Genomic DNA, 72,089 nt, shown 5'->3' on the forward strand with positions numbered 1-72,089 from the left:
TGAGTCCCTAGCCCAACAGATGAATGAACCTAGGCCTAAAAAGCCCAAAACAATGAATTTGTAGAGAATGGGTTAGAAAATTGGGTTTCAATGAATCAAACAAACACAAAAGTAGGTTTAGATGATAGGAAGATGTAAATAAACTGGGTTATAATGAAAAAAAATGTCATCGACAAGATCTGAGGAGAATCGTTCTTATATATTGTTCTTAAATTTGATTACAAGTTTGGTTTTCGATTGCTACAATGTTTTTCCCTTAATTTTCTCATCCCTCATCTCATAGTCTCCTCCTTCTTTTATATTGTCTCCCCTTTCCATTTCCACCTTCCACGTGTATGCCAGACGGTTTGTGTTGAGACTTGTCCCATTAGTACTTCTCATAAGTCCTCATATGGTAGCTGTAAAGCTGAAATTCACTGTTCAGGCATTACCCCACATTAATGTGACTAGAGAGTTAGCTGTAGTGCATATAATGTGGAGGCAGCAACTTTCCTCTAAGATATTTTCAGGATTTCTCCCTGTCTAATGTCACTGCAACACTTATCCGCATCAATGGAACTTCCTAGAACATTACTCGGGACAATGGACAACTTCTTCAGACCTCAGCATTGGTTAGCCGAGGATGTGCTTATCCTCGTCCCACCCCTTGAGCCATCATGACCAAGACTAATCTTTTTACTCATCAATACAGTCTCTTCTAGCAAAGATATCCCTTCCTCATACACCCTCTCATCCTCAGATTGGGCCACAGGCCCAAAACAAAAATAGATAATGAACTCCCAAGCCCAATATTCCTACAGGGTCTAACTCTTGGTTATACAAAACATGCTTTAAACCTCTTTTAATTTATACTCATTTTTCAATGTGAGATTAACTCATTATTTTTCTTTTGAGAATACTAGGTTTTTTTTTTAGTTGTCCTATTTTGTAGAAAAAAAAAACTTTGTTTTTTTATTTTATAATTTATAAATGAATAAAGTAATTTAAAAATGAATAGAAAAATGACTTTATTTTCTAAGTCATGTTTTAGTAAGAGTTAAAAGTTATATTTTTATCGGATTTTTATTTATAAAAAGAAAATTACAAAAACAAAATAACACATCAGACTATCAAAAAAAAAAAAAACACATTAGACCATCTACGCACGCTTGACGCTGTGTCTCACGGCTCCACGCTCTGCCTCTCTAGCTTCTTCTCTTCCAATCCAACCACAAGAACCAGACAGCTGCTAAACAAAACCATACCCACAAGAGAGAAGAAACAGTATTACAAATTTTCAATCCAACTCGGCGGCACACCCACCACCTCAAATCAGCGGCGCTTCTTCTCTTCCAATCCAACTCGGCGGCGCCACCCACAATCTTCAGGTTCTCTCTCTACATAGGATTAACGCTGATATGGGTTTATATTATTTCTCTAAACTTTGTGTGCTATTGTTGTTTTGTTTGAGATTAGATTTGATATAAGAACTCCACTTTCACCATCAATTATAGATTTATATTTTTAGTTAATTAGACACTTTTGATAAAGAACACCAATTTCTGATAATGTCTGAAAGGCACCCCTCATATCTCTGCAAATATTTAGCCTGAATAACTTTGTACAACTTTGTACAGTAATACAATTCAAAGTGATACTCAGTTCACAAAAAGGAAAAAGAAAAAAAGTTTCTTCTGTGCCCCAAAGCATTAAATAAACAGAATTTAAAAATAAAGTCAGAGGAAGTTTCTTTGGATGGCTTAGGCATGGCAATGAAGAATTAGAATTTCCACAAATATAAGAGTCATTTGGTAGTGCTTAAAATTAGAATTAGAATGGGCAAATTTATTCAAGTTTACCACACCATGTACTTAAAATGTGAGACTGTGAAGTTGATTTAATGAGGAGGTTTTGCATGCATTGAATTCCAACACAAGTCATAGAAGTTGGATCAGGAAGCTATTTGTATCATACAGATGTTATGAAATGCAATGTAGTTTACAATGATATTTGAGTTAGATAGTAAACTCAAATTCAATGAATGTCATTGTTAACGTAAAAAAGATTTACCTTGCAAAGCTCTAAATAGAAGATTTTCAACTGTTCTGCATGAGTCCTCATAAACCACTTCATTGGCCAGGGACTTCCCCATAGCATCACTAGCTTGTAATCCTGTCATTTCAGCAATTTTTACATTCCATCCATTGATGAGATTGGCTGAATCAACCCCAAAAATTGGAACTGTTACTGTTTAAATCAATCTGACTATTTCACATGCCACTGAACTGAGTTCATCTATCCCCTGCATCTCAGTATCATTCTGCTGAATGAACTTCAATGCCTTAGGTTCGCTGTCCTCCATATCCTGAAATGAGTCTCTCATAATAAGCTGCAAAAAATGAGTCGCATTAATTTCTGAAACCTTCCAAGGCAAGCAAATAGGCAAAATAGCTAACAACCCAAAGTGGGGACACCAACGCTAAAGGAGTTCTGCCTTGGGCCTGCATTAGGAGACACTTTCCTTGGGTTTTGCTTACCCTTTTCCCTTCACTCTCTCTCTCTCTCTCTCTCTCTCATGATTTGAGGTGATAAGTTCGCATGCCACTACCCAAATAAACAGATTCCCTCACGCCTTAAACCATTGCACTTCTTATTCTTCTTTACTCACCAGATCCTAGGACTTTTTCTCTCCCAATTTAAACTAATAGACTGAGAGGAGGTCAAAAGCTAAAGCTAAAGCTATGGCTAGATATCTCTATACTATACTTCTTTGGCTTTCTATTGTGCTGCCTGCTTTGCTTGCTTTACCTCTAATTATAACATTGTCCCTCCATCCCATGTGTGTTGTTGCAGTGAAAATTTGCGTAGTGTGTAAATATATGAGTTCTATTGAAACAATAAATTTTGGTTTAGCTGAGAGATAAAATGAAAAGAATCTGATTTTATAATCATAAATTTACAAGTTCTGGGATATTTTGTATGTTAGATAAAATTTCAAATAATTAACAAAGTTATTATAAAGCAGCTGATGTAATTGTGGGTGGGTAAAATTGGGCTGTAGAGGTGATGGTGATTTCTCCCGCCTTTCTTGATGGATTTACAAGAAGTGTACCAATCAAGAAAAAGAGAAATTATAAGAATGACGTTGGAAGGGAAATTGCTGAAAAATTGGCAAAGGAAGCAAAGAAGAATGAGCTGATATTGAGTTCTTCAGGCACTATCAAGAGCCTTGGGTGACTACTGCCTGAAGGAATTTGGGGTTATTTCTGTGCCAGATGTGACATAAAGGAACATAACTAGTAGAGATAAATTGGTCATATTGGCAACATATGGGGTATGTATTTTCTTGATGATGGTTCCAACTCTCTCTTTTCCTCTCTTTTGGCTAGGACCTTCCAACTTTCTCTTAAGCACACAATGGCTTGCTTTTTTCCCCCTCTTATTCACAACTCATTATAATTTCCATTCTTATTGTGAGAAGGTATTTTAGAATGACAAAATATTCAGTTGTCAGATACAGAGCTCTTGAGAAGTAAGCAAGTTCTTGAATGAAATCACTATCCCGTAAGACAATATCATCTAGTGTAAAGAAATTGTGGAATGACTATAAATAACAAGAACATTTTTTGTGATGATTTTTAAAATTTTATTGCATAGTATAAGGTAAACATGTTTTGAGAAGTCTATCCTAATGGTGATGGCATAAGTTTGAGCATATTTATCTAGCCTTATGAATAACAGAGTTACTTTACGCTATATGTGATGCTCATTTCTTTTCTTTTCAGCTATGGGAAGTAATTTCCAACCAAGAAGCTGTACAGATTGTTTCTTTAGCATCTGTTAATGAAAAGTTAGCTTAAAGGCTGGTGGACAACATCTCAGCTATTTTTGCCTCTTCTTTCACACTTCAACCTCTCAACCAATCAACCCTATTCAAGTCTCAAAACAGGTTGCATGAGAAAAGCTAGGTGATTGCCTATTGCCATTGCTTTCCTTATTTTGTTATGTGGGGTTTTTTTCCTCATTTTGTTTGATTTTGAGACTTAGTCCTCTAATAATGTAACTCAAATTTGTTTATTAGATTTTCATATTTCTGTAGGCTATGTGCATACTTGTTTGTTTTCTTTTATAGAGTTCCATCATCTTCTATTGGCCTTTTCTGTCAGATTTTCCCTATTATTAGCTATATTTTTGGATGGTTATGGTCACTTGCACAAATTTTTTTTTTTTTCTTTTCATACTTGCATTTGGGTTTCATTTAGTTGTTGAGAAAAGTTAAAGATAGCATTCGTTATGATAAGCACCTTATCCATGGTCAAACATTAGACATTCTTTCATCCCTCAATGATTTAGTAGCTCATAAAATTATTTTAGTGTTATTTTACATGTGTTTGAGTTTTCTTTTCATACTTGCATTTGGGTTTCTTTTAGTTGTTGAGAAAAGTTAAAGATAGCATTCGTTATGATAAGCACCTTATCCATGGTCAAACATTAGACATTCTTTCATCCCTCAATGATTTAGTAGCTCATAAAAATTATTTTAGTGTTATTTTACATGTGTTTGAGTTTTTGTCTAGTTTTTCTGTATTGTGAAACAGTGTGAGCAACAAAAACATTTGACTAATATCTCTGTCTTGTTCTCAATTCCTTTGTTTTCTTAATAATTTTGTGGGTTATTGATGTTTCATCTTTATATTGTATAAGGAAAAAGAATTAGAGAAAAGAATCGATGCTTTGGATTTTAATTAGTTTATTACTACTTACATGGCCAATCTTTTCTCTTGAACATGGAAAGGTGGCTTAGGTTAAGGAGTTTCTAGATAATTTGTGCAAGATGCACCCACAAAGAGATGAAAATCAAAAACAAAGAGATGAAAATCAAAATTTTGGTTTTTGTGTGAAAGGATTATCTAATGGTTAAAATGAAATTGTTGGCCACATCATGATTTTTGTTTCCCTAGATCCTTGTATATTAACATGAGCAGCATGCTTGTTTATGTCTTTTACTTGTACTTATATGTCCCTAAAGCTGTTGAAATTCTATTTGATTACACAGGTGGTGTAAACCCTTATCTGAGCAAACTCTTAAAGGGTACCTGTTAACCAGATCACGCAAACCCACTATATAATGATTTAGTATTTGAATTTTCAGCCAATTCTTCTTTCTTCTTCTTCTTTCAACTGTTACATGGGTGTGAGTGCCGCCTCTATACTCAACCACATTCTTTACAGCCGAACCCACAAGCCCCAAACTCAACCTACTAGCGCCAAAGCCTTAACCAACACCATCTTCACTCACCTCAAAGCGGGTCGTCTCCAAAAAGCTGTCTCCATTCTCTTTGCTGCTCCAGTACTTTTCCCTTATTCCCTTTATGCCAGTCTCTTCCAAATTTGTGCTTCTAATCATGCCATTGTTGAAGCTCGGAAGGTCGAGTCCCATCTGGTCACCTTCTCCCCTACACCACCAGTGTTTCTCCTGAACCGAGCGATTGAGACTTATGGTAAATGTGGATGTTTAGTTGATGCAAGGGAGCTGTTTGAGGAAATGCCTCAAAGAGATGGGGGGTCTTGGAATGTGATGATTACGTCGTATACACAAGGTGGGTATCCTGAGAAAGCCTTGTCATTGTTTTCAGACATGAATAGATCAGGAGTTTATGCAAGTGAGGTCACTTTTGCAAGTGTTCTTGGGTCTTGTGGTGCAACATTGGCACTTTGTCTTTCGAGACAGGTTCATGGGCTTATTGTGAAATATGGGTTTGTTGGGAATGTAATTTTGGAGAGTTCACTTGTTGATGTATATGGCAAATGCCAGGTTATCAAAGATGGCCAAAGAATGTTTGATGAGATTAAAAATCCAACTGCTGTTTCTTGGAATGTGATTGTGAGGCGGTATCTTGAGATGGATGATGGAACAAAGGCCGTCTTTATGTTTTTTAAGATGTTCCAGACTGCTGTTAGGCCCTTCAACTTTACATTCTCTAATGCACTTATTGCTTGCTCAAGTATATCTGCACTAAAGGAGGGGAAGCAAATTCATGGAGTTGCAATTAAAATGGGTCTTGAAGATGATGAGGTTGTTTCAAGTCCTCTCATGGATATGTATATCAAGTGTGGGAAATTAGAGAATGCTCATAGGGTGTTTGAACAGCTAAGTTCAAAAGATTTAATTTCTTGGACTTCAATTGTATCAGGGTATGCTATTAGTGGGAAAACTAGGGAGGCAAGGGAGCTTTTTGATCAGATGCCTGAACGCAATGTGATATCTTGGAATGCAATGTTGGCAGGGTATACCCGTTCCCTCCAATGGGAAGAGGCTCTGGACTTGGTATTTTTTATGCGCAATGCAACTAAAGATATTGACTATGTCACAATTGGGTTAATACTAAATGTGTGTGCTGGGCTTTTAGATGTTGAAATGGGGAAACAGGTCCATGGTTTTATATACCGAAATGGTTTCCTTTCCAATCTCGTTGTTGGCAATGCCCTTCTTGACATGTATGGTAAATGTGGTAACTTGAGAAGTGCCAGAGTTTGGTTTTACCTAATAATAAGTCAATGGAGGGATAGTGTTTCTTGGAATGCTTTATTGACTAGCTATGCTCGTCACGGCCTTAGTGAACAAGCAATGACAATATTTTCAAAGATGCAATGGGAGACAAGACCAAGTAAGTTCACGTTTGGAACCCTTTTGGCTGCTTGTGCAAATACTTTTTCTCTTGAGCATGGCAAACAAATTCATGGATTTATGATTAGAAATGGTTATGAGATGGATGTTGTGATCAGAGGAGCTTTAGTAGACATGTACTCAAAATGTCGTTGTCTTGAGTATGCTCTCGTAGTTTTTTTAGAGTCAGCGTCACGGGATGTAATTCTTTGGAACTCCATAATTTTTGGATGTTCTCACAATCGAAAAGGTAGGGTGATACTTGAATTGTTTGGGTTGATGGAGGAGGAAGGTGTAAAAGCAGATCATGTCACATTTCAAGGTATTTTGCTTGCTTGTATATATGAAGGCCTAGTTGAGTTGGGAACACAGTATTTTTATTCAATGAGCAATAAGTACTATGTCATGCCTCGGTTGGAGCACTATGAGTGTATGATTGAACTCTATAGTCGGTATGGGCACATAAATGAGCTGGAGAAATTCATTAAGAGGATGCCTTTTGAACTCACTGTTCCAATGTTGACAAAAGTCTTTGATGCTTGTAGAAAATATGAATGCTTGAGGTTGGGAGAGTGGGCTACTAAACGACTTAATGAATTGAATCCTTCAATGGAACTAAAATTTCAAATCATGGACAGGGAGAGGAAGTAATCTCTGTAAATGAAGATTTAAAGTCTCTTGGATTGGCCAAGTGTTTTTTATTCCCTTCTTAGATGGAAGCTAGTGGAGTGTGACAGTGGGGGGGGGAATGATTAGGATTTGGAAGACAACCTAGTGGATATGTGGAGAACTTTTAGGGTATCGGAGGTGGAAGGGACTGCTATACTATTGGTGGAGACAAAACCCAAAGCACTGAAAGAGAAGGGTCAATTTAGTCTGCTGGCTAAGCTTTTCACTGATAAGAGATTTATTGGGAAAACCATTAAAACAACTCTATGCAACCTGTGGAACCCTAAAAGAGGTGTAAAATGTAAAGAGTTAGTGACAACCTTTTACTCTCTGCTTTCAACGATAGATATGATTCGGTGAGATTCATAAGAATGAGCCCTTGGTAGCAGACTCTGTAAGTAAGTTTTTTGTTCTATTCTTGTTCATTTAATTTGGTTGTGGAATATGTTAATAACATAGTCTGTTGTCTTTCAGCTTCTAACTGAAGAGGTTTTTGATTTCTTGAAGGGGGAGATGACTCAACAGAAGATCAAAGATCTTAAACAATCATTGAACTGGTAATTTTTGGATGGCCATATTAGGAAGTGGTACTCTAGGTTGTTGTTTCTCCGGGTTTCTATTTGTGCTGCATCTACCGCTTTTTAAGTTGCGAGAAGGACCAATGTCTCTTGTACATGACAAGTTTTGCATATTTGGGATGTTCTTAGAATATTTTGCAAGTGAATTTTGTTAGAAATAAGTTGCTTATATATAAATCTGTTCTTGAATTCCCTATTGCTTTAGGTTGAGCTATCAAAGAACCATCAATATCTCATCAAAAGACAGAGTATCCATTCAACAGTGTGTTATATGATCAGAAAACCCATTACATGTGAAAATCACTTTAGTTGCCTTCCCGAAAGTATTGTGCAAATATCTAAATTGTTGGAAATTTATTTACACAATTGCACAAGACTTTGTTCATTGCCACAATTACCATCAACAACTGATTGGGTTGAAGCAGATGGTTTTATTTCATTGGAAACATTTTCACATGGATTAAAACCACTTCTTTACTTATTCAATCGCTTCAAATTGGCTGGTCTGAGTGACATGGTGTTTAATGTGCTGAGAATGCTATTAACGTTTCATAAAGTCTCTCACATTCCATTTTTACTTATCAAAAAAACTGAAAACAATGCATCAGGTCTCTCTCTCTCTCTCTCTCTCTCTCTCTCTCTCTCTCTCTCTCTCTCTCTCTCTCTCTCTCTCTCTATATATATATATATATATGTCAATTCTAAACATCATGGTTTCTAGGTTTCAGGAAACCCACAAGCAATCTATAATATTTGGTCCCTATGGTTACGTTAATATTGTGATTCTTGGAAGTGAAATTCCAAAATGGTTTACCCATTAGAGTGTGGGGAATATAGTTAATGCAAAAGTTTTTTTTTTTTATAAGTCACGTAAAATATTATTAAAAATAAAGCCAACTTGAGTACATTGGGGATGTACCATGGGGGCACAACTTAGGAACTAAAATTACAACGATCAAGTAAAACAAGAAGGGAAAAACAAGAAAAATGAGACAAAGCCACACTCCATTCAAGAAGAGTTTGCAAGAAAAAAGACTTAATCTCTAGCGTAGAACATTCACATCCCTCAAAACTTCCAGCATTCCTTTCATGCCAAATGCATCACATCAAGCAATGCGGTACAAGTCTCCAAAAGTCTATATTGCAATGTCACCCAAACTTACCCTACCAAATTTTAGTTAAGTAGTTTTGAATTTTTTTGATAATAAGGTACAGGGAAATTTATTGCAAGTAAAATATATATATGCATCACTTGCTTGTTTTATTTTAAATTTTTAAATTTTTTGTTTTTGTTGTTTACAAAATTCTTATTAACTTTCTATTAGTTTTGGTGGAAGGTTAATGCAAATCAACAATTGGCTTTGCTTTGTTGAGTATATTAGCCTCAGCTGCTCTATATTTGCACTCACTAGCAGTTTCTCATTCTTCCCTCTCTCACTCACGGTCAGCAGCTCCTGAAGTAGTTGTAAGCAGTGGCAAAACAACTTTCTGTTATAGGTGAGTGCTTTTTTTTTTTTTTTTTTTTTCGGTTTCATACTTGAATGCATCATTGCTGTGTATTTTCATTTTCTTGGATTTCGTTTCATGGAATTATATTTCTGTGTTTGATGTAATGAGATGAAGAAAGGTACGTTAGAATGCACTCACCAGTGGATTCTCATTCTTCCCTATCTCACTCACAGTCAGCGGCTCCTGATGTAGCTACAAGCAGTGGCAGAACAATCGTCCATGAAAGGTGAGTGTGCCTTTTCTTTTCTTTATTGGTCTCAAGCTTGAATGAATCATTGTTGTCCCTTTTTCGTTTTATTGGATTTCATTTGATAGATCATATTTCTTTGTTTGATGTACTGAGATGAAGACATATATGTTAGAGTACAATTGGCCATATCTAAAATTGAGTAGATCATGCTTTTGTAGAATACTTTGATTTTGCAATACAACTAGCTGCTATTGTGATTTTAAGATTTTCATAATGGACCTAAAGTATTCCTATTTATACCCTTAGTTGGACTCTTTCTAACATAAAATTTAACAAAATAAAGATGTAGTTAGTCAAGGGTTTTCTAATATAAGTGTGGCTGTCAAACTGAACCATGAAAATATTACTTCTGTTGTCTTTCCTTCTCAGTCTCAATTCTGAAAACTTCTATTTTACATATTCTAACAATATATGTAAGTGAGATTCGGAATTGATATGCTTAACTCATGCAAATATATTCTTGACAGATTACCTACAAGGTGCTCGTGAAGATATTTGATTTTAAATTATTTTTACTGAATTTTGGCTTATTCAATTGAGCTTTCTCTATTGAGTTCACTTAAAAAAAAGAAAGAATATATATATATACACACACACATACACTCAGCTTGGGTGTGAATCTATTTAGAAAAAGGACCTATTTTCTTCTGCATTTGGTTTTGCTATGAAACTTGTTGTGTTTCTTCTGCTTTTATGCATTCAAGATCTTGAAGGAAGACAAGAATACCTGTTTAGGTGTTCGATAGAAACAAGAGTCTCCATTCTCTAACATCCTCAACCACAAGTCCTCCAATTTATGCAAGTTGTACTTTCCTAAATTGTGTTGTAATTCTCTATATTCAAATAATATATTTCTGCCTTTAAATTTTTTTTTTTTTAAATGCAGTCTCTTATCATTTTTCTTTTTCATTTGCCAAGAGACTGCATTTTGTTTAGATGGTACAAAATGTAATGCTTTGTACTATGTTATAGTAGCTTTTGATTGCCACAAAACCTGATGCAATTAGATGGTACTTGCATGGAACTGTATGAGGTAGAAATGCCCCAAGGTTGAATGGTGAAGATCATCTGGTTTCCCAAAGCAATTCCAAAGCATGTCTTTATAGGCTAGCTAAGGGTTCACAACAAACTGTCCACAAAAGACAGAATGTTGTAGTGATGTGCTAATCTTGATACCTATTTTGTAATTCTTTTATCTCAATGAGGATGAGGTGAACCATAATGAGCTGGGTGCCGAATAAAATCCAAAGTTCCTTTGGCTTGAGATTATGCTCTATGATTAGAAATCTATTGTGTCTAGACTGGCATTGGGGTCTACTGTGTCATATTTGGCTTTAGAGGAATGCTAGTATTAATCAAGGAAGACTACCTACTGAAGAGGCTATGGTCAAAATGATCAGGTGGGAAGTGAAGATCAAAGTTGAATGTAACAATTACTGCAATTCTATTCAAAACAGGAGAATATGCTGTCTTTGGGGGGTATTTCGTGTTCATCAGAATAGTAGCAATTAATGGTCCTTTTCTCCTTGAATTAACAAAATATGCATATTTAATTTTGTAATGTTTATGGTGCAATGCAAGTTGTTTCTGTATTGGTGTTGTATTGTTTGGTTGTATTTTGAACTGATTGTACATCCCTTTTTTTTTTTTTTTTTAATGAATGGCTCTTTCATCCAAAACAGAAGATTGCTTCTTCTTTTTTCATGGTTGTATCTGCTCTGCAATCTTTGTTATTTTTGAATGGCACAATTATGGATGAGTTGTTGGTCATTGGTTTCAAACTAGGTGTACCCAGGAGGAGTCGGCATGATATGGTGAAGAAGGAAAAGATGGATTGGATTTTCAAAGAAAAATGCTGCATTGCAATTTCTCTTTGGTTGCAAGACCAGCAAATATGATAGCACCCTCAAGAATGCACAAAATCAGTTAGAAAAATTTGATTTATGCATTTAAGATCTTGAATCAGGACAAGAATACCTATTTAGGCGTTTGACAGAAACAAGAGTCGCCATTCTCTTTTTTGATACAAAATAAAAATTCTACTTTAGCCTAATCTAAGTGTATATGTGTATGTAGTTTCCTTCTAAAAACTTGAACCCTAGGCCTTGTCCCTCTCACCCCACATGAACTTTGTACTTGTAGAGTGATCATCAAGCCAATGTGCGCGGTGTTAAGAGTCTCCATTCTCTAACATTGTCAACCTCAAGTCTTTCAATTTATGTAGGTTGTGCTTTCCTAAATTGTGTTATAATATCCTATATTCAAATAATATATTTTTGGCTTTTAATTAATAAAAAATGCAGTGTTTTGGCATTTTTCTTTTTCATTCGTCAAAAAAAATAAAAGCTTAGGATTTAGCTTTTCATCAAATGCTAAATTAATATTGTACGAAAACATTATTTGTTTATGTAGCATTAATATATAGAGCCTGACTAATGGATACTTGATGTGCAATCATGTTGAGCTAAAGCTGAGAAATCTATCATTTTCTTTTCAAATAAGGTTGAATTTATTCACTTATTTGATTAACTTATGCTTTTCTTATATAACACAACAACTAAATATTTTTAGCCCTTTAGAAATCTATGCTAATAATTATTGACTAAATAATAGTTAAAATCATGTTATTTGAGTTAATTAAATAGAATGATCTTCATTAATGAACTCATGAAAATTAGATTTATATTAAAATTTTATAATTAAAAATTATATATAATTATTACAATTAAAATGGACTATTTATAATAAACTTATACAAAAAAGTTCAATGAACTTCACAGAAAATACTCTTGAAAGAAGACAAATAGACAAAATCATGCTTAATTTTGAGTTTGAATCCCTATTTATTGACAAAAAAGAAATTACTCAATTTATTTATTTTATGTGAAAAAAATTTATAAATTATTTTTCAAAACAAAAGCATACATTTGTTTAAATTAGATAAGTAAAGTAAAAAAAAAAAAAAAAAAAAACTATACAAATGATCTCATTTAACTTTCATTTTGCTCACATTTGCATTTTCTTTAGCTTTGCCTTAGTGCTAGCAACTAGAACCAACGTGTCAGTCTGCGTGATCAGATAATGCGGAAAAATGCTAGGAACACATAAAGTTGTACCATTTTTGCCATAATTTGTCATGTATCAAGTTGTAAGTGGTAGAAATGTATTCACTTGAACCTAGATTTACCACTCATAACTAGCGACATGACAATTTGTGCAACTTCATGTGTTCCTAGCATTGCCCATAATATCTTGTACCATTTTTGCCATAATTTGCCATGTATCAAGTTGTGAGTGCTAGAAATGTATCCACTTGAACCCAGATTTACCACTCATAACTAGCCACGTGACAATTTGTGCAACTTCATGTGTTCCTAGCATTGCCCATAATATCTTGTACCATTTTTGCCATAATTTGCCATGTATCAAGTTATGAGTAGTAGAAATGTATCCACTTGAACCCAGATTTACCACTGATAACCATTGTTATTAATATCGTTTTGGACCCCGTTTCAGTTTGTCCGGTGGAATGGAATATTTCGGTACCGGCCAATTTCGGCGTACCATTTCAGGGTATTTCGGAGTTCTTAAAAAATAATTTATATATATTCTTGTAGAACATAAAATTATCAATTCTAATAAATAAATAACTAAATATCAAATAATACAAATTATTTAGTCTTAACTCTTAAGTCTTAAACATTAATAACTTGAAATATAATATCAATTTAACATCACACAATAAGAAGATTAAAAGACAATAACTAAATATCAAATAATACAAGATTTACTCCTCCTCCTCATCATCATCCATGAGAGAAGGATCAAATTCATCATCAAAAGAACTCCCAAATAAAACTTTAAAAAAAAAAAAAGTTAAAATAGGCCAAATCCGGTACCGGCCGAAATTTGCATCTTAGCCGAAATTGGCTAGAATGGCCGGAATGGACCGAAACGGCCCGAAATTTGACCCGAGGTGGAACGTGGGGTATTCCGGTACCAGTTTGCATACCGGTATGAAAAATTTCGGCCGTTCTAGCCGGAACGGAACGGAATCAATAACAATGCTCATAACTAGCCACGTGACAATTTGTGCAACTTAATGTGTTCCCAGCATTGCCCATAATATATATATATATATATATATATATATATATATATATAAGCCTCATCACACGCATTTCGCATGTGCGATGAGGGTTTAGTGTCATAATTTTTCATTTATAACCAAATTTTCTATAACATCTTTCATATAGTTCACGTATCATAAATGGTCATAGAGTTACCAATTCACAATATATGTAGTTGAGAAAGCACAATACACAATATAATTAAATTGATAGAGTAGTATATAAATTTTGGTGAAAAGCTTACCAATTTTGACAGGAAAATGCCTAACCATTGAGAAGAATTCAGTATATGAAACAGTAAATGTGGAAACAGATAATGTTGGTTAGAATTAGGATGAAATAATAAAGAAGAATTCGAAGGAATATTGTGAGTTCGAAGTTTTTGAATTCTAATGTTATAAGAATGTTTTCTCATACATTCCACAACATTGGAAAAGAGAGAGAGGAACAAATGAAAGGAGAAGTTTTTTATTTTTTATTTATTTTATGTGACGTGGCTGTTTAGCAAAAAATTATGTGACATGGGTAGTTTTTTTTTTTTTTTGGTGAGATCTTTCATTCACATTTTTTTTTCCATCAAGAACATTTTATAAAACTCTTGGACTCCCGAATTTGGAGTATCTTACTTTCACGCAATTCACAGAGTTCAACAAGCAATCAATATTTCACGATCAAGGGTGTAGTACTATTTGTAGTAGTGGTTCTTATATATCGTATTAACAATTGAAAGATGGTCGAAAGAAAAAATATCTATTTGACAAGACTTCTTCCTATACCCATGAATTTCATTGGACCTAGAAATGATACATTGGAAGACTCTTTTGGCTCTTCCAATATCAATAGGTTGATTGTTTCGCTCCTGTATATTCCAAAAGGAAAAAAGATCTCTGGGAGCCTTTTCCTAGATCCGAAAGAGAGTACTTGGGCTCTCCTAATAACTAAAAAGTGTATCATGCTTGAATTTAACTGGGGTTTGCGGTGGTGGAGGAACTAGATCGAAAAAAAGAGGAATTCCAGTTGTAAGATATCTAATAATGAAACCGTTGTTAGAATTGAGATCTCATTCAAAGAGAAAGATATCAAACATCTAGAGTTTCTTTTTGTATATTATATTGATGATCCGATCCGCAAGGCCCATGATTGGGAATTGTTTGATCATCTTTCTCCCAAGAAGAGGCAAAACAAAATCAACTTGAATTCAGGACAGCTATTCGAAATCTTGGTGAAAGACTGGATTGGTTATCTCATCTTTGCTTTTTGTGAAAAAATACCAATTGAAGTTGAGGGTTTCTTCAAACAACAAGTAGCTAGATCAACTATTCAATCAAATGATATTAAGCATGTTTCCTATCTCTTCTCGAGAAACAAGTGGGCTATTTCTTTGCAAAATTTTGCTCAATTTCATATGTGGCAATTCTGCCAAGATCTATTCTTTAGTTGGGGGAAGAATCCACATGAATCGGATTTTTTGAGGAAAATATCGAGAGAGAATTGGATTTGGTTAGACAATGTGTGGTTGGTAAACAAGGATTAGTTTTTTAGCAAGGTACAAAATGTTTTGTCAAATATTCAATATGATTCCACAAGATCTAGTTTCATTCAAGTAGCGAATTCCAGCCAATTGAAAGGATCTTCTAATCAATCTAGAGATCATTTCGATTCCATTAGTAATGAGGATTTGGAATATCACACATTGATCAATCAAAGAGAGATTCAACAACTAAAAGAAGGATCAATTCTTTGGTATCCTTCCTTTCTTGAAACGTTTTATTTTTATAAGAACTGTATGGGTAGCCTTTCTTTTTTCTTTTTCTTTTTTTGGTTAGAAATGTGAGATAGTGGAGCTAGGAAGTGGGAAGTGGGAAGTGTGAGGGTAGTGGAAAGGTTTTTTTTTTTTTTTTTGTGTTGATTTACCATTTTAACCTTGTTTCTTTTAACGAATAAGAATAAGTTAATTAAATTAAAAGTATTTTTGAAAGTAAAAAAGACAATAATTAACTTTTTGAATCCTCTTAATATATAAAGATATAAGATATATATATATATATATATATATAAGATAGGTTCAAGTTACACTTGGTGTCTTGTAAAGTTACACATTTTTTACATTATAAATTTCTAAGAGGTTTAATGGTTGAAAAAAAAAATCATTAAATGTTATTACTTTTTACTTTATTAATAATATTACCTAATTAATACTAACATTCTCTCTCTCTCTCCTTTTTTTTTTTTTTTGATGCTACTCTCTCCTTATTTATTGTTGCTTTCAAAATATCAATTTTATTTAGAATAATACTATACATACATTGCAAATCATTGCATACTTTAATTTAAGAGACCAAAGAAGCGGAGAGCAAAAAAAAAAAAAAAAGAGACCAAATAAGCTAAAAAAATACACAAAGGACAAGATAAGCCCACGTTCAAATTCCTTAGCCAGTTAGCCGACAAATTTTTTTCATATAAATTAGAATAATACTTTTTTTTTTTGCTCAATAAAATAAAACTACTCTTAATTAATTAATTAAATAACTCTGTTAGGTGGCACTTAATTAATATAATTTATTTATTTATTTGGGTCAATTTATAAAGATACTTTAAACACGCCCAAAATGGCCCAATACCATGTTTTTTTGAAATTTTTAGCAACAGAGCACTGTTTCGGAAATAATTTGGGATCTACCACTTTTTGTGGTACTCGAGCTTGGTGAGCTCGAGTACCACATTTTTCCATTCCACCGTCGCCCTATATTCAAGGGGCCCTATAGTGGCGTTTTTAAGCCCTATAGTGACGTTTTCGGGCCCTATAGCGGCGTTTTCCTGCAAAATTTTTTTGTAAGTCCCCATAAGGGGCCCTATAGTGGCGTTTTTAAGCCCTGTAGTGACGTTTTCGGTACCAATAGCGGCGTTTTCCTGCAAAAAATTTTTTATAAGTCCCCATACCAGGTTCAAGGGGCCCTATAGTGGCGTTTTTAAGCCCTATAGTGACGTTTTCGGGCCCTATAGCGGCGTTTTCCTGCAAAAAATTTTTTATAAGTCCCCATACCAGGTTCAAGGGGCCCTATAGTGGCGTTTTTAAACCCTATAGTGACGTTTTCTGGCTCTATAGCGGCGTTTTCGGGCAACTGTTTTTTTTTTTGAGAAGATGTTGACCAATGAAAAGATGGTACTCGAGCTCACCAAGCTCGAGTACCACAAAAAGTGGTAGATCCCAAATTATTTCCGAAACAGTGCTCTGTTGCTAAAAATTTCAAAAAAACATGGTATTGGGCCATTTTGGCCCTTTAAACACTTTAGACCTACATTTTAACGAGTTTGAGTTGACTAACAACGGAAGACTCTCTCTCTCTCTCTCTCTCTCTCTCTCTCTCTCTCTGCGGCGCATTTCTCCATAATCTGTAAGTTTTCACTTGTCACTACTCAATCCTTCAAATCTAATTGAATGAAATTTTTGACCAGTATCATTAATTCTGTATTGTGTGATTCAACTTTCAAGGTTTACTTGTAAGCTTATAGTGAATGGCTTTCAATGATACAAGAAACCAGTGGAAATATCATGTCTTTCTAAGTTTTAGAGGTGAGGATGCACGCAAGAGTTTTACAGGCCATTAATTCGCTACTTTGAAACAGAAGAGTGTCTTCGCCTTCGCCTTCAGAGATGATAAAAAACTAGAGAAAGGAAACCTATTTCACCTTAGCTTTCAAAAGGAATAGAAGAATCATTGTTTGCTATTGTTGTTCTTTCTAAAAACTATGCATCCTCGACATGGTGTTTGGATGAACTTGTGAAAATCATGGAATGTAGTAAAAAGATGGGGTTAATAGTTCTACCTATTTTTTACGATGTGGATCCATCCGTGGTACGGAAATAGACTGGAACTTATGCACAAGCATTTGATGAACATGAAATACGTTTTCAAGAGAATATAAAGAAAGTTCACACGTAGAAATGCTTTGAAAGACGTCACCAATATCTCTGGATGGTGCTTACAAGATAGGTAAATCCTGTTAACAACATAATTTCCATTGAATATATTAAATAACCTTCTGTATGGACATATATGAGATTTATTTTGTATATAGTAGTTAGGATGTGATTCTAATGCATTTAGCATGACAAATGCATCCATTTATGTTTTTATACTAGTCCTTTTGACAGTGCTATCTCCACACAATTTAATGGCTGACGTGATAATTTTAAATGAGAGATTTTTTATACTCAAAGTCTATTTTAAATTTATTTACTTAAAATCCATTCTTCTTACTCAAAATCTATTTTAAATTTATTTACTTAAAATTTATTGATTAAGTTTTTGTATATAAGTTTTACTAACATATTACTTTTCAATTGGTAATATGAGTAGTGTATTTAAAGCGTTGAACAATATATTCTAGTTTATCAAAGTCACTATTATGTTTTCAATTAATTATAGAAATTACCCAACACCATCAACCTATCCAAATAAAGACTCTAATGCATAACTTGTTGAATTAATATTAACTAAATCTAGATGAATTTTATAAAGAAAATCTATTATCTTGGTTTAAACATAAAATTTTAAAAAATATTAAATTGTTTTATATTTAACAATAAAAGAGTTTTAAGTTACCTTAAGAAAGGTTTCTCAACCACAAAAAAAAAAAAAAAAAAAAAAAAAAAAAAAAAAAAACCTTAAGAAAGAAGATGAGAAGGGGAGAGCTAAAATTTCATTTTCAATTTTGATTTTAGTGTGAAGAGAGAGATAGAGAGAGGGAGATGGTTTGGTGTATGACTGTATAGGTAATTAGATGGGCCAAAATGGCCCATTAGCATTAATTTTTGAAATATTTAGCAACAAAGCACTGTTTCGGAAATAATTAGGGAAATACCACTTTTTCTGGTACTCGAGCTTGGTGAGCTCGAGTACCATGTTTTTTTAATCCACCATCGCCCCATATTCAAGGAGCCCTATAGTGGCGTTTTTAAGCCCTATAGTGACGTTTTCGGGCCCTATAGCGGCGTTTTTAAGCCCCATACCAGGTTCAAGGGGCCCTATAGTGACGTTTTCGGGCCCTATAGTGGCGTTTTTAAGCCCTATAGTGACGTTTTTGGGCCCTATAGCGGCGTTTTCCTGTAAAATTTTTTTTAAAGTCCCCCATAACAGGTTCAAGGGGCCCTATAGTGGCGTTTTTAAGCCCTATAGTGACGTTTTCGGGCCCTATAGCGGCGTTTTTTTTTTTAAGAAGATGTTTGACCAATGAAAAGATGGTACTCGAGCTCACCATGCTCGAGTACCAGAAAAAGTGGTATTTCCCTAATTATTTCCGAAACAGTGCTCTGTTGCTAAATATTTCAAAAATTAATGCTAATGGGCCATTTTGGCCTAATTAGATGACTAAAGTTGATAATCTACCGCGTTGGAGGCTTATTTACAAAAATTGATGCTTTAAATTGTTATGGAAAATTGATCATTAATGGTGATTTGGCACACTTACAATAATTTTCTTATAACATTGTAGAATTTCAATCAGGTTGGATTTATATTGAGCCACAATTTAGGGTCTTATAAGGGTGAAAAGAACTCTATGATATTTTTTTTTTAAAAATATTTCTTCAGTAAAACTGAGCATCAAACAACTTGAGGCCTTTCTCTCAGAGGGCCCTTTAGGGGCCCTAGTTGGCCTAGCCTAAGAGCTGACCCAACCCTTTGACATGTGTACATAATATAATAATACAAGCCAATGGGAACAATTCATTTCACCTTTAATATATAGGACGGTAACTAAAAAAAAGTTTTTTTTTTAATGTTTATTTATTTAGTTTGGGGTTAATTGGAGAAAAAATTTGTTTATGTTTATTTATTTATCAACCAAAGCTAAGTTTAAGCTTAAGTTTATACAAGAGAATAGATTTGGATAAAAATTTTGAGCTTGAATACTATTTTGGTGTAAATCAAGAATAGAATAAGTGCATTCATACAAATAATATACTAGAATATTCACACAAGGCTATGATACTAAATGTAACTCGAAAATTTCTATGTATACATATCTTTGGTAACACTAACTAAAATTCATTATTAATGATACATATTACAATCGCATAATTTACTCTTATAAATGAAAGTCACAAACTCAAAAATAGTACTATTAGCCTATTATACTCAAACAAGAAACAAGATTATAATTCACACAATGCCGCCTTTTAATCCTAAAAAGTAAAAACTACCATGGACCTTTTCCCTTCCAAAGAATCCAAACACAATCACACTAGTTGTACGCATATTTAAACGTGAATGTCTTTCAACTAATTATTCCCCGTATGAAAGGACCACCTCAATACAAAGTCCCTGTCTGAACCAAGCTATTAGCTATCATGCCACGACTCTAACAGTAACTCGTTAATCTGTTCTTAGTGACACTGATATTGAATTAAAAATTATTCTTTTGTAGAAATTATTGCATTTACTTATAGGATGAGGTTATATTAGATGGTCACACTGCTTAACTATCTTTCTTATTTGTAGACCTGAGTCAGAATTTATCCAAGATATTGTGAAAATGATATCACATAAATTGAGTTATGCATTTCCAAGAGATACCAAAGGCTTAGTGGGAGTAGATTCTCAAGTGAAGGAATTGATGTCACTTTTAGCTATAGGCTCAAATGATGTTCGCATTATTGGGGTTTTGGGGATGGGAGGAATTGGTAAGACAACTCTTGCTAAAGTAGTTTACTGGAAAGTTTTTAGTGAATTTGAAGGTGGTTGTTTTATCACTAATATTAGAGAAGTATATGATAAATCTGGTTTACTTCCATTACAACAAAAACTTATTTGTGATATTTTGATGGAGGAAAATGTGAATATAAGAGATATTGATGAAGGAGTTCTTATGATCTTATAGGTTATGTCATAAAAGGGTTCTTCTTGTTCTTGATGATGTAAATCAATTCATACAGTTAGAAAACTTAGCTGGGGAGCCAAATTGGTTTGGTCAAGGTAGTAGAGTTATCATAACAACAAGAGGAGCATTTGCTGATAAGACGTAAAGTATATGAAATATATGAGGCTCAAGAATTGGATGATGATGATGCTCTTTGCCTTTTTAGTTTGAAGGCTTTTAATAAAGATCATCCGGTCCAAGATTATCTAGAGATATCCAAACATTTTGTAAATTATGCTAAAGGCATTCCTTTAGTTATTGATATTTTGGGTTCTTTTTTGTACAATAGAAGAAAGGTCGAATGGGAAAGTGTATTAGATAAGCTTAAACTACTTCCCGAAAAAGATATTTTGAAAATACTTCAAATAAGTTTTGATGGACTTGGGGAAACTGAGAAAGAAATATTTCTTCATATAGCATGTTTCTTTAATATGAAGGACAAAGATGATGTAGTAGAAGTACTCGATTGTCTTGGCCTTTTTCCTAAAATTGGATTAAGGGTTCTTATTGAAAAGTCTCTCTTAAAACATTGTGAAAATACATTTTGGATGCATGAGTTACTACAAATAATGGGTCAAGACATAGTCTGTCAAGAACCTCGAAAGTGGAGCAAATTGTGGATATATAAAGACATTTACAATGTGTTGAAGAAAAATATGGTAAGAGAACATTCAGAAAACTTTAGCATATAACTTATCTTGACAAAGTTAGTATCTAAACAACTCTAAAAATCATATATCTTGTGACTTACTCATCCCTTTTTCTTTATTATTAGGAATGTGAAGCAATTGAAGGACTTGTCCTTGAATTGGATAATCAATATATATCCAAAGAGGCACAATGGAATCTTGAAGCCTTTTCAAAGATTTCCAACCTTAAATTGCTTATAATTCATGGTGTTCCCTTTCTGCGCGGTCCCAAACACCTTTCTAATGACTTAAGATATCTTGATTGGAGTGAATATCCTTCAAAATCTTTGCCATCAAGTTTCCAACCAGATGAGCTTGTTAAACTTCTTATGTGACACAGCAAATTGAATTACTTTGGGAATGAATAAAGGTAAGATCATAAGATTGGTATTTAAGTACTCATATACAATTTTTTTTTTTCATAAAAAAATACTAAAAAAATTCTTAAAGTTTGTGGAACCTAATCCACCTTTCTCTTATTTATTAATTAATTAAATTATTAATATATATATATATATATATATATATTTTTTTTTTTTTTTGTTGGCTTCTACCAGCATTTTGACAACTTGAAGTCCATCAAATTGAACAATTCCTTAAACCTCACTACAACCCCTGATTTTAGTGGAGTCCCAAATCTTGAGAAATTGATGCTTGAAGGTTGTATAAATCTATTTGAGGTTCACCCATCTATTGTAGTTCATAAAAAGCTCACTCTTCTTAATCTAAAAGGTTGCAAAAACTTTAATTGCCTTCCAAGCAAGATTGAAATGGAGTCTCTTGAAATTCTTATTCTTTCGGGTTGTTCAAAAATTAAGAGAATTCCAATATTTATGGGAAATATAGAAAGGTTACGGATTCTTCACTTAGATGATACTTCTATTACAGAAGTTCCCTCTTCAATTAAACATTGGATAAACCTTGCTGGTTTAAAGATATTGGAGAAGTCGTGGTTGACTAAGTTATTGAATGAAAATGGACTAATTAATTCAAAAGTTTGACATTTTTTTTTACTGCTTTTGTTGGCATTGTTATTGAATGAAAACGGAATAATTCAAGAAGTGATTTCCACTCAAACAAACGGAAATTACTACAGTAACACATAATAGTAGACACCTTTTTCAGTCAAAAAAATACATTAGTAGACATTTTCGTGTCATTTCTATTTGAAAAACAATACATAACAAAACCCTAATCTATTCCTTGAAGCATTTTAAGTAGCGGTATGTCATTAACTCCACCTCTTCAAAGAGTCCAACAAACACCTTCTTCTTCTTCTTTTTGAGAAGAACCTTCTTCTTTATTCTATAAAGGGAAAATTAATAGTCACAAAATGTAATAGCGATACCTAAAAATAACACTAACAACTACGTAGTTATGCAATCATGAACAACTATATGCAGTAATATTCCAATAATTTGATTCTCTAAAAAAAAAAAAATCTAGTAATCAGAATATTGCAATCATGAAGATTTACAAAAACGACAAAATTTGCAATATTGTAATCGTAATTAGCATATACCCTAAGAAGGAATAAAAAAGTAGATCTTCGAGTTACTCTCTTGTAGGGTGGCAAAAAATATCCAAACTCATGACCGGCATATTATCACTCATTAGCCATCCAATTAAAGAAATGAACCAAATGAGTAAAAAGTTATAGAATTCATCATTAATACTTGTATAAGCATTCCTAATCCCTAGAAAGGAGAGAAAAAATCATGGGTAAATTACAATTTACCCACCTGTGGTTTCGTTGAAATTTAATTTGCCTACATTTGGTTTGAAATTTAACACTTTACCTACCTGAGGTTAGCTTAGTTAGATTTCTATAATCCAATTGTTAAAAATAGAGTTAAATATGTAATTTTGTTCCACTTTTATGTCCCCCTCCTCCAAAAACATAAAAAACATAAAAATACCATATCAAATAAGATAAAAAAAAAACTATCAGAATACTTGCATTATGGAATTTCAAACCATAGGTAATCAACTTATATTTTGGTCAAACTTCAAGTGGGTAAAATGTCAAATTTTAAACCATAAGTAGGCAACTTAAATTTCAGCCAAATCACAAGTGGATAAGTTATAATTTGCCTAAAAATCATTTTATAATATAAAAAGACATTTTTAAGGAACCAAATTACAAAGCAGAGTATTTTCTAATATATTAATGTAAAAGAATATACCTTTTGGCATCCACTAAATTATTCTTTGTCTAACTCTTCCACAAGCATAGTCGCGGACTATCTCACTTTTTTTTGTTGTTCTTGTTCAACCATCTTCATTAGCCATTTTTGTTTTCCAGTTGTGAACACAAGATATCCCATACCCAATCCAAATAATAATCCACATCCATACCCCAAGAGTATGACTTTTCAATGAACCCGAAGCTTCAAATCATCTTCTTGGATTGTTGATGATGCTAGTGATTGTTGTCCTTTGTCATCCCCACAAATTCTTAAAAACGGAAGTGCACATAAGCCCACGTTTCCATTGTATGAATCACATGAAAACGTATTGAACTAGTTACCTCGAGGTATTGGTCCAACTAGACAATTTCCTGATAAGTTTAAAACTTCAAGTGATGTAAGATCTACCAATTGTCCAGGAATTTCTCCTGTATGCTTGTTAGAAGAAAGATCTAACCATTCAAGATTGCTCAATTTTTCCAATGACAAAGACGAATTACCTGTAAGTTTATTATGTGAAATGATAAGTCCCTTGAGTGATTTAAGCTTTCCAATAGACTTTGGAATCTCTCTTGTGAAACCATTGTTTGAGAAATCAATTGTGGTAAAGAGATTTTGGATTTTCACTAATTCCATAGAAAGCCCCTTCATGACCACCATCATGGAATCATGATAATAACTATCACCTATATACATCAATTTACCTTTTTCTACACTTGAATTCATCATGGCTTTTAAATAATCGAAATATTTTGTTGGCAAAAACCCACGAAACTTGTTGTGAGAAAGGTCTATGATCCGTAAATTAGTGAAAGAAAATTTGGTCATCGAATAGCCTATAGTACCATGAAAGCTATTTGCTCGCAAGACAAGAACACGTAAGTTAGGAAGGGTTCCCAACCAATGAGGAAATGTGTCATTAATCTTGTTACCAAGATCAAGCACTTCTAAGTGTCTGCAATTTTCCAATGATCGTAGTAATATCCCTTCCAATTGATTGCCATTGAGGTTAAGACTTCTTAATTTGTTTCCCTTTGCAAATGTTTTTGGGATGGTGCCATGAAATTTATTGTTTCGCAAACCCAACATTGACAAACTACCACTCAAGTTTCCCAAACACAAAGGAATCACGTCACTCATGTTATTATGAGACAAATCACGGACTTTGAAAGAACTAATAGTGCAAAGATTGAAAAGAAGGAAACGCCTATTGGAGGTATTGGAAGTGGTCCTTGGAGCGAGTTGGAATGCAGATTAAGATATGCCAATTTTTTCCATGGAAGTTAGTCTATATTTGTCAAGAAGTTGTTTGATAAATTCAAATATCTCAAAGAATCCTTTGCCACATTCAGCAACCATGTCTGTGTATTGCCTTTGATTTGGTTGTGGGAAAGGTCTAACCATTCTAAATTTTCAAGGTTTGTCAAAAAGAACGGAAATTCATTGATTTTGCAAGATGACAAATATAATTCATAAAGTTTAGGCAAGGTATAGCTGAAATTGTTGAAAGTGCTCAATGATAAGAGAGGATTATGTGACAGATCAACAGTTTCAAGTATTTTGAGCTTTGAGAACATTTTTGACTCCATAGTACCACTTAGATGGTTGAAGGAGACATTTATATGATAAAGGCTCACAAGTTTATAGATTGCCATTGGAAGAGGGCCTACTAGGTTGTTATTACTCAAGTCGAGATACCTAACTAAATTATACTGAAATTCATCAATATGCCTAGTGAATAGGTTATTATCTAGATATAAATGCTGCAAACGTGGTGTGGAATACAACCAAGATGGTATGGTGCCATTCAGTAAGTTATAAGATAAAGCAAGAAACTCTAGCTTCAAAGAAGTGTGGCTAACTGGTTGACCATTGGAAGAATTATTTGAAGATGAAAGTTCATCTAAGTTTGTAGAAACATCCAAAAGTTGACATGTGAAACTGTTGAACGAGAGATCCAAGAAACTAAGTTGTCCCAATTTTAGGAAGGACCATGGTATCTGGCTGCTGAAGTTATTATGAGAGAGGTCCGAAGAAGTGATTTGTGTGAAGTTTGGAAGAAGTGTTGGATAGGAACCTGTGAAACTGCACCCACTGAGATAAAATTTTCTTAAGGACTTCAAATTACTTATTAGATTGGATTAGTCAATTGGAAATCCAGTTTAAGAAAAAACCTAATACCTTAAGGGGACTGCTCCAATTATAGTTTGGAATAGAACCAGTGAGATTGTGGTTGTAACATAAATCAAGAAAATGGAGGTTTGGGAGGTGAAATATATTATATGGGAATCTCTCTTTTAATTGACAATCAAAAAGACGAAGAGATGTCAAAGAAAAAGACAAATTCATGAAACTATTTGGTGAAACCAAAAACATGTCAACTTGAGTAAAAAAACAAAGTTCACTTAGCTTGGTTTGGTTTCCAATAAGCCTTTGCAAACTTGAATCTTCTAGTTTCATGTTGCCATTATGAGAAAGATCAAGTGAAACCACTTTTGATAGATAAGAAATTTCATATGGAACTTCACCGGTTAAGTTGCATGTTGTGAGACTAGGATGCATCTTGTTCGCAAACCAACCAAACTTAGGAGACAATTTAGAGCCACTGAAGTCATTGTAAGAAACGTTGCGTCTCTTGAGATGTTGAAGAGAAAAAAGGCTGCTATTGGAATGGATGGTACCTTGAAGTTGGCTGCAACTAACATCGATGCCAATGACATTAAATTTTGTAGAAATACAATGGATCCTAGGAATGAAAATGATGCATATGAAAGCTACTATGAAAAAGGCATAAAAAATGTAAATAAAATGTGCAATCCCTAATTGGATTTTCCTTTATATATTTCGATTGTGTTACTTTACTACTTCAGTCCTTAGCGTTTGTACAATGCAGTTGTGCAATACTAATACCCAAGCCTTTTTTATTTTTATTTTTTTTTTTTTTTGATAATCTTCTATTAACATTAAACAAGGGAAACAAGAGGATAGTCTACCTTACAAGCAGAGACAAGTTCTGCAAGCAGATTATCGTTATTGAAATAAAAAGACATGTTGGAGCGTATAGCAAGCTTTGCTGCTGTATGAGCCACAAAGTTGCATACCCGCTTAACCCAACGAAAACTAAAACAAAGATAGGACTCGGAGATACTAATAATATTACAAATGATGTTACTTATGGACCTATCAGATGGGAGAACTATGGAAATTAAGGGCTCAAAACAAACTTTAGAGTCACCCTAAAAAATGACATAGCTCCAATAGCTTGCTAGCAGCAATCTGAACAGCCCACAAGAGCACAGCAGCTTCAGCTTGGAGAGGGGAGCACTTCCATGCAATTTAGTTCAAACCTTCATAACCTTACCATCAGAGTCTCTAGCTACGACAGCAAAGGTGATGACTGAGTCCAAGACTACTGCTTCAATATTGATCTTGATCGCTCGAGGAGGTTCCCAGGACAAGTGGGATAAGCTTGTTGCTTTACTGTTCTCAACAGACATTAAGGACTGAAACTCCATGGATTAGGCTTGAATATGCTTGCTTGCCATCAGAATATCGACAGAACCTCTATTATGCACTTTATGATTTCTCAGGCTCCAAATCTCTTGCTCTGGTACCCAGGTGATGAGCATAAAAGAAGTGGCTGCACAATCTGCAAGCTGGCTAGCTTCAAAAACCGACGATGGGAGGCGTAAACTGCCAAGATCCTTTGTCACAGTGTGCATCCATGTAAGAGTAGTTTTGTTATACTTGCAAAGCTTGAAGGATAGGCAAATTGACTGACATAATCATTCAACTGATTGATGCTCTAGAAAGGCAGACTATACAGCTACACGATTCTGACCATTAAATAGCTCAATATATCCATATGCTTATCTGCCAATTTCTTCAGGGTAGATAAAACAAAAGAAAAGAAATGGTTTAGTCAAGGCTGGATCATAAACTAGAAGCTGAGAATGCAGAGAAAGTTCAAGTTAATTACCCAAGAATTAAGAGGACTAAAGCTATAATCCAATAACAAGTATTGATAACACTTGAGCCTGGATTTCTGCTTTATTTCATATTTTGGAGGAATTTTTTGTGGGTTACATATCCAAATTGAGGATAGATTAAAAGAATGAAGGGGAAATACAGACAGGAATCCTTCAATATGAGCTGAATTGTCCACACGAGGTAGAAATCCAAGGGGCAAATTTATGGCTATAATGAGCACAAGAGTTAAAAGTGCTGCACAATGAATATTTAGGAATCAAGACCTGTTCTTGCAAATTAATAGTATATAAGTTTAGGTTAATCTGATATAACTTTAGCTTTGAGTCTCAGACTATCACTTTACTAGCAAAAGACATAAAGAGCAAAAAGAAAACATTACCTTATTTGCATAAATTGTCCAATTAGTGAGAAGCTCAGAAACCATGGGCTCCCAATAGGCCAAAAGTGCATTAGATGCTTCTAGAGCTGTTAGGAGAATCACCAAGGGATGATGAACAAAGCATTCGTATACCACTTGCTGATTGAACATTATTAAAACTTTAGCGCTTTCTTTTACCTGCAATATTATATTAGGTGATTAATGATCAAAAAATTTAAATATAACAAAAGCATGCACTTGTACAAACAAATTTTGCTGTAACATTTGAAACCACTGCCTATCACTATAATGAAAAAACTGATAACCAGTTATTAATGATCAAACATACAAAGATTGGAAAGAAGTACTTACAGGTATGAATAATGCCAACTGCAAAACCAAGCCTTAAAGTTATAATTAGTTACTACACAAATACTCCTCTTCAAGTTCTTCCTCTACCAACTTTCAAAGGTGATCTGCTCACAATTTCCAGGCATGACAAACAACACATTTAGCACCAAAGAATACGTCCTATCATCCATACCTTGATTTTTGAGATATACAGACTCACATCATGGAGTAGGTTATTTCCAAATTCTCCGCCAGCTCCTTCAAGGTAAAAGGGTGACTTGGGAATCAAGCACAAGTCCTCATCAAAATTAGCATACAATGCTATAAATCCTGCATGAATTTAATTCAGCCACAAAAATTAGGTGAAGCTAATTTAACTTCTCTTTATAAATTGGCTGATTTGAATAGGAAAAATTAATGGAAGAGAAATGAGTTGGAAAGATATAAGACCATTAATGAGAATACTAATTGACTAGGTTCTTAGCTGCCATATGGCTGTGCCCCACGTAGCACCCTAGATTGACCAATGATGGTCATTTAAGGTTTTCTGAGATTCGTTCAGATATAACTTATAAGTATACAAGGCCATAGAGAATAGTGGAAGAAGTTACAACTAAAAGATTTAAATATTAAAGAACAAACTTTATAGTACCATTAATAGCCAATGGGGTTTTTGATTTTCTGCTTCATCCTTGGCCATCACATCTTTTCTCAACCTTTTTGGAATAGGTTCAAACAGTCTGCTTGCTACTCAATAGAAGGCTGGCTTGTAATGGGCAAATCACCAATCCAGACAAATCCCGCTCCCATACTCCATCAAAACCTTCCCTACAATTTCAATATCCTCTCTAGTCAAAAACATTAATATGTCATCCGCATGTAGTGTTAAAGATTTTATAAACTAGCAAGGTGTTAAGTATTATAGAATTTGAGTACTAGCAAGTTCTTGTTCCATGTGAAATAGACAGTTCTACGTTAATTTTAGCAGTGTATCTTATTAGACTTCGTTTCATAAAGTTGCAAAAGATACATGACCTTTTCTATATTGTTGGTTTCACTTGTAATTAAATTTCTCTACCAATGGTTCTGTTCTGATGTCAACTCTTACTTTTTATTAGAAGATTACTGCATTAGTTAAGCCTGTGGTGTGTAGATTCTGAGTGGGCTACAAAATGTGCATTATTCCCTATTCAGTAATCAGATTGAAAATCTTCAGGATCCTAAGGTTTCTAGAGCATGGAAACAATAGGTTGTAGAAATCTAAAAAGAGACCATTAACACGAGTTCAGGGTGTGCCTATATACAATTGTAGATCAATGTCACTCCTTGTGTTGCATTAAATTTTGTAGAAATACAATGGCTCTTTGGAATGAAAATGATGCATGTGAAAAATACTTTGAGATTGGAATAAAATATTTAAACAAAATGTACAATCCTTAATTGGATTTTCCTTTATAAATTTTGATGCGTTGCTTTACTACTTCAGTCCTAAGTGTTTGTACAATGCAGTTGTGCGTTGTGCAATACTAATGTTTAGGGACGCAAGCCATTAGCAGAAAAGAAATGGCTACAAAATCTACAAGCTGGTCAGCTTCAAAAAGCTGACAATGGGAGGCGTAAACTGCCAAGATCCTTTGTCACAGTAAGCATCCATACAAGAGTAGTTTTGTTATACTTGCAAAGCTTGAAAAATAGGCAAATAGACTGACATAATCATTCAGCTGATTGATGCTCTAGAAAGACAGACTATACGACTATACAGCTTCTGACCATGAATACATCCATATGCATATCTGCCAATTTCTTCGGGGTAGATAAAACAAAAGAAAAGAATAAGCTTAGTAAAGGCTGGATCACATTTCCACAGTAGATGCTTAAACTAGAAGTTGAGAATGCAGAGTATGTTCAAGTTAATTACCTAAGAATTAAGAGGACTAAAGCAGTAATGCTATAAAAGGTATTGATAACACTTGTGCCTGGATTTCTACTTTATTTCATATCTTGGAGGAATATATTTGTGGCTTACATATCCAAGCCAAGGGGAAATCCTGACTGGAATCCTTCAATATGAGCTGAATTGTCCACATGAGGTAGAAATCCGAGGGGCAAATTTATGGTTATAATGAGCATGAGAGTTACAAGTGCTGCACACTACATATATAGGAGTCAAGACCTATTCTCACAAATTAAGAGTATATAAGTTTAGGTTAATCTGATAAAACCTTAGCTTTGAGTCTCAGACTGTAACTATTACTAGCCAAAGACATAAAGAGCAAAAAAGAGAATGTTACCTTACTTGCATAGATTGTCCAATTAGTGAAAAGCTTAGAAACCATGGCTCCCAATAGTACAAAAAGTGCACCAGATGCGCCAATAAATATTTTAATTTCACATGTCGTCATATAGCTAAAAGCCTCTAGAGCTGTTAGGAGAATCGCCAAGGGATGATGAATAAAAGCATTCATAGACCACTGGCTGATTGAACATTATTAACACTAGCACTTCTTTCACCTGCAATATTAACTTAGGTGATTAATGATCAGAAAATTGAAATTTAACAAAAGCATGCACTTGTAAAAACCAATGTTTCTGTCACATCTGAAACCATAACCTGTCCCTATAATGATAAACCTTACAACCAGTCATTGATGATCAAACATGAAAAGATTAGAAACAAGTACTTAACAGGTATGCATAATGCCAACTACAAAGCCGGGCCTTAAAGTTGAATTAGTTACCACACAAATGATCCTCTTCAAGTTCTTCCTCTACTAACTTTCAAAGGTGATCTACTCACAATTCCTAGGCTTGACAAACAACACATGTAACACTGAAGCAAGAGAATACACCCTAGAATCCATATCTAGATTTTTGAAATATACAGACTCACATCCTCGAGTAACTTATTTCCAAATTCTTGACCATCTCCTTCAAGGTAAAAGGGTGACTAGGGAATCAAGCACAAGTCTTTATCACAATTAGCATACAATGCTATAAATCTTGATTTAGGTGAAGATAATATTACTTCTCTTTATAAATTGGCTGATTTGATTAAGACTTGTTAATAGTGTTGGAAAGATATAAGACCATTAATGAGAATATAAATTGACTAGGTTCTGAACTGCCAGATGGCTGTGCCCCATGTAGCACCCTAGATTGACCAATGGTGGTCATTTACAGAATCCTGATATTTGTTCAGATATAACTTATAAGTATACAAGGCCATAGAGAGCAATGAAAGATGTTACAACTGAAAGATTTTATTAAGGAACTAACTTTATAGTACCATTAATAGCCAATTGGGTTTCTTACTTTCTGCTTCATCCTTGGCCAACACATCTTTTTTTTAACCTTTTTGGACTAGGTTCAAACAGTTTGCTTGCTTCTCAATGGTAGGCTGGCTTGTATTGGGTAAATCACCAACCCAGAAAAATCCCACTTGCGTACTCCATCAAAACCTTCCCTACAAGTCCCGCGTCTTCTCTAGTAAAAAATTTATCATCCCTGCGTAGTGCTAAAGATATTATAAACTAGCAGGGCATTAAGTGTTATAGAATTTGAGTACTAGCAAGGTGTTATAGAAAATCTCAAAAGTTCATTGCAGGTAGCCACAAAGAAACAGTGATAAGATTATTTTGCTGAAGAGATTTGGGATGTTCACTTTGTTCACTCATATGTGAAAATAAGCACTTTGTTTTACTGAAAATCTGACAAAACCTTAGCTTTGAGTCTCGGACTGTCACTGTTACTAGGCAATAAAGAGCAAAATGAAAATGCTACCTTTTTTGCATAGATTGTCCAATTAGTGAAAACATTAGAAACCATGGCTCCCAATAGTACAAAAAGTGCACCAGATGCACCAACTGATATTGTAATTTCACATGTCATCATATAGCTAAAAGCCTGTAGAGCTGTTAGGAGAATCACCAAGGGATGATGAACAAAAGCATTCAAATACTGCTGGCTGATTGAACATTATTAACACTCTAGCACTTCTTTCACCTCCAATATTAACTTAGGTGATTAATGATCAAACACAAAATTTTCTTTTACATTTGAAACCACAACCTGTCCCTATAATGATAAACCTGATAAACAGTCATTGACGATCAAACATGAAAAGATTATAAATTAGTACTTACAGGTATGCATAATGCCAACTGCAAAGCCGAGCCTTATAGTTGAATTAGTTACTACACAAATATTGCTCTTCAAGTTCTTCCTCTACTAACTTTCAAAGGTGATTTGCTCACAATTGCCAGGCATGACAAACAACACATTTAGCACCAAAACAACACATACCTTGATTTTTGAGATATACAAACTCACATCCTGCAATAGCTTATTTCCAAATCCTCCACCAGCTCCTTCAAGCACAAGCCCTAATCAAAATTGGCATAAAATGCTATAAATCCTACATGAATATAATTTAGCCACAAGATTTAGGTGAAGCTAATTTAATTTCTCACATATTAATGGAAGAGAAATGTGCCGGAAAGATATAAGACCATTAATGAGAATTCTAATTGACTACTAGGTTCTTAGCTGCCAGATGGTTGTTCCCCATGTAGCACCCTGGACTGATGAATGATGGTCAATTAAGGATTCCTAACATTTGTTCAATATAAATTATAAGTAAACAAGGCCAAAGAGAACTGTGGAAGAAGTTACAACTGAAAGATTTAAATAGTAAAGAACAAACTTTATAGTACCATTTATAGCCAAAGAGGTTTCTGACTTTTTGCTTCATCCTTGGCCAACACATCTTTTCTTAACCTTTTTGGACTAAGTTCAAACAGTCTGCTTGCTGCTCAATACAAGGCTGGCTTGTAACGGGCAAATCCCACTCCCATACTCCATCAAAACCTTCCCTACGAGTTCAAAATCTTCTCTTGTCAAAAACACCAATATATCATTCCCATGTATTGTTAAAGATTTTATAAACTAGCAGGATGTTAAATGTTATAGAATTTGAGTACTAGCCAGGTGTTATAGACAATCTCATAAGTTCACTGCAGTTTGGTGCAAAGAAACAGTGATAGGATTTTTTTATTGAACAGATTTGGGATAATCATTCTGTTCTCTAATATGTGAAAAAAAAGCACTTGGTTTTACCAACAAAGCCACAAAAATAAGAGATTAATTCAAAAAGAATCAACATTCACTTCACTTGTATATCATTTTCATTAAAAATTTGAATTGACAACTATTAAGATTCAAAAATTCATTGTGTTTGAATTGGTTTAAGATTCAATCACTTATATATTTATCAATTGCAACAGAAATAGTATTGTAGGGACTTGATGTTTTCATTAAGATATGAAGATCATCTTTATGCCAAGATCTTCCACCATTTAATTTCACTTCACGGCCATGATCAAGTAATATGCTGGGTGTGATGAAAACATGGACTTGAAATTAGGATCAAATCAAATACCTGAAGAGTGTGGCGATGGAGATGGTAGTAGGGAGGGTTTATTTGTTTTGATTCGCAGGAAAGAGTGAAGAAATGAAGCAAAAGAGAGAGCGCCAAAGCCACCCTCAAACATCCACAAAAGAGACTTTTAATGTCCTCTTCTCTCTCACGGTGATTACTCAAAAAACCAGGTCCTCAATTTCTGTCATCCACCAGCTACATGCCCAAAAGAACAGCATATAATGAGTTATGTCAGACTAGTCCAAAAGCCCAAAATCAATGAAATCCGCAAGATCCATATTGATATATCATCTTAAGACAAATATGAATAAGAAGAATCAAATACAGGCATAACACTTACTGGTTACTAGTTAATGTGGAATTACATGCCCAAAAATCAAAACACTCTTTACTTAACCAATTAGACCAAAAAGGGTCATGACCAAAATTTTTTAAAAAGAAAAACAGTTTATGAATACCTAGAAAGAAGAAAAATGTATTTTAGATTTGCAAAGAGTGGGCACAGGAAATAGAATGTTTGGTGGGAGTGTGTATGTGATTTATGACAGAGGCTTGATATCCTTCATCTCTCTCACCATCATCATTCAAACAAATTTTACTTGTGGCTAAAGCATGATCACACACGTACACGCAAAAATTAAATAAAACCAATCAATAAACAGTTACTATAGTTTCAACAACTACATCATTATTATATTTCTTTTTTCTTTTTTGCTGAACGACTATATAATTATTACTTACCTCCTCCTTTGTGGTCTTCAAAAATCTTGTCCACTTCAATACCTTGCTCTTATTATCTGTCTGCTTCACAGATCTCTGGACCCTCATCATTGTCCACTTCCACTTGTTCATCCACCACACACTCAGCCAAGCCAGCCCCAACATCATCTTTGTCATTGATTTGTGGTCCAAATTCATTGTGTTGATTATTATCATTAGTCTACATGCATGTCCAAAATAAAAGCAAATAAGTAACAAAACCCACAAAGAACCCATATAATATTAAACCAAAAAATGAACAAGAAATATAAAATTTAATCAAAACCCACATATTTATATATTAAATTGATATATTTAATAAATAATTAAAATGCATGCGTAGAAGTTGGCATTGGGTGGAGGAGAGTCGGAGTAAACTAAACTTCCGGACTGTTTTCACAATCCAATCCATATATTTATATTTAATTGATATATTTGGAATGAAAAAATAAAATAACACTTACTGGTTATTAGTTAATGGAGTCTTCAAGTCTACTTCAACCCCTTGCTCTTCTTATCCAGTATCTGCTTCAAAGATCTCCCTCAACCACATCATCTTCTTCACTAATTTCTGGTACATCATCCTCCTCACTGATTTTGATACATCATCCTCCTCACTGATTTCAGAGTCATAATTCGTCGACATGCTTGTCCAAAGAAACTCATATGAGTTCTGTTAGATTTAGTTGAAAAGACTGAAAATCTACAAAACCCACAACGAACCCATATAATATTAAACTAAAAAATTAACAAGAAATATAAAATTTAATCAAAACCCATATATTTATATATTAAATTGATATATTTAATAAATAAATAAAAAATGCATGCGTAGAAGTTGGCATTGAGTGGAGGAGAGTTGGAGTAAACTAAACTTCCGGACTGTTTTCACAATCCGATCCATACATTTATATTTAATTGATATATTTGGAATGAAAAAAATGAAATAAAGGAAGAAGAAGAAAGGAAGCAGAGTTACCTTTGAATCAAACTGGGGTTCACCTTTTCATTGCACCCACTTCCATCCATCCAACGTGATGTTAGAGATATGAGAAATCTTGTGCCAGTTCCCTCTTTGGTAACGTTTTCGAAGAAGCGGTGAATGAGAAATCTCCAAATTCTTCAATGATGGAGCAGTAAGCAAGTAGTTTGGCAGAGACTTTAGCTTGTTGCAGAGATCAATTTTCAAGGACTGAAGACGTGGCATTATTTTTATTATTATGGAATTTGTAACAATACCATTATCATTTTCTTCTTCTTCTTCTCCCGTTCCTCCCATCCCAATCCATTCTTCCCAGTTGCTCATCCATGAAAATCTGAGAGATTTCAGGTTTGGGAATATGATGCCGTAGTCTTTCTTGTTTTTGGAATCTTCTATTCCCAGAAATTCATCTCCCACCTTCTTCACTTTATCAAGCCCCATTATATCTAATACTTCAAGGAATGGCAACTGCCCCAAAGTAGGCAAATTAGGATAAATTGTGTTGCCCTGGTAGCCCCAAATTGTTAAACGTTGCAAGTTTCGTGGTAGCTCTAAGGCAGTCAATACTTTTACGTCATTCTCCATTCTTTCTTCACGTTCGTAGAAAGCTAGTTCTTCAAACATTAGCACCAATCCACGGAGATGTATTTTATCTTTCAATTGTGCATTATGAGCCTCATCCACATTTACCACATTTTCCATCCCATATATTTTAAGAGTCCCTCGAAGTTGATTCAAATTTTTTAACTCTCCAAGTTTACATCCTTCTCTATCATTCTTATCACCTATGTGGAAATGACTTAATGTTCTAAGACCAATTAATTTCCCAATCCCTTTTGGAAATACCACATCGTTCCAATCAAAACAATCTTTAAATATAAGATGTCTTAAATTAATTTGTTTACTCATCCCTTGTGGTAATTTCTTGAAATAACGATGATTCTCGATTTTCAAAGTTTGTAAATTACATAGATTGCAAAAGGTTTCAGGCAATTCTTCTATTTCAACATTCTCACAAATAAAAAGACACCTTAAATGTATCAAATTTTCCACGGCATCTGGAAGTTTCTTAATTGGACAATCCAAAATTAATGTTCGTAAACATTTAAAATGATGGAATGAGTTTGATAGGAGCATCTCAAACTCATAATCCATGTCATGCGAAAGAAGAAAGAGACTACGTAGACTTTTTGCATGATAGATGGATTCAAGGTGTTGCATTTCTTTAGAAATTTCTAAGTGTAAATGACGAGCAATTTGACAATCTATCTCCAACTTCTTATCACTATCAATTACGAAGGATTCATTTTTGGACATAAATTGGGCAAAGTCATGCACTATATCATGCATTTTGCAACTTATTATCTTGCCATCATTATCTTCATCATTCCGAAAATCTTGGAAGAAAGAGCGCATGGCTAACTTTTCAAAATATTCTTCCGCTATGTCTTCCAACTCCATATTTGCTTTTGACTCGACATATCCTTGAGCTATCCAGTGGAGGACCAATTGATCTCTAGAAAAGCGATAATCTTTTGCAAAGACAGCACAATATGAGAAACAACGTCTCATTGTTGAGGGTAGTTCATAATAACTCAATAACAATGGTGCCAAAAGGCCTTTTTCAATATCTTCTAATTCCCACATATGACTATCCAAAATCTTATTCCATTGTTCTCTACTTCTCTTGTTTTGCATTAGGCTACCTAGAGTCTTTGCAGCCAATGGTAAACCTTTACACTTAATTGCTAGTTTTCTACCAAGATCTTCTAGATACTTTAGTTGCTCCTCATTAGAAAATGCTATTTTACTAAAAATCGACCAGCAATCTTCATCAGACAATACCTTCAAATTTATTGTGAGGACACTCCCCATCACCTCTGCAGCTCTTTGTTTACGTGTGGTTACTAGAATTCTACTACCATGAACATCATTTTTTAGAGCAATTTTGAAAGGCTCCCATTTTTGGAAGTCTTCAGTCCACACATCATCTAAGACAAGAAAATACTTCTCGTCCTTAATCAAATCTTGAATTTTACACAAGAGAGTTTGCAATTTAGTATCATTGAGGGGTTCATGTCTAGGGTCAACCTCCTTAATGATTGCTTTGGCAACATTGCACTGATCGAATGGATCAGAAACACAAATCCACATTCTTTTTTGAAAATGGGCTTGCACGTCAGGATGATTGTAGGCTAATTGGGCAAGAGTTGTTTTTCCAATACCGCCCAAACCCACTAAGGAAATGACACAATAAGAATTTGTTTCTTCTTGACTACCCACACCTAACAGGTTTTTTAGTGGATCATCCCTATAAATATTACGGCCAAATATTTGGGACACATCCACAAAGGACGTAGTTGTTGGTCTCTCAACTACATCAGGTTGCCTATTAAAGTCTATCCCATAGGTTGCTTTGTCTTTGAAAACCATATCTAACTTTTCATTCAGTTTTCTTATCATGTGACCAACATCATGACGCAGAGGAAGGTTAAAACAACATGATGGAGATGGGACGAAGGAGCATACCTTCTTCTTGACAACAGCAGGAGCGTTAGTATCAGCTGGTTTTCCTTCTTCTTTCTCAATCTCTGCTCTGATCCTTGCAGTGTCCCAGGTGTCCAAGATGTCATCCATCACGTAGTACTGGTTTTGGAGCTGCTCTAACCAAAGCTTCTCAGTACGCTGCTTCACAGCATGTCTTTCCTCAGCATCGTCCAGCATTGCCTTGATCATTCCGAGCTTGCCTTGAAGCTTTTGGACTTCTTCATCAACGCCAACTAGCAAGTTGATCTCTTGCTTAGCAAGCTGAACAGCGATTGAACCCAATTGCTTGAAGAGATCAATGAGTAGTGTATCAGCCATAGCTAATGGAGAATGAAAGTGAAGTTGGATTGAACAACACAAGAAAGAAACAGAAAGTGTTTAGCAAGTGCGCTTGTGAATGTTCCCGGTTTCTTTTGTAGTAGTTTGGACAGGAGTGGCAAAGACATAAATAATATAATTTGACGCGCAAATTGCTTTACAAATTTTCTAAGCAAAGTGGGGATCACGCGGTAACGTTGATTACATATCAAAAAAAAAAGTAATCTCCTTTTTTTTTTCTTTTTTTTTAAAGGATGGGAAATCCTGTTGAATTCAAACTAAAATCAAAATCAAAATTTACATTTTAAAATATCTCTATCAGCGTTTTTTTATTCTCTCTCCCTTGCCACGTTAAGAATGACGTTCAATATTAAACCGTGTACTTTCGCAAGTTATAAATCAACTCTACACTTTTAAGGGATATTCCAAATTAAACTTTATAGTTTTACAAATTCTAATTAAACCCTAAAGTTTTAAATCTATTTCAATTTAAAATTAAGCCTTTTGGTCATTACAGTGACCGCTGCAAATTGCCACTGAAACAGAATATTTCAGTAAGTAATAAAATAAAGAGGGAATAAATTCTTTTATAGTTCTTCAAATTCTATAATTAAATCCTAAATTTTAAAATCTAATTCAATTTCAACCTTTGTGGTCTCTACAGTAATTATTGCAAATTGCCGTTGAAACATAATATTTCAAATTTTCAATAAGTAATAAAATACACTATTAGATGAATATAGTGTTATTCGTTCCTCAAGTTTCAAGAAATTAGATGAATATAGTGTTATTCGTTCCTCAAGTTTCAAGAAATGCAAAATTATACTATTGAAAAATAGGGAAATTAACTTTGAAATAACATATTTATATTTTTTTTTTCTTTCTATATCTGACCATAAGAAGAAGAAAATTATTTTTCTTTCACAAAATTAAAATGAAAAAAAAACCATTTTAATATATAAAATTTAATATGAAAGGCCACCAATCAAATTTCAATGTTATTTTTAAAATTAATTTGGTTTCAAATTATTTCATTTAGTGTGCACTTGGATCAGGGTTGGAGTAAGCATCTTGCCCTGCCCAACCTATCATGTTCTAGACGAATTTTTCCCACCCCAAAGAGATAAAAGGGAAAGGACAAGTTTTACTCACCTTGCCCAATATACATATTTTATTTATAAATATAATTTAATCATTTCAATATATATCCTAGTTATAATTTATTATTAATTTTATACATATTTTTGTTATCATCTCCAAACGCTTCCTTCCTTCTCTTTTTTGTACTCTTATAATTGCCCATTTCCTTTCTATTTCATCTTTTTCTCATCAACATTAGAACAATTTTTTATTAGAGTTAGTAAAACTCCTCAAACCACAACCTGAATTCGTTACAATCTTTTTTTTTGGTGTGTGTGTGTGTTACCATCTAGTTCATCAGTACGCGAGAATTCGTTAAATTAACCAATGTAGAGTTCTTTTAAAAAATCCATAGAGGATAAAGATATTTTGTGAGCATATATCTATTGACTAATGTTGCTGTTAAAGAGGTTCATAATGTGTTCACAGTAGCGGATGTCCTTTTTTTTTTAATTGCCACCCAGCCTTCACGTTAGCATCAATCATTGATATTAGCGTTTTCATTGGCGTTATCATACTTTTCCATATACCAATTAATAGCAGGGACTTTTTTATTTAAAAGGTTAATGATCATTTTGAAACATGAAGACTGAGGATCAAATGTGTAACTAAAGCAATTTTTATATAAAATATATGGTAAATTATATGCATCTCTCTTAAGGTTTGAGGAAATGATACTTTCCCCAAATTTAAAGAGAAAAAATATTTTTCCTCTTGACATTCATTTGACCAAACTCTATCAAATTAAAGTTTAAAATATTGTATCTTAATTTGCCCTTTTGGTCAAGAGTAGATCTTCAAAACTACCCTCCACTTATTCTTAAAAGTTTTACTAAACCCAAAATTAATTACAGTCCATGTTTATCTCATAAATTTTGATACAAAGCGTTGGTGAGAAGTGCAATTAAAAATTTCAAGAATTGGCAAACTTAAATAATATCAATTGGTAAGGTGCGACTAAGTGACATGTGTTTATAATATGCTCCTCTTTTTTTCATTTTTTTTTTTTTTATTTTATTTATGTGAATGCTCTTTTTACTAACTATGGTTAAACTTTGGTGAAAACATCTATTAGAAATTTGGAATATTCTGCTATTAATATTAATGAAAGGAGGGGAGTGTTTTTCCCTTTCAGGTTTGGGGATGAGTGTCATTATCCTAAATTTCAAGAGAGACGAGTGTAATTTGTCCTAAAATAAATACATACAAAAACCCACAATCACTAATCGGGAAGGCTTAATTTAGACAAAACTTAGACAAAAATAAATCCTTCCCGATTTAGACAAAAATAAATCGGGAAGGATTTATTTTTCTCATTGATCTAGATTTCTAGGGTCTTAAATTTTATTACTTTTACTTATGGGTTGATAATTATGACTACTCTTTACTAATTCTCAATGTCATATACTATTATTTTTTATTTTTTATTTTTTTACCAAATTCAAGACAATGTCATTTAAGATGGTTTGGTCATATTAAAAGTAAAGCAACTGATGCATTTGTAATATAGGATGAGTTGATTCAAGTTATTTTGTTTAATAGATACAACAGAATTTTGGGAACAAAAAAAGGTAGATAAATATTAAAAATAACATTAGTAAAAGTAGTTAAAAAAGACATATCAATTAAGAAAGTAACAGAAATGATGACTTTGTTTTCTCAACAAAAAAAATTATGACATCGCATAGATTAAAATATAGGAAAATAATATATGTGCCAGGCCTTGATTAATTTTTTGAGGATTCATATTTCATAGCTATTCCAAATTTCACATTTTGTTTTTGAAACAAACTAACTACTAAACACACACACACTTGTTGTTTAACTCAAAGTTCAAACACATTACTTAACTCAAAGTACTACTACCAAAATGTTTAATTTGTTATTATTATTGTTGCTATTCAAGGCAAAGTCATGAAATATCATATACTACCTTTTTTTTTTTTTTTTTTATACCATTCCGAGGCAAAGTCACATGGGTAACATGTCACAGCATTTTATATAGTCATTTTTTTTTAATACTAATTTAGCTATAACTGGTCGTATACAAAGAACATTTAGGATTAACAAATTCTAGTTAGTAGTGACTATTCTCGATATTATATACTATGTTTTTGCCCATTTCAAGGCAAAGTCACGAGGGTAAAATGTCAGCATTGTCTTGAATCTTGATGATTCCGAGTTTGTCTTGAAGCTTTTGGACTTCCTGGTAAACGCCAACAAGCAACTTGACCATCTCTTGCTTAGCCAGCTGAATAGTGATTGAACCCAGGAAACATATTGGAGTATTTTAATTTATTGGAGCATCTCGAGCTCAGTGTCTCTATTTTTGTGAAAAAATATTATTTTAATAATCTAAGTGGTAACATTGGTAGCATAACATGTTAGCTAGCATAAATTACTGACCTTGGGCGTGGCTCAAGAAACAACTGTAATCTTGTCGAATTCATACCAAAATCAAAATTAAAAGGGAAATTACATTTTAAAATCTTATCGTTATGAATTATTTTTTTTTAAATCTTTTTTGCCACGTTAAGAATGACGTATTATATTTAACCATGTACTTCAGCAATTTTTAAATTAACTCTACCGTTTAAGGGATATTTCAAATTAAAGTTTATAGTTCTTCAAATTCTATAAATTATATCCTAAATTTTAAAATTTAATTCAAATTAAACCTAAGCTTTTTGGTCTTAACAGTGATTATTGCAAGATGCCGTTGAAACATAGTATTTCAAATCTTCAATAAGTAATAAAAGATGCCAAATATACACTATTAAATCAACATAGTGCTATTGGTTCCTCAAGTTTCAAGAAATGTGAAACTATACTATTGGAACATAGGAAAATTAACTTGGAGATAACATATTTACATTTTTTCTTTCTTTCTGTATCTGACCATAAGAAGAAGAAATTATTTTTCTTTCACAAAATTAAAAGGAAAAAAACCATTTTAAAATATAAAATTTAATATGAAAGGCCACCAATCAAATTTCAATGGTATTTTTAAAACCAATTTGGTTTCAAATTAGTCCATTTGGTGTGCACTTGGATGAGGGTTGGAGTAAACATCTTGCCCTACCCAACCTATCATATCCCATACGAATTTTTCCCACCCCAAAGATATATGAGTTAGGTTAAAGTTACACCACTCAATATTTTTTAATTGGATGTGAATGTTAACAAATTCACCGTTAGATTACATTATCTTCATATATTCTCCATGCTTACAAAATTTCAAGGTAATCAAAGATTAATGGCCATGTCATCAACCAATTGTTAAAATTCAAGTTTTTGTAGTTTAAAATAATGCATAAAAAATGAGTTTATGGATCAAATGGTAAATAATATCTTATTGATATGAAAATTGGCATGCATGTTAAGAATATATAGAACTTGTAATTCAACGGTTAGATTTTCAAAAAATTAATTCAATAACAAGTTATTGGGTGGTGTAACATTGCTTAGAGTTACACCAGGTGTAACTTGAACCTAACTCAAGATATAAAAGGACAAAGACAAGTTTTGCTTACCCGGCCTAATATAAATATTTTAGTTATAAATATAACTTGATCATTTCAATATATATCCTAGTTATAATTTATTATTAATTTTATACATATTTTTGTTATCATCTCCAAACGCTTGCCTCTCCTTTTCTTTTAGTACTCTTAATTATAATTGCCCATTTCCTTTCTGTTTCATCTTTTTCTCATCAACATTAGAACAATTTTTTATTAGAGTTAATAAAACTCATCAAACCATAACCTGAACTCATTCTCCACCTTTGGCCCTCTCAGGATTTTCCATTACTCAAAGAGGGAATGGGCAATTGAGCACCCATGGTCTGACCCTATCTTGCTCCATTGTCATCCATAATTTGGATATGCTTTACTAACTGCTTACTTATTGAAAGTAATGTAGAAAATTAGCGGATTTTTTTTTCTTTGTATGGGGCCATCAAAATAAGCTCAAAATCCCCCCCCCCCCCTTAAAACTTATTTTTTAGCTAGCCAATGGAAATTATATTTTTTTGTTTTATATATATATATATATTTGAATATTTATTATTAATAATTCTGGCATTGCACGAGTTAAAATATTTTTTTTCTTTTTTGGGTTACAGTCTAGTTCATCAGTACGCGAGAATTGTAATGCAAAAAATGAGATTTTGTTAAATTAACATATGTAGAGTTCTTTTAAAAAATCCATAGAGGATAAAGATATTTCATGAGCATGTATTTATTAAATGTTGCTGTTAAAGAGGTTCTTAATGTGTTCTTTTACAGTTGTTTGCCCTAAAACCTCAAGAGAGGAGAGTGTAATTTGTCCTAAAATATATACATACAAAGACCCACAGTCACTAATCGGGAAGGCTTGATTTAGACAAAACTTAGAAGAATTTATTTTGCTTATTGGTCTAGATTTCTAGGGTCTTAAATTTAATTATTCTTATGGATTGAGAATTATGACTACTCTTTAATAATTCCCGATGTCATATACTTTTTCTTTTTCTTTTTTTACCAAATTCAAGGCAATGCCATTTAAGATAGTTTGGTCATGCATTTGTAATATAGGATGAGTTGATTCAAGGTATTTTGTTTAATAAATACAATAGAATTTTGGGAACAAAAAAAAGGTAGATAAATATTACTATAATTAACATTAGTAAAAATAGTTGAAAAAGACATCAATTGAGAAAGTATCAAAAACTATGACTTTGTTTTCTCAACAAAAAAAAAAAAAAATTATGACTTCGCATAGATTAAAATATAAGAAAATAATATATGTGGTAGGCCTTGATTAATTTTTTGAGGATTCATATTTCATTACTATTCCAAATTTTAGAATTTTTTATTTAGAAATAAACTAACTACTAAACACACACACTTAATTACATTTTCTCATCAAATTCAAACATATTACTTAATCCAAATTACCACTACAAAAAGTGTGTTATCATTATTGTTACTATTCAAGGCAATGTCACAAAATATCACATCCTTTTTTCTTTTTTTTTCCTACCATTCCGAGGCAAACTCGCATGGGTAACATGTCACAGCATTTTATATGGTCATTTTTTAATACTAATTTAGCTATAATTGGTCGTATACAAGGAACATAAACATTGAGGATAAACAAATTCTAGTGAGTACTGACTATTCTCTTCGGTTACAGTACTGACTATTCTCGATATCATGTACAGTATACTATGTTTTGCCAATTTCAAAGAAAAGTCACGAGGGTAACATGTCATAGCATTGTCTTGAATATTGATGATTCCGAGTTTGTCTTGAAGCTTTTGGACTGCCTCGTAAACGCCAACAAGCAACTTGTTCATTTCTTGTTTAGCCAGCTGAATAGCGATTGAACCCAAGAAACATGTTGGAGTATTTTTATTTATTGGGGCATCTCGAGCAGAGTCTCTCTACTTTTGTGAAAAAATATTATTTTAATAATCAAAGTATTTGGCTAACACTATTTAAAAATGTAGTTTAAGGATCTAATGATCAGAATTGATGTAATATGTGTGTGTTTTAATATCAGTGTATGGCTCACATTATTATTTAAAAGTGTTTTTTTTTTTTTTTTTGAGAAGAATTTGAAAGTGTTGTTTATAGAACAAATTAGAAGCAATGACAACTTATTATATTATTGGTCTCTTTGTTGTTTTAAGAATTTTTTTTTCCTACAAAAAAAAAAAAAAAGCAGGAAATGTTGTTTTAAGAATATGAGTGAATAGCTGACAATATTTTTATATATATTTTCCTTTTATAGCTATGTTAGTGTTTTAAATTTATATTGTTCACTTTATAATAATTACTCTTTATCATCAGCTTATAACTTAATAAGAAATTTTATGTTCATAATTTTTTCATAACAAATTCTAAATAGTAGGTTATTATACTAGTGAACAAAAAAATAATTTAAGTTGTGTATTTAAATTAGAACTAATCACGACTTATCATCTGTAATTTATTGTAAAAATGTTATGAAAATGTTGTGGATTTAACATTTCTCAAAAATCAATTGGTCTTTAATATAAGCGGTAATTAAATAAAATAATTTATAAGAGAAACCACGACCGAACATTATTTAAAAATATTGTTCGAGAATCAAGTTATCACAAAGTACAAACTATTATAGGGAGAAACTATTATATTATTGGTTTCGCTCTTCCTCTAGCATACATTTTTTATGTCTACAAATGCTAGGTTAATTTACGTATTACTAAAAAAAGTAATTTATGTTGTACACAAATTATTTCACACGTATATAGTACCAATTTCTTTTTCTTTCTTAAATCTTTTCTAAGCAAAGTGGACAAGTTAACATTGGTCACATAACATTTTTTTTTTAATAAGGATATATTATAAAAAAAATTTAGTGGCCACAGCCTCTGAGAACATTGGTAACGTAACACATGTTAGAATAAATTACTGACCTTTCGCGTCGCCATATAAACAGCAGTAATCTTGTTGAATTCATACTAAAATCAAAACTAAAGGGAAAATTTTTATTTTATTTTTGGTAGGGGGAAATTATATTTTAAATCGCATCATTATGTCTTTTGCCACTTTAAGAATGACGTTTTATATTAAACCATGTACTTTTGCAAATTATGAATTAACCCTACACTTTTAGGGTTATTGCAAATTAAAATTTATAGTTTTACAAATTCTGTAATTAAATCCTATGCTTTTAAATCTAATTCAATTTAAATCTAAGCCTTGTGATCATTACAGTGACTGTTGCAAATTGCCATTGAAACAGAATATTTCAATAACTAATAAAAGAAAAAGGGAATGTGTAAGTTGAGAACAGAGAAATTAACAAGGAAATAACATATTCGGATTTTTCTTCTTTCTATATCTGACCATAAGAAGAAAAAATTATTTTTCTTTCACAAAATTGAAAAGAAAAAACTTTTTTAAAATATAAAATTTAATATGAAAGGCCACCAATCAAATTTAATGGTATTTTTAAAATCAATTTGGTTTCAAATTATTCCATATGGTATGCACTTCAATCAGGGTTGGAATAAAGTCAATAAGAGCCTGTTTGGCCAACAAAATTTGATCACTCAATTTCCATCACTCATCACTCATCACTCATAACTCATCATTCATCACTTATCACTCAATTTTTCACATCTATTTGCCTTCATCACTCAATTTCAATTACTCACTATTTTTCACACTATTTGGGGGGCCCACGCCTGTCACGGTGCAGCTTTTTTTTTTTTTAGTACCCAGAAACCTGAACCCAGTGAAAAAAAAAAAATCCCAGTGAAGAGGACCGAACCCCGTGAAAAAAAAAAAAAAAAAAAAAAAAAAAAAAACACCCAGTGAAGAAGAAAGGAGAAAAAAAAAAAAAAAAAACCCAATGAAAACCGAACCCAGTGAAGAAGAAAGGGAAAAAAAAAAAGTCAGTTGGTCAAAAGTTGCTACTGAGTGGGTCTCTCATGTGTGTTTAATTACAAAAATGTCATTGAGTTATGAGTTATGGAAACTGAAAACAGCCAAAAGGTGTTTTCAGTTTCCATAACTCATAACTCAAAAATCAGAGAATTGAGTGATGGAAACAAAAAATTGGAAACTGAGTTATGGCTTGCCAAACAAACTTTTTTTTGAGAATTGAGATAGGTCCCACCATTTTTGAGAATTGAGTTATGAAAACTGAGAATTGAGTGATGAGAATTACCAATCCAAACAGCCCCTAAACATCTTGCCCCGCCCAACTTATCATATCCTGCATAAATTTTTCCCACCCGGGTCAATAGAACAAGGAAATGTTTTGCTTGCTCCGATCCCAAATGTGTGTGTTTGTGTATTATGTATACATAGAATTTAATATTTTGATGATTTTCTATGCATATCCTAGTCATAATTTGATACGCCAAGAATGTATTGAACTCTTATGATGAATTAATTAATTAATTTAGCCAAGTTAATTACTGAATCTAATTAACATGCAAAACGCATGATAGCACAAACAAATCACTAACTAAGTTAATATGCAGTGGAAAATAAAGTTGACTGGTGATTTGTTTACGAATAGAGAAAACCTCAAAGGCAAAAAGTCCACCGGGTGATTTTAAGGTCACCATTCCCGAGAATCCACTATTATCACAACAAGCGATTACAAGTAAAGGAATCTTAGTACTCATACCAACCTACAATTGAACTCTTACCTTAATACCCAATTGGACTTGTTCTATAATGACAATCTCTCCTTTTAATGCACGGCTCTCAGTACATGACTAATCAATCGATGCACAGATCCAAGTACATGACTAACCACCAACTTGAGGAAGATTGTTGGCTGCAAAGTTTTTCAGTTCATCAACATGAAGAAGATCACGAAGCTCCTTGTTTACAAAACCCTACAGCGTACGAACGCAGCAGCTTCTTGAAGAGAAAGATGAACTAGGGCATATGTCTCCGGTCACAATATACTTGTGAAAAACCTTTGCATCAAGCTACATTCACTTGCATCAGCTGTGACGGCCCTTAAAATAACGATAACATCAATGAGTGGTACACCATGCCTTGCTCCAAGGGCTTATAAGGCATGCATGGGGCGCTTCTCTAACCGATGTAGAACTCCAAGAATGCAGTGTAAAAGGCTACAAGGCAAGCCCTTGGCCCGAAGATCCATCCATCCAAGGTTCCCACACTCGGGGACGAGGACAAATCCGTGCGGGCTTGGCTCCCTAAAGCGGACAATGAGCTAAGTGCGCATAGGAAAAAACCCCCCACATATATAATTTAAATTTAAATTGTTTATGCATATAATTTAATATTTTCTATACCGCTCTGTTTGTTTCAGCATAAACGTTTTCTGGAAAATTGTTCATTTTTCAAAGAGCATTTTCTAGAAAACTATATTATTTTCCAGTGTTTGGTAACGACCTTGAAAATGAGCTTAAGAATGTTTTTTGGTATTTGATATGCAAATTTTTATTTTTATTTTTTATATTTCTTGTGTAATTTAAAACATGTGTATTATGTAAATCAACTAATGTAATCATTATATATATATATATATATATATATATATATAAACAAGAATGAATTTGGTTTTCATACTAAAATTTTGACAATAGATATAATCAAAATTAGTTGTCAAATTTTCATGATCTCTACCACTCATCTTGCTTATATATATGGACAGTAATGTCCATATATACATACATGCATACATACATACATATATATATATATATATATATATCAACCATTTGTCTATATACATAAAATTAACATAGGAATACATTTTTAATAAGTACAAATAACAATAACTTTTAATTGTCTATTCTTTTTGCTGGTACACTAATTGTCTACTATTGTCAACCACGTCTTTAATATTACTCGAAATTATGTATTTATATAATGTATCTACATAATATATTATCATTGCATAGTATCTACATAATGTATCTATCAACAAATACAATTCCCTTGAACAATTATCATTTATTATATAACAATATTATTAATTTACTCTAAAGATTATCCTATGTAAAAGAAATTTAGAGCCGTATAGGCACTATGTTTAAAATTTTCGTCTTTTATTTCATTCATTCTTTCTTTTTCTTTTTTCTTTTTTCTTTTTTATTTTTTAATATTTTTTTAGCACTTTTATGTGCAAAAAAGAACTGTCTGCAATCCATCAAACCAAAAATTTTTTAAAGAAAAAAATAAAATCAAGTTTGAAATTCAAAGTAAAGAATTGGGATTTTGGTAGAAAATAATGAAATAATTACCGCTGTAAATATGTTCTCCTTTGCAAGTTGGTAGAGAGGAATGAAATAATTACTAAGTAATGAGGGGAAAAAGAAAAATCTAATCAAAGAACTGTGTTATAAAGAGGAAGAGAAAGATGGAGAGAGAGAGAGAGAGAGAGAGAGAGAGAGAGAGAGAGAGAGAGAGATTTATGGAAGAGGGGAGGTCAGAGTTAGTGACAGTGAGGGTGTGAGGAAAGAAAAAGAAAAGGGAAAAGAGAAAGAGTGAGAGAGTGTAGCATGAGAGAGAGATTGTTTTCCAATTTTTTTTTTTTGGAAAACAACCTATAGAAAACAAGTCTTATTTTTATTAAGATTTTCCACTGATTAAAGATAGTTTTCCGTTCACCAATTTTTTTTTGTGCTACCAAACACTGGAAAACGTGGAAAACTATCTTTACAGAAGGTTTTCCAACGAAACAAACAGAGCGTACATAACTAGTTATAATTTATTTATTTTATACATATTGTATTACCATCCTCAAACATTTGCCTCTCCTTCTCTCTAAGTATTATCATTATAGCCCTTTTCCTATTTGTTTTCATCTTTATCCCATCAACATTAGAGCAATCTTTTTAGCATTAATAAAATTCCTCAAATCTGAATTTCCTTGCCTCGAAGAGAAATGACGGACCCACGGTGTGACCTTATCTTGCTCCATTGTCATCCATTATTTGGATATATTTTTCTAATTGCTTATTTATTGAAAGTAATTTAAAATAATGTAAAAAATTAGTGGAATTTTTTTCCTTTGTTTGGGCCGTCAAAATAAGCTCAATAAATCCCCCCCCCCCCCAAAATATTTATTAGCTTGCCAAAGGAAATTCTCCTTTTCTTTTATTATTAATAATTTCACAAGTTGCATAGGTTAAAATCTAGTTTATCATTATGTGAAAATTGTTACAAAAAAAAAAAAAAAAACAAAACAAGGAAAGAAGAGATTTATCCTTTTCTCTTTTATATATTATTGCATATTTATTATTAATAACTAGTATATAACTCGTGTATATACACGGTACAATTAAAAAAATATATAATTATAGACATATATGGATTCTGTGGGGCCAGAGAATTTGTTGCCCCGGCCCACTTTCCATTAGGACCCAAGACCCGCGCCGAGGAGAATAGTTGCCGAGAACAAGTAGCAAAAGTCCAAATGACATAGAGATGCAGCCGAGGATGACCTTGTCCTCGACATCCCAAGGCCTAAAAGGGAAGAACGACACGTCATCAAAGGCAGCCTCCAAAGTGCTCCCAAAAGAAAAGGCGAGTAGAATGGGACTCGCACGGGGGTACAGTGTGGGAGTGGTTCAAGGAAAAGACGTCACCTCCGCATTGAATGAGCCAACAAACATCTTAGCCACATTGATGGGAAAAGACCCCTGAACAGTGTGGTTTCGGTTATTGCAACTAACAGAAAGTGGGGGAAGGCGGCTAATGGGACAGGCACTCGAGGTAGCTACCTGTCTGATCAACAGATGGAAGGTCAGGATTAACTGAGAGGGGCTATATAATGTAAGAGTTCATTCGTCAAAAAAGGGGAGACCATTGGGGAAACCAATAGAGGAACTCTCGAACGATTGTAACAAAAAGTGAAAGGAATAATAAGAACATTAAGCTTAATGGACGAAGTCCAAGGACAAACTTAGTTCACCTCTGTGCGTCCACCATAAACACCATGACTAACCACTGTCCAGTGACTAAGACCTAGCCTTTTAGCCCACTCTCTACAAATTTATTATTTGGACCTTTAACGTTCGAACCCAATAAATCAGTTTGGGGGTCATTACAAATTGAGTCCTTACAGATTCAAATTATACTCTTTCTCTCTCTCATTTATTTATTTTTAATTTATTTTAGATATACACATGAGTTTACTCATTTTTTTTTATTGAGTTTTTGATAATTTATTTATATTAAATCCTTCGTCTTTTGCACCTTATTAATTTACCTATAACAAAAATTAAAAAAACTTAAATAGGAAACGTGACGCAAAATTAGAAAACAATTAGAATCAAATTTAAAATCTGATTGGATTTTTTTTCAGTTTTACCTCTATATATATATATATATATATATGGGAAATGCTAATGGATGCCTTTAGAGCAATTGTTAACATTCCATTTAAGGAAAACTTTTATAGAAAAAAATTAATATTTTGACAGTTTTTTTTTTTATTTCCTATAAAAGTAGTGTCAAAATTTTTCTAAAATGGATTATTAACTATTGTCCTTAGTATGACGAGAGAGAGAGAGAGAGAGAGAGAGAGAGAGAGAGAGAGAGAGATTTAATGAGTTGTAGAGACTCCAACCTACTTCATCATTACACGAAAATTGTTATGCAAAAATGAGATTTCGTTAAATATAGACATGTAAAGTTCTTAAAATAAATAATAAATAAATAAATAAATAAATAAAAAACTTATAGAGGATGATAAAGATATAGTATATTTCTTGAGCATATATTTTTTAACTAACGTTGTTGTCAAAAAGATTCATAACGTGTTATTTTACAGTAATCGATGTCCTTTGTTTTTCTATTGCCACCTATTGGCTTCAGGTTAGCATCGATCATTGATATTAGTGTTTCCATGGGGCCGTCGTACTTTTTTATCTACCAATTATCAAAATGTGTCGTATCAAAAAAAAAAAAAAAAAAGCGCCTTTTAAGTTTTTAAAAAACATTTATTATTTATTTCAAAGGATAAGGATCTTTTTAAAATACGAAGACCAAAGACTAAATGTGTAACTAAGGGTTTGTTTGTTTGGAGGTGAAATAGGGTAGATAAAAAACTTTCAAGAGAAAATGGAAATGAAAACTTTTTTGGAGTGTGTTTAGCTAGATGGGAAGGAAGAAAAATAAATGGTGAGACCCGAGTGTTTTCTCCTTGGGCCTACCAAAAAGTTTTCTGCCTAAAATGAAGAGAAAACTAAAGGAAGAAAATGGAGCCACTTAATGAACAAAAGTGCCCATGTGCACTTGTGTTAGGACATATGTGATTTGATGTTAGGAGCATATGTCAAATTAGAATTGATTAATCCTTTGACAAAACGCACTTTACTTGTAATTGGGTAGATCTATGATGTGTTTAATGCTTCAAGGAACAAGGTTTCATGATCAAATGTTAAAGCCATGCAAATCTGTCCAAGAAACAAGTGAAGAAGTTTTGAATTTTAAATCTCGACAGCCAGTATCTATCGAGGTTTAAATAGTTACTGAAATCCGAAGCTCAACAACTAGCTCGATAGATACTCTATCTGTCAAGGTTTATGGAATTCAGTTTTTCAAAGCTGATTTTCATCCAGTCAGTGTGTATATGTTTGGACTTTCTTTTCTCACAACCCTAAACATATATAAGGATTATTTTAAGAGACGTCAAAGGTTGCACAAGTGTGAAGCAAAATTATGTTCATGCAAATTGTGACCGGAGACAAAATTTGTCATAGTTCATCTTTCTCTTGAAGAAGCTACTATGTTTGTACACCGTAGGGTTTTGTGACCAAGGAGTTTCGTGATCTTCATCATGTGATGAATTGAAGAATTTTGCAACCAACATCTTTCTCAAATTGGTGAAAAAGTCGCGTACTAGAATCCGCGCATCTATTGGTTAGTCACGTACTTGGAGCTGTGCATTAAAAATGAGAGATTGTCACTACAGAATCAGCCCAATTAGGTATTGGGGTAAGGATTCAACTGTAGGTTAGTATAAGGTACTAAGATTCCTTTACTTATAATCGTTTGTTTTGATAATAGTGGATTCTCGAGAGTGGTGACTTTAAAATTACCCGGTGGGGTTTTTGTCACGTACTTGGAGCTGTGCATTGAAAATGAGAGATTGTCACTACAAAATCAGCCCAATTAGGTATTGGGGTAAGGATTCAACTATAGGTTAGTATAAGGTACTAAGATTCCTTTACTTGTAACCGCTTGTTTTGATAATAGTAGATTCTTGAGAGTGGTGACCTTAAAATTACCCGGTGGGGTTTTTGCCATGTAGATTTTCCCAATTCGTAAACAAATCATCGTGTTAATTTAATTTTCGCTGCATTTAGATTAATTGGTAATTTGTTTGTGCTACCACGCGTATTGCAAGCTAATTGAATTAATTAATTAACTTGGCTAATTAATTTGTTAATTCATCACAAGGAGTTAATACATTTTTGACCTATCAACTTGCACATAGACAATTCGTCCAATTCCTTTCTTTTTTCTTTTCCTTTTTTTGTGCTTTCGTGGCAAGTTGTCAATACATTTTTGACCTATCAACTTGCACGTAGGCAATTCGTCCAATTCCTTTCTTTTTTCTTTTCCTTTTTTTGTGCTTTCGTGGCAAGTTTCCTTTTCCTTTATTTTTTTATTTTTTTGATTTCCTGGGCTATGGGTGTGATAGTTTTTTTTTTTTTTTTACTAGACATGATTTTTATTTTTTAATAAATTAGGTGATTGCTTTTTTTTTTTTTTTTTGTGACTATATTGTTTTAATTGGCCATCATTTTTAACAAAAGTGTATGAGTAAATTTACACAAACTCATATTTTACATCTCTTCACTTTTCCACTCCCACTCAAACAAAAATGAGAGAAATTAAAATATTTTCTATCCTCTCACTTTTCCATCTTCCCACCATTTTCTATCCTCCCACTTTTCCACCCCTTCAACCAAATGAACCCTAAAGCAATTGTTTTATATTAAAAAAAAAAAAGGGAAAACAATTTTCCAACATGTAATTTGCCCAAAAAACACTATCTACCTGTGATTTACAAATTGACTTTTTACCTACCTAAGATTAACTCTGTTTGTCTCCCTTTACCCTCAACTAATAAAAACATGAGTAAATTTGTATTTTTATTACATTTTTATGTCTCTCTCCTCTCAAAACATAAAAAACTAAAAAATCAAGGAAAAAGAAGATCTAAAGACTAGGTTTTATAAAAATTAAATCCTAACTTTTACATCTTCTTTTCATGTATCAACTTTTAAATCTTCTATTTTAACACATTAAGAATTCTGAAGAGGGCTGTCTCTATTTGAAACCCAAACTGTAGTCTTAATTTGGATATTCTTGAACCATATATATTCCTAGATATAGATCACCAGAATCTCCAGCACTGAAGAAGCCAAGTTCAAATTTTCCTCATGAAACCAATGTTTGGCTATCATTCATGGACTGTGTTGCAGTTATGCTGTCAGCTGCAATTGAACTTTTTGGAAACAGGTATATCAAAGTGAAAGAAATGGAGAGAAACAAGAGGCTGTCTTTCTGCTTCTCCATCAGTTTCTTGATCTTTCATTTTACTTGCTCAAATAAATCTCATGCCTCAACTTTTTCTTCTGATTCAAAGTGTAAAGTTGAATGCTTTTAAGGCATGTAAGAGCATCCACATCAGTCCATGGATACTCTTACAAAATACATAAAGCAGGCCTTTTTACACATTTTGACAAAAAAAACACCCACATCAGTGGGTGTAAAATTGTGCAAAATATACACCCGGCTGTGCAAATCAACAGTAACCGTGTAAATATACACGGTTACTGTTCACGTGTAAATGATTTTTTTATTTTATTTTCTCTCTCCATCAAACTACTTCTCTCAACCATTACAACAACCAGCGCGCCAGAATAACCACCCTAGCACAGAGTATTAACCAAAATCAACTGAAAATTAAACCAAAATTAACAAAAAAAATTTCCCAAAATCAACTGAAAATTAACCCAAACACATCCACACAGACAAATCAACACAAAGATAAAACACAGAAATACACAAACAAACCCAAACGGACAAACAACAAAGAGAGATCGGTGCTTATCGGAACGTTCGGTGCTTGACTGGAATGACCAGAGCTCGTGGGTCTCGCTTGATCGGAGCTCATGGGTATGGGTCTTACCTGATCGGAGCCTGATCGGAGTTACTAACTGATTGGTGCTTGTGGATCGGAGAGATAGATTGGTGCTTGTGGATCGGAAAGATAGATCGGTGCTTGTGGAGCGTGGATCGGCCGGTGAAGAAAGGATCTGGGTCACCGGAGCTTGGTTCGTGGATCGGCCGGTGAAGAAAGGAACGGGTTGTGGAGCTTGGTTCATGGATTGGCCGGTCGTGAAGCTTGGTTCGTGGATCGCCGGAGCTTGGTTTTTGAGAAAGAACGAGAGAAGGTGGAAAAGAGAGAGAGAGAGAGAGAGAGAGAGTGCGGTATATAGGTAATAGAGTGGAGAGAAATAATAAAAAAATAGAGAAGAATAAATATTTTATTGAAATATCTTGTAAAATAGATAAACTGATGTGGGTGTTTTATAAAAGTGATAGTGTAAAATAGAAAGAGTAGGTTTATTCGTGTAAAATAGACAGAAAATTTAGAAGGACTGATGTGGATGCTCTAATAGACTTGCTAAAGAATGCGAAGACTCTATCAAGTGCAGAATAGTTGTATGTCATGGGCCCGGCCTTCCACATAATGGAAGTCTCAATTGCCTTCCACTTCAATTGCCAAGAAGATCAATTAGAAAACACAAAACTCTACGTATAATAATAATTTGTTAATAAGGCCGTGTTTGATATGGTAACTCAAATACATATTTTCAGTTTTTAAACAATATTATACGTATTTTTATATATTTTTTCGTCCAAATATATTTTTACATATATTTTAAAATAATAAAATACATATTTTTAAATGCATATACCAACCACCCCTAAAATTCCTAAGTCACTCCAATAATTCAAAAGGAAATATGCAAATTTTATATGCAAGTTGACTGAACAGCGATTGAACCCAACTGCTTGAAGAGATCAATGAGTAGTGTATCAGTCATGGCTAATAATAGAGACTCAATGTAAAGTTGGATTTGACAACACAAGAAAGAAACAAAAAGTGTTTAGCAAGTGCCCATGTGAAGGTTACCTGGTTTCTTTTGTAGTAGTTTTGAATGGTGCTTCAAAAATTCTCTAGATGCATGTTTTCAATCAGCTAAGATATGTACAGTTATGTAGATACTCTTGATATTTTTTATTGTTTTGTAACGTCAGCTACAGTAAATTCATCAAAAACACAGCAAAGTACAAACTCAAATTGATAAGATTTTAAATTATGTGTGTTTCTCTCACAGGTGGGAAATCCCACACCTTATCTTCAAAAATACTTTTTTATCCAATTGTTAGTTTCTAGCCAACCAGTAATTTATAATTGAGAGACTGTCTGACTCAACAGGAAGTCGAGCGCAAAAAAAAAAAAAAAAGGAAAAAAAGAGAAGAAGAAAAAGAAGTCAAGCTCGTTATTATTGCTCAGTCTTACATTTATTTGAGACAGTTCAATTGGCACTTTCCGGGGTTTATTTAGTAGACGGGTTTAAGTATTTTGATGTTTTTAATATATGTGTAGATAAAAAAATGTATAAAAATTTATGTAAGTATCTTTAAAATGCTCAAAAAATTGCTTGAAATGGGCTACCAAACAGGCCCCAAGTATTTAGTACATCTCACTCTCAATTTTATGGACCCCTACATTAATTAACTTCCTTGAATTTTTAAGGTGTGAAAAATGGATTTTATGAATTTGTAAAGTGATTTAGGCTGTGTTTGGTTCAATGTAAATCAAATTTCGAGTGTAAAATGAATATAAGGGAAAGTGAATTCCCGTAAGGAAAATAAAATCCGGTTGTTTGGTTGTGCAATGGAAAATAGTCCAGAAATCAATTTTCGATATTTGGTAACATTTTAAAAATGCTATTTTCTTTCAAATTTTTCACATTTTCTCAGCATCCAAACAAATTTTATTACAGAAAATTTCAATATATACACTTAAAGAAACAAAAATCTGCTCAAAACAATTCATTAAACTAAAAAATTTGGTTAAACTGAGAGAGGGAGGATGAGAGAGTGATCGAAAACTGAGGGAAAGAGAGAGATCGGTCATGGGCGATGAGATTGAGACAAAGAGATTGGCGGCACCGATGAGCTTTGGGTTGAGAATGAGGGCGCCAATGAGCTTTGGGACGAGAACGAGATCGGTTTTGGGTGGATCAGTCTCAGGTAGTGACGATCTAGATGGCGGCGCTAGTACTCGGGTTGGGGCGCTATTTCGGTGGTGGTGCGATCTTGGCAGCACAAACTTGACGGCGCGATATCGCTGGCGCATCTAGGGTTAGGGCACGATCTAGCTCACTCTCTCTCTCTCTCTCTCTCTCTCTCTCGATATCTACGTGTCTATGAGCCCGGAAATGATTTGAAGGTAAAACAGAAATTGCATTCATTTTCCGGGTCAAAGGCCTTATTTTACGATCAAAGTAAATGTTCTCCGGAAAACTCTATTTTTCATGCGCAACCAAACACACGAAAAGGTGTAAAAAGATTTCCTGAAATCGTTTGAAGCCAAAACAAATGCAGTCTTATTGAAAAGTTAAGGTCATCTTATGATCTATTGATAGCACATGTGCAATGCACATAAAATTTGGACCATGAGACTTAGGCCCTATTTGGTTGTGTGATTCTAACACACATTTTCACATTGTAAACAACCTTACACATATTTCAACACATTTTCTCACCCACTAGTATATCAAAAACACTCAAATAACATTACTGAAACTCCTCTACCAAACGGTTAGAAATTCTGATAAGGAAATAAACATAAACCGAGGTCCCTTTTGGTAGAGTTGCAAACAACTCATTTTTAGTTTTTAAATAACACTACATACAATTCCACACACTTTTTCATCCACACGTAGTTCAAAAAATTACAAACAATATTACTCAAACTACTTTACCAAATGGCCCGAAAGAGTTAAAACTTGAAACTCTAAAAAAAAAAAAAAAAGCATAAAGGTAAAAGAAAAACCACGTGTATGCATTTAAAGTGAATAAACAGTAAGATAAAAATAGTCTAAAACATTAGGAAGGGAGTAATTCAAGATTTCATCTAGTTATTGCCTAATATGGAGTCATTTGGCTGAATATAGCTAAATTCAGAGTTTATTTGCGTTATAGGCACTATTCCAACTTATTTGGGGAAATGAGAAAAGAGAGTGAATTTTAGCAATGGTGTTGCCGAAATTCAACAAAAGTATGAGAGAGAAAGAGAAAAAGTGGGAGAGACAAAATTTTGAATTTTGGTAATGTGATTACCGAAATTCATGCTGAAACCAATTGTGTCAATGCCATTGCCAAAATAGGGGAAGAAAAAAAAAATTGTGGCAATGCCATTGCCGAAAATGGGAGGAGAAAAAAAATAGTGGTTGCCGACATTTGGGGAGGAATTAAAAAAAAAATGTTACGTCCACAATATTTTTATAATATTTTCACAACAAATTACAGGTGATTAATTCTTATTAGTTCAAATTTGAATTTAACACTGAGATTACTTTTTTAATCCAACAATAATAACCTACCAGTTAAAATTTGTTGTAAAATTTGTGTGCACATATCATTTCTTAAAAAAAAAGAAAAAAAAAGGTGGAATGGAATTGTGGCAATAGCATTGCCGAAATAGGAGGAAAAAAAAATTTTCAATTGGTTTGTGGCAATGCTATTGTCGAAATAGGGGGGTTAAAAAAAAATAAAAATTTGTGGCAATTGTGGCAATGCCATTGCCAAAAATGGGAGGGGGAAAAAATAGTGGTTGCCGAAATCTGGGGAGGAATTAAAAAAAAAAGTGCTATGTCCACAATATTTTTACAACATTTTCACAATAAATCACAGGTGATTTGTTATTATTAGTTCAAATTTAAATTTAACATTGAGATTGCTTTTTTAATCCAACAATAACAACCTGCCACTTTAAATTTGTTGTAAAAATATTGTAAAAATTGTGTTCACATATCATTTCTTAAAAAAAAAAAAAAAAAAAAGTGGAATAGAATTGTGGCAATGGCATTGCCGAAACAGGAGGGAAATATTGTGGCAATGGCATTGCCACAATTCCATTCCACTTTTTTTTTTTTAAGAAATGATATGTGCACACAATTTTTACAATATTTTTACAACAAATTTTAAATGGCCGATTATTATTTGTAAAAATAAGCGTGTAAAATAGAAAAAGTAGGTTTTAAGTATAAAATAAACGGAATCTTATACACAATTTGATGTAATTGCTCTGAGTATGTGAAATAAATATTTCCCAAAAAAAAAAAAAAATTGTAAAGAGATGTTTATGTCAATAAGGTATTCTATTGCCCTTTTGCCAATAATAGTAGACTTCTAATGGTTTTTGGGATAGTTTAGGGTCCATTTGGTAGCTCATTTCAAACAACTTTTTGCGCGTTTTAAACACACTTACACATATTTTTACACTTTTTCTCCCACACGTATATCAAAAACATCCAAACAACATTATTCAAACTCCTCGACGAAACACCCCCTTTAATGTTTGTGTGTTTGTTTTAGTTTATTTTCCACTTACCTAACCAAAAAAATATTAGTTTATTTTCTCTTTATTTATAGTTTTTTTGTAATCGATTTTTTTAACAAGGGTGACTTCCCAATAAGTTTAGGGTGGTCACAAATTTTGGATAAAGTTTAACCACAAACTTGATTATAGTTTTGTAGACTCAAGCTGCAACTCTACTCAATATTTTTGTATTTAATGTAAATTTCGATAAATCCACTATTAAATTATATTTTCTTTGTATATTATTCAAATTTGCAAAATTTCAAGAAAATCAAAAATTAATAGATATGTCATCAATTAAATGTTTAAATTTTAAGTTTTTATAGTCTAAAATTAATTTGTTACTAAGAGTAATAAAGTAACTGATTTTATTACATATGAACTATTTAAGATCAATATTTAGGTTCAAGTCATGCTCAAGTCTAACTTCTATGCCCATCAAAAAAAGAAAGAAAAAGAAGTCTATGGCCCGTTTGGTACATGCGTTTAAAAACTGAAAATTGTAGTTTGAAAACATTTGTGAAAATATGTGTGGGTGAAAAAATGTGTAGAAATACATGAAATGCTGTTTAAAAACTAAAAATGGTTGTTTGGAAACACAAACCAAACACCCTCCTACCTTCTACGAAAATCTTTTCACTTTCCTCTAAGTTTTTCTATATTAAAGATTTTGTTTTCATGACTAAAATGGAACAATGGAAGTGTTTGAATTAATCTTGATTTTGCTAGTTATTCCCATCTAAATAAATGATTCAATGAAAAAAACTGAGGCCCTCTTTGGTAGGTGTGTTCTAACACACATTTTTATATTTTAAACAACGTCACACACTTTTTCATACACTTTTTTATCTACATGTATATCAAAAATACTGAAACAACATTACTTAAACTCCTTTACCAAACTCCCGAAATATCTATTTCTAATGAATCTAATGAAAACCAAAGCTTACTGGTAACAAAAGAGGGCACCCTCATGATAACATTATCCTTATTCTTCGTATCATTTGTCCCAGTCGAACTAGATTCATTTGTCCCATTAGGAAGTTGGCATTGAGGGTGATTGGGTCCTACAATTTAGATATGCTTGCCAGAAGATCTTCTAGATTGTATCATTACATTCTGCTTAACGATGGGATGGATTGAACGGCAACGGTGAAGATTAATTCCAATCACACCTTTGCTAAGTTAAAACTTAAAAATAACAAAATAAAACATAAGATTTTGGGCCATTTGGTATTTTCAGTTGTTTTGTAACGCTGGCTACAGTAAAATTGTCAGGAACGCAGCAAAGTGCAAACTCAATATTGATAAGATTTTTAACTACATGTCCTCGTCTCACTGGTGGGAATCCCATGCCTTATCTTCAAAAATATATTTTTTTATCCCCTCGTTAGAGCATCCACATCAGTGGGTGGATATTCTTCTATAATACAAAAACTTCCTCATTTTACACATTTTGGCCAAAAAACCTCCCCCATCAGCTCATGAAAACCTATATAAAATCATCTAAAAATTTCCATACAGTAACCGTGCATATATACACGGTTACTGTAGCTCGTCTATACATTATTATAATAATTTCTAATTTCGCTCGTTTTTTTCTCTCTCTTCTCCATCTGCACAACCAACACCACCATCATCATCAACTGCTTCTTCCTCTTATACACACACTCCCACAGTCAAAATCAAAAATCAACCACAAAAATCAAAAATCAATCACAAAATCAACAACAAAATCACCCAGAAACACCACAAAACCAAACACACCCACACACGGACACACCAACGGAGACAGAGAGAGTGGATCGAAACTTGTGGCAGATCGGCGTGCTTAGATCGAAGTGCTTGGATCGGCGTTCTTCTCGCCGTGCTTGGATCGGAGACAGAGAGAGTGGATCGACGCTTGTGGCGGATCGGCGTACTTGGATCGGCTTTCTTCTCGCCGTGCTTGGATCGGAGTTCTTCTCTCCGTGCTTGGATCAGAGACAGAGAGAGTGGATCGGCGCTTATGGCGGATCGGCGTGCTTGGATCGGCGTTCTTCTCGCCGTGCTTGGATCGGAGACAGAAAGAGTGGATCGAAAGTTCTTCTCGACACCGTGCTCCCTGCTCGGATCGGAGACAGAGAGAGTGGATCGGAGTTCTTCTCGGCGCTGTGCTCCCTGCTTGGATCGAAAGTTCGGAATTTTTGGAATAGAGAGGAGTGAAAATCTTGGAATAAACTCTAGAACAGAGTCTCGTGAGTGGAGAGAGAGAGAGAGGCTCGTGAGTGGAGAGTGGAGAGACCGGGTATGGAGAGATAGACCGTGAGGGAGAGACCGGGTATGGAGAGATAGAAGAGAGAGAGAAAGAAATTAGAAAATATGATACAGGGAGAGGGAAAGCGCGTTAAAAACGGGTATATGGGTTAGGTGGAAAATAATAAAATAATTAAGAAAATTGATTATTTAAATAAAAGAGGTGATAGAATAGATGAACTGATGTGGGTGTTTTGTAAAAATGATGGTGTAAAATAGAAAAAGTAGGTTTTTGGTGTAAAATAGACGGAATCTTTTAGACGAGCTGATGTGAATGCTCTTAGTTGCTAGGCAACCAGTACGTTATAATTGAGACATTGACCGAATACAAGTCAAGCTCTTTATTATTGAACAGTTGTGAGCTGTGATACATTCATTTGTGACTTTTTAATTAGCACATACCTGGTATATGGTACGTCTCACCCCTAAATTGTAAAGGAAAAGGATTTACCTCAAATTAAGGGGGTGTTTAGTCGTGATGTTTAAATAATAATTTTTAGTATCTAAAAGGTTATTTGGTAGTGTAATTAGAACAATAATTTTCAGTGTTTAAATATTATTACTCATATTTTTATATACTTTTTCACCTACACATATTTTTAAAAAATACAAACAACGTTATTAGAATAAAGTTACCAAACACCCCCTAAATATTATAACACATATTTTTATAACATTTTTTAACCACATGTATTTTTACAACACTTAAACAACAATACTAGAAATCTCTAACCAAATGGGCCTTAAGTTAGAGTAACTTCCATAAAAATATACACATGTTAGGCTTATATTTAAGGACAAAGTTTAGCTAAGGCTACAACCTTACTAAATAAAATAACAATTACTATATATTTTGAAAATACAACCGTTAAATTCCATATTCTTTACGTTCTTTTTTTTTTTTTTGAATTTAAAAAAAAAAAATTTTTTTACGTTCTTAATACACATATCAAATTTTGTGTCAATCGGATATTATTTTACTATATGATCAATAAACTTATATTTTATGTATAATTTCAAACTACAAAAACTTGTAATTTAAATAATTTATTAATGACATAGTTATTGATCTTTAATTTTATAGAAATTTTGCAAGTATGGAGGATATAAGAAGAATATGTAATCCAATTGTAGATTTGTTCAAATTTACTTCTAATAAAAAGTTATTGAGTAAAGTTGTAGACTTAAGTTATAATCAATTTTGTAGCTAAACTTTTTCCTATATTTAAATTAAAACTTTCTTATCCAGATTGAATTTTTCACCAAATGACCACTTGATATGCATACATTTTGTAGGAGTTGCTGCAACTTAATATAATGGACCTCTATACATTAATTAACTTCCTTGAATGTTTAATGAGTGAGAAATGAATTTTATGAATTTGAAAATGAAAGTTCAATTAGTGTGAAAACACTAATGCTTGTTTAGACCTCAAATTTTAAATTATGACTTAATTGCTTTTACTCTAACTTATCTAAGTGCGGAACAAGAGTAAATGAAACGCAATAAACTGGAACACCACTCTAAGCCATAGGCAAGTACAATAAGTGATAAATATAAAGTTTAAAGAGTAGCGAAGAGAAATGCAAACAAAAGATAACACCAAGATGTGTTATCGAGGAGAAAATCAAAGTATTTGGCGAAAAATCTCTATATGGCCCTAAAAGCTGAAATCGATCCACTAATAAATAAGTTAGAGTACACGAATATTAAAAAGACCCTCCAAACCTAATCTAAGACATGTAAAGTTCTTTAAAAAAAAAAAACTTATAGAGGATGATAGGGATATATATTTCATGAGCATATATCTTTTAGCTAATGTTGTTGTCAAAAAGATTCATAACGTGTTCTTTTATAGTAATCAATGTCCTTTGTTTTTTTTAGGGTAAATTCCACAAACCTGCCTGAAGTTTGTGATAATACCCCATTAGGTCCAAAGCATTCTAAAATCAACCAATTTAATCCTCAAAAGACAATTTTGTCCCTAAGCTTCTTTCTCTTTCTCAAATCTGTCTTCGTTCCTCTCCCTTTCTCTCTTCTCTCTCTCTCTCTCTCTCTCTCTCTCAGATTTCTCTCTCAAAACCCATCGCCGAACAGCCACTAACCACCACACTCATATCACCCACACCCACTCTGTCTCTGTTAATCTCCTCTCTCTCTTCTCTGAGTTCTCTCTCAAATCTCTCTCTAAACCCAATCAAAAAAAATATCCATTTCAAAAACCCATCTTCTTCGTCTTCTTCTTGCTCGCCTAGGGAGAATCCACGTCCTCTTTGGGAGCTAGACCAGCGCCGGAGTCTCGGCCTGAGCCTCAAGCAGCTCCTTTGGCAAGAAAACCTTCTCTCTGCTTTCTCTCAGCTTTCTCCCTCTCACGCCCTAACGCTTCAACTCTCTTTGTCTCGTGATTTTGGGTGAAGGAGGAGCAGCAATTGAGGAGTAGATCGGTGAGTTGTGTTTTGGGTGGAAGTGGATTATGATTTTGGGTAGGTAAGTGGATTAAAATAAACTTTGTTGGTTTTTGGGTGGAACCGTGGCAGTGGCAGTGGTAGTGGTTCCATTCTGATGGTTGTGGGTGGTATGGTTTTGCTGGGAGGTGGTTTTCCTAGCCGGCTATGGTGTGGGTGATATGGGTTTTGCTAGGCAATGGGTGTGGGTGATATGAGGGTGGTGGTTAGTGGCTTTTCTAGTGGCTGTTGGGTGGTGGGTTTTGAGAGAGAGATTTGAGGGAGAGATCTGAGCGAGAGAGAAAGAGGAGAGAAGGGGAGAGGAACAGAGACAGATTAGAGAAAGAGAAAGAAAGTTAGGGACAAAATTGTCTTTTTGGACTAAATTGGTAAGTTTTAGAATGTTATGGACCTAATTGGTATTATCACAAACCTCAAGTAGGTTTGTGGAATTTACCCTTTTTTTTATTACCACCTATAGGCTTCACGTTAGCATCAATCATTGACATTAGTGTTTTCATGGGGCCGTCGTACTTTTCCATCTACCAATTAACAAAATGTGTCTTTTAAGTTTTTAACAAACATTTATTATTTAAAAGGGATTCTCAAAAAAAAAAAAAAATTAAAAGAATAAGGATCTTTTTAAAATATGAAGACCGAAAACTACATGTGTAACTAAAGCAATTGTTATAAAAAAATAAATAAAAAAAAAGGGAAAAAAAGGAAATTACATTGCCCACATGTGGGTTATCGAAAAATACTTTGTTTATCTGTAATTTAAAAATTGGCACTTCACCCACTTAAAATTAGTTCTATTTGTCTCTTGTTACCCACCTCTATTAAAAACAAGTGTAAAATTTGTATTTTTGTTACCTTTTTATATCTCTCATCTCAAAATATAAAAAAAACTAAGATGTAAAACCTAACTTTTCCTTCTTCTTTTCATATATTAACTTTTAGATCTTCTATTTTAACAAATTAAGAATTCTGACGAGGGCTGTCTCTATTTGCAACCCAAACTATAGTCTTAATTGGGATATTTGTACCATATTCCTAAATATAGATCACCAGAACCTCCGGCACTGAAGAAGCCAAAGTTCAAATTTTTGGCCCCATGATAAAACAATGTTTGGCTATCATTCATGGACTGTGTTGCAGTTATGCTGTCAGCTGCAATTGAACTTTTTGGAAACAAGAATATCAAAGAGAAAGAAATAGTGAGAAATAAGAGGCTGTCTTTCTGCTTCTCCATCAGTTTCTTGATCTTTCATTTTAACTTGCTCAAATAAATCTCATGCCTCAACTTTTTCATCTAATTCAAAGTGTAAAGTTGAATGCTTTTAAGGCATGTAATATACCTGCTAAAGAATGCAAAGACTTTGTCGAGTGCAGAATAGTTGTATGTCATGGGCCCGGCCTTCCATATAATGGAAGTCTCAATTGCCTTCCACTTCAATTGCCAGGAAGATCGATTAGAAAACAGAAAACTCTACATATAATAATAATTTGTTAATAAAATTCCTGAGTCACTTCAATAATTCAACAGGAAATATGCAAACTTTATATGCATGAAAGATTGATATATGTGCTAATATTAAAACTAAAATCGACTTGCAAAAACTCAGACCATTGGTGTTCCTATGTTGGCATGGAAAGTTCATAGTAAAGTGACAGTTCAACACGGGCTCATTTGTGATTAACATCATTTTTACAAATTGAAATTATGCGTTTTCATGGTGAAGTTTTCCGGTTTAGGTGAGGAAATGCATAATTTAAAATTTTAATGTGTTAAAATAGAAGATCTAAAAATTGATACATGAAAATAAGTCGCAAAAGTTATTATTAAATTTGTATAAAACCTAGCTTTTAGATCTTCTTTTCCCTTGAATTTTTTTATTTTTGTTTTTTATGTTTTGAGAGGAGAGAGACCTAAAAGGATAACCAAAGATACAAATTTACCACTATTTTTAATAGAGGTAGGTAACAAAAGACAAACGGAACTAACTCGAGGTAAGTAAAGTGCTAATTTTTAAACTACAAGTAGGTAAAATATTTTTCGGGCAAACCATAAGTTGGTAAAGTGTAATTTCTCCAAAAAAATTTACATACAAAGATCTACTGTCACTACCTGAGGCGGGGGGATTTGGAGAAACTTTTGCTCAATGCTCATGCGTTTAGTTGTCTAGGGTCTTAAATTTAATTACTCTTACTCAGGTTCAAGAATTACGTACTACTCTTAAATAATTCTCAATGTCATAGTACTCTTACTCAAGGATCAAGAATTACTAGTCTTTATTCTTACCGATGCCAAGTATTTTAAGAATAGAGTAACTAATGTATTAATAAAATATGATGAATTGATTCAAAAAAATTTCTTCTTTTAAAAAAAAAAATAGAAACGATAGAATTTTAGGGATGAAAAAATGTAGAAAAAGATTAAAAATAACATTAGTAAAAGTAGTTGAAAAAGACATGTCAATTAAATAAATGGCAGAAATTATGATTTCATGATCACTTTCTCATTAGAAAATAAAATTAGGACTGCAAATATATTAAAATGTAGGATATATATATATATATATATATATATATGTAGTTAGTCTTGGTTACCTTTTTGAGGATTCATAGCAGAACCAAAATTTTTGGAATTAAGACTTTGCTATTGTTATATTTGCTATTCTAATTCAAGACAATCACGAAATATCATACACTATTTTTTTTACCATTCCAAGGCAAAGTCACACGAGTAACATGTCACAACACTTTACGATCTTTTTATTTTTGGTTGAAAATGGATATTAATAGTTGCTGAAGAACTCTATACATCTTAATTAAAAAAAGTAGATGGTGTCAATTTAGCTACAATTGGTTGTATACAAGGAACATTGAGGATTAATGAAATCTGTTGACTAACTCTTTAATAATTAACCATAAAAAACAAAATAAAATAAAATAAATTTCTTTAACAATTTCTCGATAGGACAGTCAACACCCTTGAGATTTAGGTGAATGCCAGTCAAGTCCAAAAATTTTCAAAACTGACCAACTTGATGTCAATTCACCAAAAATTATAAATCCATTATTCAGAAAATTAGTCCCAAACAAAAAACCCAATAAACATTGATTTTTACAATGGATATAAAATCTCATAATTTACAAGTCAAAAAATTATTTGAATTTTATGTAGATGTAAAATAAATCCTTATAATTAATATGATTTTATTATGATTTCTAGATAATGGGAAAGTCAACTATTGTGACAATTGAGTACGACATTTTTAACCGTCACAATAGACCATTTGTGTTTATAGAAATATTTTTTTGGTTTTTGGCAGCGTTTTTAAAACACCGCAGAAAGCCTTTTTTTTGGTAGTGCAATGGCATGACAGTCACACATAACCTTATTCCATGGACAAAAATTTGTACCATTTATCCAGGAATATGTCTTAGCAAATGATTGAATTCCATGAAATAAAATCACAAATGTAATTCTTCTCAAAAAAAAAAAAAAAAAAATTCACGATGAAATGAAATTGAATTGTCATGGGGAAGTAAAAATGAATTCTTGAATTGGAGGAAAGCAGAACTTTGGATGCCATAATGATAATTAATGGCAAGGATGAAGGAGAAGAAAAAGATTAGAAAGCAAGAGTAAGAAGGAAGAAAGTGGCCTTGGTATAGCCATAAGGAGTGTCCCCATATTTCTTTCATTAAGAGACATTGAGGAGTTTTTTATTTATTTTTTGTTATAATTATTAATGGGCACTAGAAAGAGATAAGGATGGAGATGACACAGGTACATATTTGTTATTTATATGATTCTTTTTTCTTTTCTTTTTTTGAGAAAGTGTGATTTATATGATTCTAATTTTTTTTTTTTAAAAACCATATTTATTATTTATATATGTCATTATGCGCCCCGGGGGGCACCTTGATTGCCGGCCAAAAAGTGCTTTAACAATGTTTTGACAAAAATGTTAAAGGTATTACAAGTTGTACCACATCAAACATACAAATTTATAGCACAATAAGTATGATTATGGGCTTCAATTAGCTCAAAAATATATATTTAAATTGTCTCTTTATAATTTGTAAGTTAAATATAGTAAACTTGCAACTAGTACCCATAGAATGTATTACTTTTTTCTTTTCTTTTTTTCCTTATTTCTTTGATAAATATTTGGCATGATTAGGAGACTATGGTCCTCGTTGGAAGCTACTTTAAAAGTGCTCATAGCATGTATCACTTCTTCTTTTTATTTTTTTATTTTTAAAAAATATTTGGCAAAATTAGAAGACTTTGGTCCTCGTTAAAAGCTACTTTAAAGTACCCTTAGCATGTATTACTTTTTCTTTTTTCTTTTTTTTAAATATTTGGCATGATTAAAGGACTTTGTCCTCGTTGAAAGTTACTCTAAAATGTATTGCCTTTTCTTTTTCTTTTTTTTTTTTCTTTTTTCTTTTTTAATTATTTGGCATGATTAAAAGACTTTGGTCCTCGTTGGAAGCTACTTTATAGTACCAATAGCATGTATTACTTTTTCTTTTTCTTTTTCTTTTTCGTTTTTCTTTTTCTTTATTATAAATATTTGGCATGATTAGAAGACTCTAGTCCTCATTGGAATCTATTTTAATTATGAGTCTGACTCGAAACTTCGTTTGAGAGAGGAAAATTATATCATATAGGTAGGGATGACCAATGACCAGGTTTGGCTCGGGTTACTCATACCCAACCTAAACTTTTTCATCTGATTCGAAGTGTAAAGTTGAATGCTTTTAAGGCATGCAATGCTAAAGAATGCAAAGACTGTCAAGTGCAGAATAGTTGCATGTCATGGGCCCGGCCTTCCATATAATGGAAGTCTCAACTCTCAATTGACTTCCACTTCAATTGCCAGGAAGATCCATTAGAAAACAGAAAACTCTACATATAATAAAATTCCTGTGTCACTTCAATAATTCAACAGGAAAAATATGCAAATTTTATATGCATGAAAGGTTGATATATGTGCTAATATTAAAACTAAAATCGACTTATAAAAACTCAGACCATTGGTGTTGCTATGTTGGCAACTTGGCATGGAAAGTTCATAGTAAAGTGACGGTTCAACACTGGCTCATTTGTGATTAACATCATTTTTAAAAATTGAAATTATGCGGTTTCATGGTGATGTTTTCCGGTTCAGGTGAGGAAATGCATAATTAAAATTTTTAATGCGTTAAAATAGAAAATCTAAAAATTGATACATGAAAAGAAGACGCAAAAGTTATTATTTAATTTTTATAAAACCTAATTTTTAAATCTTCTTTTCCCTTGGTTTTTTATTTTTTTTATTTTTATGTTTTGAGAGGAGAGAGACATAAAAGGATAATAAATATACAAATTTATCACTGTTTTTAACAGAAGTTGGTAACAAAAAACAAACGGAGCTAACTTCAAGTGACTAAAGTGTCAATTTTTAAACTATAAGTAAGTAAAGTATTTTTGGGGCAAACCATAAGTTGGCAAAGTGTAACTATATATATGTAATTAGTCTTGATTACCTTCTAAGGATTCATAGTTGAACCAAAATTTTTGGAATTAAGACTTTGCTATTGTTATATTTGCTATTTTAATTCAAGGCAACCACAAAATATCATATACTATTTTTTTTACCATTCCAAGGCAAAGTCGCACGAGTAACATGTCACAACACTTCATAGTCTTTTTATTTTTGGTTAATAATGGATATTAATAGTGGCTGAAGAACTCCAAACATCTTTATTAAAAAAAGTAGATGGTGTCAATTTAGCTACAATTGATCGTATACAAGGAACATTGAGGATTAACAAAATCTATTGACTAACTCTTTAACAATTAACCATAAAAAACAAAATAAAATAGAATAAATTTCTTTAACAATTTCTCGATAGGACAGTCAACACCCTTAAGATTTAGGTGAATGTCAATCAAGTCCAAAAATTCTCAAAACTGACCAACTTGATGTCAAATCACCAAAAAATTATTCCCAAACAAAAAACCAAATAAACATTGATTTTTACATTGGATATAAAATCTCAAAACTTTACAAGTCAACAAATTATTTGAATTTTATGTAGATGTAAAATAAATCCTTATAATTAATATGACTTTAATATGATTTCTAGATAATGGGAAAGTCAACTATTGTGACAATCAAGTAGTGACATTTTTAACTGTTACAATAGACCATTTGTGTCTATAGCAATATTTTTTTGGTTTTTGGCAGCGTTTTAAAAACGCCGCAGAAAGCCCTCAGTCACACACAACCTTATTCCATGGACAAAAATTTGTACCATTTATCCAGGAATATGTCTCAGCAAATGATTGAATTCCATGAAATAAAATCACAAATGTAATTCTTCTCAAAAAAAAAAAAAAAAAAATCACGATGAAATGAAATTGAATTGTCATGGGGAAGTAAAAATGAATTCTTGAATTGGAGGAAAGCAGAACTTTGGATGCCATAATGATAATTAATGGCAAGGATGAAGGAGAAGAAAAAGATTAGAAAGCAAGAGTAAGAAGGAAGAAAGTGGCCTTGGTATAGCCATAAGGAGTGTCCCCATATTTCTTTCATTAAGAGACATTGAGGAGTTTTTTTTTTTTTTTTGGTTATAATTATTAATCAGCACTAGAAAGAGATAAGGATGGAGATGACATAAGTACATATTTGTTATTTATATGATTCTCTTTTTTTTTTTTTTTTAACTATATTTATTATTTATATATGTCATTATGCGGTGGGGCCATGACCTTGATTGCCGGCCAAAAAAGTGCTTTAATAATGTTTTGACAAAAATGTTTAAGGTATTACAAGTGGTACCACATCAAACATACAAATTGATATCTTAATAAGTATGGTTATAGGCTTCAGTAAGCTCAAAAATAAATATTTAAATTACCTCTTTATAATTTGTAGGTTGAATATAATAAAACTTGTAACTAGTACCCAAAGAATGTATTTGGCATGATTAGCAGACTCTAGTCCTCGTTGGAAGCTACTTCAAAAGTACTCATAGCATGTATTACTTCTTCTTTTTATTTTTAAAAATATTTAGCATGATTAGAAGACTTTGGTCCTCGTTAAAAGCTACTTTAAAGTACTCATAGCATGTATTACTTTTTCTTTTTTTACATATTTGGTATGATTAAACTTTAAAGGACTTGGTCCTCGTTGGAAGTTACTTTAAAAGCACCCATAAAATGTATTGCGTTTTCTTTTTCTTTTTTCTTTTTTAAATATTTGGTCCTCGTTGGAAGCAACTTTAAAGTACCCATAGCGTGTATTACTTTTTCTTTTTCGTTTTCATTTTTTTTTTAATTATAAATATTTGTCATGATTAGAAGGCTCTGGTCCTCATTGGAATCTACTTTAATTATGAGTCTATTTGGATTAAACTTATTGTTGCTGAAATTGAAAATTGAAAATACTGTAACAAAATAATTTTTAAATGTGTGAATAGTATCGTAGGACCCATTTTTAATATTTTTTTTAATCTGTGAACAGCGCTAAACAGTGCTCAACAGTGCTGTTGTCCCCTAAAGCAGTAACGCCTGTAGGGAAAAAAAAAAGAAAAAAATTTAAAACGCAAAATGCAAAACGTGAGTTTCCGTTGAATCCAAACCCACACTATGAGTCTGACTCGAAACTTCGTTTGAGAGAGGAAAATTATATCATATAGGTAGGGATGACCAATG

General features: G+C 32.9%; 3 protein-coding genes across 77 annotated transcripts; 1 reads left to right on the forward strand and 2 right to left on the reverse strand.

The window, feature by feature from the left end:
- The first annotated feature begins 1,121 nt into the window (after positions 1 to 1,121).
- Positions 1,122 to 11,965, forward strand: LOC126720359 (pentatricopeptide repeat-containing protein At3g26540-like). Of its 26 annotated transcripts, none has more exons than XM_050422709.1 (8): positions 1,122 to 1,367; positions 3,005 to 3,313; positions 3,765 to 3,947; positions 5,036 to 7,713; positions 7,790 to 7,872; positions 9,219 to 9,390; positions 9,517 to 9,628; positions 11,438 to 11,965. In XM_050422709.1, the coding sequence occupies exon 4, from the start codon at positions 5,168 to 5,170 to the stop codon at positions 7,295 to 7,297; it is 2,130 nt and encodes a 709-aa protein (XP_050278666.1). In that variant the 5' UTR covers positions 1,122 to 1,367; positions 3,005 to 3,313; positions 3,765 to 3,947; positions 5,036 to 5,167; the 3' UTR covers positions 7,298 to 7,713; positions 7,790 to 7,872; positions 9,219 to 9,390; positions 9,517 to 9,628; positions 11,438 to 11,965. The 26 variants fall into 26 exon arrangements, with proteins under 26 accessions (XP_050278666.1, XP_050278668.1, XP_050278677.1 ...); XM_050422711.1 differs by having other exon boundaries at positions 3,041 to 3,313; XM_050422720.1 differs by lacking the exon at positions 3,005 to 3,313 and adding an exon at positions 8,099 to 8,501.
- An 11,949-nt stretch (positions 11,966 to 23,914) lies between these two features.
- On the reverse strand, positions 23,915 to 24,721 carry LOC126720248 (receptor-like protein 43). The gene has a single exon (XM_050422564.1). The coding sequence runs from the start codon at positions 24,719 to 24,721 to the stop codon at positions 23,915 to 23,917; it is 807 nt and encodes a 268-aa protein (XP_050278521.1).
- A 1,658-nt stretch (positions 24,722 to 26,379) lies between these two features.
- Positions 26,380 to 38,447, reverse strand: LOC126720362 (putative disease resistance protein RGA3). 50 transcript variants are annotated; one of them, XM_050422767.1, is made up of 17 exons: positions 35,456 to 38,447; positions 34,941 to 35,093; positions 34,459 to 34,657; positions 33,718 to 33,912; positions 32,993 to 33,151; positions 32,750 to 32,860; positions 32,423 to 32,647; positions 31,567 to 32,282; positions 30,967 to 31,464; positions 30,572 to 30,791; positions 30,199 to 30,453; positions 29,990 to 30,083; positions 28,933 to 29,108; positions 28,302 to 28,610; positions 27,951 to 28,127; positions 27,561 to 27,805; positions 26,380 to 27,464 (listed from the first exon to the last, which is right to left on the reverse strand). In XM_050422767.1, the coding sequence occupies exon 1, from the start codon at positions 38,321 to 38,323 to the stop codon at positions 35,483 to 35,485; it is 2,841 nt and encodes a 946-aa protein (XP_050278724.1). In that variant the 5' UTR covers positions 38,324 to 38,447; the 3' UTR covers positions 26,380 to 27,464; positions 27,561 to 27,805; positions 27,951 to 28,127; positions 28,302 to 28,610; positions 28,933 to 29,108; positions 29,990 to 30,083; positions 30,199 to 30,453; positions 30,572 to 30,791; positions 30,967 to 31,464; positions 31,567 to 32,282; positions 32,423 to 32,647; positions 32,750 to 32,860; positions 32,993 to 33,151; positions 33,718 to 33,912; positions 34,459 to 34,657; positions 34,941 to 35,093; positions 35,456 to 35,482. The 50 variants fall into 50 exon arrangements, with proteins under 50 accessions (XP_050278724.1, XP_050278721.1, XP_050278723.1 ...); XM_050422764.1 differs by having other exon boundaries at positions 32,423 to 32,662; XM_050422766.1 differs by having other exon boundaries at positions 31,567 to 31,784; positions 32,583 to 32,662; positions 32,789 to 32,888.
- Between the last annotated feature and the right edge of the window lie 33,642 nt (positions 38,448 to 72,089).

This window comes from Quercus robur, chromosome 4 (assembly GCF_932294415.1).
Source record: "Quercus robur chromosome 4, dhQueRobu3.1, whole genome shotgun sequence".
Classification (NCBI taxonomy): Eukaryota; Viridiplantae; Streptophyta; class Magnoliopsida; order Fagales; family Fagaceae; genus Quercus; species Quercus robur.

Coding starts and splice junctions, on each gene's coding strand:
- LOC126720248 (XM_050422564.1), bottom strand. CDS start 24,721: ATGAGTGACGTGATTCCTTTGTGTTTGGGAAACTTGAGTGGTAGTTTG.
- LOC126720362 (XM_050422743.1), bottom strand. CDS start 38,323: ATGGCTGATACACTACTCATTGATCTCTTCAAGCAATTGGGTTCAATC.
- LOC126720359 (XM_050422709.1), top strand. CDS start 5,168: ATGGGTGTGAGTGCCGCCTCTATACTCAACCACATTCTTTACAGCCGA.